General features: G+C 42.6%; 1 protein-coding gene across 1 annotated transcript; it reads right to left on the minus strand.

Annotated features, from left to right (window-relative positions):
• Window positions 1-11,617: 11,617 nt before the first annotated feature.
• On the minus strand, window positions 11,618-36,655 carry CDCP1 (CUB domain containing protein 1). The gene is made up of 8 exons (XM_065399773.1): window positions 36,448-36,655; window positions 32,850-33,206; window positions 30,895-31,263; window positions 19,829-20,056; window positions 18,469-18,849; window positions 17,342-17,707; window positions 13,193-13,277; window positions 11,618-12,080 (listed from the first exon to the last, which is right to left on the minus strand). Exons 1-8 carry the CDS (start codon window positions 36,467-36,469, stop codon window positions 11,618-11,620), a joined length of 2,271 nt encoding a protein of 756 aa, XP_065255845.1. The 5' UTR covers window positions 36,470-36,655.
• Window positions 36,656-72,089: the final 35,434 nt, after the last annotated feature.

The following is a 72,089-nucleotide window of genomic DNA, read 5'->3' on the forward strand; positions in this document are numbered from 1 at the left end:
GCAGGACTTCTTTGAAGATTGGCTCCTTAAGTCTCTTGATCATACACTGCGGATAGCGCAGTTGGAATTATTTGGAAGTTCAGCCCAACCAGAGAGTTGCCTTTCAAAGACAGGGTGGGTTGTGCCGAGGGCGGGCACAAAGTCTATCCCACTTAAGCCCTCAAAGTAGGGATTAAGTGAGATTTCAGGACTGTGTATACTTTGTACCAGGCCTCTGATCTAGACCAAATTTCACCCTTAATGAACAGAAGCTAAAACTGGTATCCCATCCACAATTTATAATACAGTCTACAAGGGGTAGGGACACACACATTATAATCTTCCTACTTTGAGCTGGAGAGCAGGCAGGGTAACAACAGTTTCACTTTTGACCCACAGCAACACAAAGCATTAAGCCATCATCACTGGATCTTCAGCCCCGCACATATTTTTCCTATTGTAAATTTCAATGAAGCCATGACAGCTTTTGTGAAACTCGTCCTGGATGTAGAGGGGTCACAGGTAACAGAGTGATTCACACCACCACTTCATGAGCATGTGCTACTGTTCGTTACACTTCTGGCAGGTTTTGTGTTTCTAATTGGGCATTACTCATATAGGAGGCCACCCAGCTAAAGAGAAGTGAGAGCCACCGGAAGAATGTAAATGTCAGAACTATATTAGTGCTTTCATCAAGAATTCTGCAGCCACTTGAAATCAGTGTGAAGTTATTACTTAGAGCATTGTCATCACATTCAAGGTCTGAAGTCAATTGGTCATAGCAAGCTCACACCAAGTTACCTGGAAAACTCACTGCTGAATTTGTCATCCAGTTCCTTTGGTGTAGTCCCTCAATGGGGAGGGGAAGCTGAATCAGCAAAGACATTTTAGATAGAAGTTACAGTAAAAGCAAACAGGTCCAGGCATGGCTATATGAAGAAGTATGTGTCACAGCCAGAAGCTAAAACAATTAGTGTGTTCTAACAGGCAGGAAAATTTCCCCACAATATTACTAAGTAATAGAGGACGCCCATCACTGTAGTATCAGAGTGTTTGGGGTATAAAGGAGCAATTCCACAAAGTACCCAAGACTGCTAGTCCCAAAAGTGGAAGCTGAAATATTTAGAACAGTTCATATGTGGAATGTTTGCCAACACTGTTGCCTCCAGTGAGAGCATTTGGGCTAGCAGTGAAGAGTCTCAGGTGCAGCATCTACAGGTTGTATGTGCACTATGCCTTAAGGCAGTGGTTCCCAAACTTGTTCCGTCGCTTGTGCAGGGAAAGCCCCTGCCGGGCCGGGCCGGTTTGTTTACCTGCCACGTCCGCAGGTTCTGTTACCTGTAACCCCTCTACATCCAGGACGAGTTTCACAAAAACTGTCATGGGCTTCGTTGAAATTTACAATAGGAAAAATACGCGGTTCTCTGCTCCAGGCCAATGGGAGCTGCTGGAAGCGGTGCGGGCCGAGCGACGTACTGGCTGCCACTTCCAGCAGCTCCCATTGGCCTGGAGCAGAGAACCGCGGCCACTGAAAGCCGCAATCGGCCGAACCTGCGGACGCAGCAGGTAAACAAACCGGCCCGGCTTGCCAGGGGCTTTCTCTGCAAAAGTGGCAGAACAAGTTTGGGAACCACGGCTATAAGATCAGCTCACGAACTGAAGAGCAACACCCGCTAGTTGCTGAGCCCCATCAACTCCCATGCAGCTCAAATAGGAACTTGATGTCCTCCAGGAGGTACTTGTTCCCTTGCAGAATCAGGCCCATGAATTCTATGGATACCACCACTTTCAAAGCCTGCCAGTTATAATTGTTTACATTTACACTATCTACTCAATCACAAGACATTTTATAAACATTATGTCTTACACCACCATGGCAGCAAATTATAACAACCATTTTGCAGGTAGGTAAACAGAGGCACAGGTGTTCAATTACTTACTCTAAAGCTAGAGTGCCAGAAGTATAGTTGGGAATTGAACTAATGAGTCCTGACAATCATCTACTCTACATCCTAGACCACGCTCTCATTCTTAGTTTATAAGTATGTATTGCAGCTTGCAGCCACACAATATTAAGCTGTGCTACAAGTACATGAGAGTATTTAATAGCAGAATGCCCCAAGGATCCGTTCTAGGATCTTTTATTTATTCATGAGCTGGGGGAGGCAAACAGTGAGGCAGCAGTGCTTTTGGATGACATTATTTGTGTTAGTTAAGGCTACAGGGATGAAGAATATTGGAAGGACTCGACATAGCTTGGCAACTGGGTGACACTAAGGCAGCTGAAATTCATTGCAGAAGCATGCAAGGTAAAGCACAGTGGTTGGAATGCTTTGAACTATTTATGTATATTAATGGTTCTAAACTAACCACATAGGAAAACGTGGGCTTCCTCGTGGACAGGTCAATGCGAATATCTGCTAGATGCCCAGTGGTCATTACATATTAGGGCCACAACTCTAGAGGGCTGACATTTGTGCTGGATCATCCCATCAAACCCTAGGACTGGTGTCAATGTAGGAGGACCAGGGGGCCTGACCTAAATCTAGATACAGGCCAAAGATCCCTGGGGCCAGGGTGGAAGACATCTAAACATGCCTACAGCCTTTCTCCAGCACCAGATGAGTTCAGTACTGTCCTTCCACAACCCCTTAATTGTGATCACATGACACTTCCAAAATGGATCACGAAGATCAAAGAATATTTTTGCCATCCATCGCGTCCATAAAATCAGAGGGAAGACACCGTGTAGAGGCATTGTCCCTCTATTTGGTGCTGAGGGCCTGGCAAGCAGTATCAACACACAGCTGTGTGCAATAATAGATAGCCATACTATCACATCTCCACCCCCAACTCTCGTCTGCCTCAGTTACATCCATCTGCTCCTCCGAGCACTAAGAAGAGATGGAAGCATGTAGGCCCCTATGTCTGATTGTGCAACATTAGCTAATCTCGTTACAGTGGCTCATCTCATTCCCCATATCATGTGGTCATTTATATAAGAAGAGTTTCATATCTGCCCACTTTCATATCCATTTAAACGTAGTGACCTTCATATTGATCTGGAACACAATTTGTCACAGTAATCTTAGACTGGTGTAATCATATTGGCTGGCTGATATTCAATAAACTGTTCTATAGTTTTCATTGCAGGCTTCTTTTGTACAAACAGAACCTCTAGAAATGAGATAGTTACAGCATTGCTACTACCTTTCTGATTTAATTAATGTTTACGCTGCTGCTGCCTCAAAGATGCTGCTTTAATTTTCAGGAAGAACTGTCCATATAGAACAGGGGTTAACATTCACCAACATCTATGGCTTCAAAGCCATGGGGCTGAGGCCTTTCAGTGAGAGAACAACTTCTCTCCAAGTCAAAAGAGGACAGAAAAAGAACAGGCTGAGTAGCACAAACAAGAAGTTCCAAAATGTGGTGGTGTCCCATGAAAATGAACCCCAGCCTCATCTCCTCTTACCCTAAAAGTTGTTGGTAGCATCAGAGAAATCCTGAATGGTTAATGTGACAGGAAAGGAAATATGTTTAAATCGGGTAGAGAGACAGGAGAAACTGTATTCCTTTAAGCAGACCATGTTATTATTCTGGAACGCTGGGTCCTAGAGGTAAGTCTAAATGGGGCAAATAAACCAAAGTCCCAGCTTCACTACAATTACAGCCATGTCAAGCGAACATGGTAACACTTTTCAATTTGTAGTGTAAACAGAACCTTAACCATCTTCCATAAATGGGTCAAAGTCTCGGACATATCTACATTACCAATTCCAACCATGGTCCCCCTGTCTCAGTTGTATTTATAGATGGCCTAAGCATATAAAACAAAAAACCAACCAGTTTTACAAGGGCCCTTGATTAGATTACACACTCAGGTCTGGGGCACAATGATGATATTATCCATGGAGGTTTCACCTATGATCCCACACTACTAGTTGATTATTTATGTCACTGCAAATCTGAATGGTGAAACGTCCTATTGGCTTGATTTTCAAAGGTGCTGCATTTCAAGCCATAGCCCATTGTAGGGGCCACAAAAACCTAAGTTAATAATGCTTGAGTTTGGTGTGAATGTTCTTTTTGATCAAACCAAAATTAATTTAAAAGCAACCTCATAAAATTCTACCACCCACTCCATTTGATAGGCAAGGAGTAAATTTATGCTTGCACTGGTAAAGTTTCATGACAATTTTTCAAGGCTGATTTAAGGTATTTGAAATTTTGTTCTTCATTAACAAGCAGAACAGAGAAGAGAGGGTGAATTGTAATGATCCATCTTTTTAATTTTTGAATTTGTTTGAAGAGACTAACTTAGATGTAAATGCTTGCTAATGGGGCAATTACACTAAAGGGTTTCATTATATCTTTGCATATCTTAAGAATAGCTTGCCACTTTTTAAACAAAAAAACCCCCACTCATTAGTTTGAAAAAAATGAATGAAGGGAAAAAACCTTTTCAAGCTCTTGAACAGATAAGGCATCAAGCTGAAAAAATAATTACCAAATATCTAAACAGATTTGATTTAAGAGAGTGGAGCTAAAGTACCTTTCTTAATTTACATCAGAAATGCAATTCCCTCAAGATGCAAGCTCTTAGGTTTGCGAAAATTATAATGAGGTGTTTATTTTTATACCAAAGAAAATTAGAAAGTAGCTTTCAACTTTTTATTTTTAAAGAGATCCAACATTGAGTTATTCTTCTAAACAGCAAAGAACTTCAAAGTTTCTAAATATCCCGCACCATGTCACATAATAATGAACTGGTGGAGACAGCAGCTCTTTGAAGTTAGTAGATAATATGCCATCAGACCCTGAAGCATAAATGTACATTTTGTTTTGAACAAAACTGTATTCATCATCTTGAGTGTTTAGCAATCAGATTTCTCCAGACAGAAAGTTGGATATATAGTAAACTGCATTGTGATGGGGTGTCTGCTCCACACAAGATTGGAAGGGGTTAAAATGGCCTGGCAGGCCAATTAACTCCTTAGGCTGTATGTGGAGGGGAAGCCAGAGAGCAGGCAACTGATTGAAAACAGGCTTAGCTGGGCAGGAATAGGTTGTGCCTATAAAACCAGGGAGCTGGAAACAGACACAGATGGCTGGGAAAGGCTGCAGTCACTCCCTAGGAAGAGGGAGTTGGAAGTTGGAGCTGGTATGCCCAGAGAAAGGGGGGGGGGGGGGGAATCAAGAAGAGCAGGAAGCAGTCCAGGGGAAGAGCAGTGAGGGCTGGAAGAGGAAAGCCCAGAACTGCTGGGTTGAGGGTCCCTGGACTGGAACCCAAAGTAGTGGGTGAGGCCATGTTCCCCTGCTGGGCACTGGGGAAGTGGCACCATCAGAGCAGCACCAGGGAAGACTGCCTGAGATTGTTCACATGGAAGGACTTTGGGTAACCCCCTGGAAGGGAAAACTATGTAGTGACCCAGCTGGAGGGCCGAGTCACGAAGAGGAGGCTGCGGTTCCTGGAATGGAAGGGGCCGCAGGGCGAGACAGGATGGGTGAAGACACCGCCAGAGGAGGGTGCTACCTCTGGCAGAGCTAATCCCTAGGACAGCCAGGAGGAGGCGCCACTAACAATGAGTGAACCCCGGGACATGCGGATTACAGCAGATCACAGAAAAACTATGGATATTTGGTTTTAGATTTTAATTTAAAAAACAATCATACAAATATTGCTTTAAAAAGCTGGACTTTAATAGATTCTGCTTTCATAAGGGAACAGCTTTAATGTTTACAAAAATTGGTGTGGTGATGGACTCGGACCTGGATTTAAAACAAATTGTGGTCAGGGGTCTGCAGTTCATAGTCTGTGACTATTAGGTGAATTTCAGATCAAGTACTTTAATATAAACATTAGACTCTAAAACCCTAATCCTGTACCCAGGCACTGTCCCACTAATTTAAATTAAACAGAGATCTGTCCACATGGTTCTCTCTGTAAGATCAGGGTCTAAGACCTTAAACAGAGATAGCAGTAAGGGTACCAGTCCCTTCAATACTGGTGAATCCCTTATGTCAGGTGTTTGGGACATCCATAAGGGACAGGTTAAGATGATATGTCCCTTGTCCCCCTTCTAGGGTCACTTTCTAACATTGAACCCAATCCTGCTCCCATTGAAGTCAAAGGGACATCCTGAATAAAACAGCTATGAGCCCCCATCAAGGAGACACTTACCCAAAAGTGAATAGGACACAGCTGAACATTTTGGTATTTTCCACCTCAGCAAGAACTCGGGATGGAGTCACTCTGGGAACAGAGTTGTGCAGGGGACAGAAATTCCATTTCCTGAAGAATTTCAAGATTTCAAAATTTGGCTTTGTTCCTAATCAGAACAACTGCCCTCACCCCCATTTCAAAATTCTTCAGGAAGGAAAATTCCACATTTTTTTTTCCATTTTAGGTGAATCAAAATGTTTTTCGATTTTGACTTTTGATTTGTACTATAATATATAGTACCAAATTTTTAAAAAACCCTGAAAAGTCATTTCAAAACAAAAAATATCAAAGTGTTCAGTTCCGACAGTGTCAAAACGGGACATTTCCACACTGTCAGAACTTTTTCTCTGGTTTCCTTCCAAAAAGAAGTTTTGGCAAAATTGACTTCATTCTGTTTTTGAACAGAACAAAAACAATTCTGATTTTGACAAAAAGGCATGTGGTTCTGTCGGTGTTTCTCTGACCAGTTCCACCAGGGAACTGTTTCTCCACTGCTGTGAGTGGCTGGGTAAGTGAGCACCAGGGAAACACATTCTGAGTTTTCCCTTGTACCTATCCAAAAACAGTGTAAAGCCTGAGCTGTATAGGGCAGGGTGACTGTATCCTAAGGTGACCAGATGTCCTGATTTTATAGGGACAGTCCTGATATTTGGAGCTTTGTCTTATATAGGTGCCTATTACCCCCCACCCAGTCCTGATTTTTCATACTTACTATCTGGTCACCCTACTGTATCCTAACAGGAGAGTGTCAGTCAGACAAGAATGAGAGTCCAGCCCAACCCAGAGGAGTAAGAGGTTTTATTATGGCCCCCTAGTGGGGCAGAGGAACATTTGCTGGCTGAGCAGCCTTGCAGTGGCTCATCAATGTCACTTTGATAGGACCATGCCTCTCAACCATCCTTCACTCACCCCAGAGTCCCCTGTGTTCCAAACAAAATTGTGTGCCCTACCCTTTAATTTTTTTAAGTTGTTTACATTAGAAATAAAGACTCACGGGGCTAGAAATACAGAACAGTTATTTACATTAAATGAAGTAATCCCAAAGCCTTTTACATTTCCTACATGAGTAGTTTCTGGGTCTTTTCATTCTGGGTCTTTGCACGCATGGCATCCCACATTTGGGTCTTGGCAGGTTGACAGGTATGCCCAGGACTAGATTTTTAAATCTTCACTTTTCCCCCTTCTATCTATGCAATGTCCACAGTCTATAGTTTATTCTCTGTCAGCCACACAGCCATCCCAGTGGAGCTTCTACTTCACAATGTGGACTAATTGCACTGTTGCCCTTTTAAAAATCCTCAACATCAGTTTAAGCTCAACAAAAAGACTCATTCCTACAAGGTACTGGGCTATGAGGGCTCTGATCCAAATCACAGCACTTAAGCACTTGCTTCACTTTGAAATCAACAGGACTATCACATGCTTAAAGTTAAGCATGTTCTTAGGTGCTTTGCTGTTTTGGGGCCTGAGTATTAAGCACCTAGCAGGATCTAGATAAGAGAGATTATTCATCTAGGTCCTCTGCTCTTAGAGACAGAAGCTTCTGCTTAGCTGTACTCTCTAAAACAGTGGTTCTCAACCAGGGGTATGCGTACCCCTGAGGGTACACAGAGGTCTTTCAGGGGTACATCAAATCATCTAGATATTTCCTGGTTTTACAACAGGCTACATAAAATGCACTAGCGAAGTCAGTACAAATTAAAATTTCATATGACTTGTTTATACTGCTCTATATACTCTACATTGAAATGTAAGTACAATATTTATATTCCAATTGATTTATTTTATAATTATATGGTAAACATGAGAAAGTAGCAATTTTTCAGTAATAGTGTGCTGTGACACTCTTGTATTTTTAGGACTTGATTTTGTAAGTAAGCAGTTTTTAAGTGAGGTGAAACTTGGGGTACACAAGACAAATCAGACGCCTGAAAGGGGTACAGTAGTCTGGAAAGGTTGAGAGCCACTGGTCTAAAAGAAAGCTAGATCTTGGCTTAGAGCCACATAACTGTCTCAGGGGACTAAATAACAAACAGAATTCAGAAAGTTTAAGATCTCAAATCTGGCACAGATAAGTAGAGACCAGGTGTCATTACTGCACAGAAATTGTTTGGTGGCTCACGTGAGATGAAGCAATCTCTATCCAGTTCCTAGTGGACAAGTGTCCGCATTTTAATTAATAATAATTTGCAATCTCAGAGGGGTTAAGGACTGACTGGACAGGTCAGCTTAACTTCCTTCTCATCACTAGAGGTGATCTGACTAGGTCATGGCTGAGGCCAATTGTTAAGGTGAGGCGGGGAAGCTTGAATTGCCATTGTCTACCCTGTAGTTGTTCTGCAGATAAAAGCAAATACTTCAGTCTCCAGGGATTTCAAGCAGGCTCTTTAATGAGCACAAAATGCACTTACCATTAAAACAAGAAAGCGGCTATGGATGCAGACGCCATAAAATTTATTGTAATCAAAACTACAAATTTCATACATTTTAATAAGGCTCTCTTTGGGATCAGATGCTTGCAGCAAGGTGTACTTTTGCACTATTCCCCCCCAAAATGATTATACTGGAACCCAACGCCTGTGTCAATTTGGCTTAAATAATTACAAACATTATGATCCTACGAAGGCACTGTTGGATCATGTATTCCGTTGCATACATTTTACAAAAGAAACACCTAAAATATGAAAATACATATCTAAAACACATTTCTTTCTTAAAAAAGGAAATTAACAGTATGCCACCACAGCTGTAAAACAAAATAGATATATACATTCAGTGAATAAGTTATTATCATGGTAAACTTTGTTCTACAGAAATACATTCTTATTGCCTGGTATTCTCTTTACGATAAGCTGTCAGATACAAAAAATACACAAGGGTGATCTGGCATTCCTTGAATAGACAAGACCGTCATTAAAGTCAATGGGAGTTTTGCCAGCATAAGGTCTGCAGGATTGAATCTTTATATGCTAGTTAATAGAATTCTTCCTCCCCTCTCCCTGGGAAAGTAAACTCATCCCCCAGAAATCATCTTACAGGAGAACTATTGGTTTCATGTAACTTAAGTGCAGTATTGGCGTACACTAAAATGTCAAATCCCTACCAGATTTCCTTGATCACTCCTGTATGGTTCATATGAATAGAGCTAATGCCATAGGGTAGCAGAGCTGCAGAGGTACTGTTCTGACCTGCCCAAGTGATCATTCCAGCTTGCTCAAGAGAAAAGATTCTGAGGCTCTCATTTAGCGCCACTCTAGCTACTTCAAAACCCAATTTACAAAAGAAAGAAAGAAGAAATATAAAAGGGATGAAATTGCCCTGGTAACTACTCCAGTTTGTGCTCACAGTTTAGTTCTATTTATTGTAATATTTTTTTAAACTGCAATTTTTCCTAACAAAAAGGAAACTGTGGCCAATGTTACAATTCCTGTACTTAATGCAGCGAAGTCCAAACTTGGCAAAGAGAGAATTGCAAAACATGATAAACACATTGTAACTTTGATTTCGTACCAACCAAAAAGTTAAACTATATCTAATAAAAACCATACAGCCACCAGAAGAGTTGGATAAATCGACAGTCACATTCTTCCCTCAAAATCAAGACATGGCAATAGAGAAAGTTTGGCTTATGTCATATGCTTTGTAGTTTGTTAGCCAGAGTAAGAACTAAAGGCTCTTGCCTAATAAATTGCAAAGATTAACACAGATGGATAACAGGGTTTACTTCTACAGAGCCCCCCAGCCCTTTCCCCAAAGAGATGGAAATTAAGTAACATGGACCAGCTGGAGACAGAATTTTATTGCCCCAAGAAAAATATATTGTGGAAGTTATTTGCCTGAGAAAAATAACTATAGTTATTGCAGGAATCAAGGCAGAATAGCATAATTTAAGTTCTCACATGGCATTTAAATGTTCTACTATACCTTGACATATGTGATCCCAACAACAAAGAGGAGATGGATACAAGAATACACATGTCTCCACTCAAGTGCAACACATAACCACTTAATCTCCCTAAAACACAATTAAAAGTACTCTCAGATGACAGGGATCTCACAATATGCTAACAGAAATTCTATGATGAAACTGCTTCAGATGCAACGTAAGTATGAAACTGATATTGATTCAAGGAGAATGTATTGTTCGTGTTTAGTTATGATAAAATATTTAGCACAGAAAGTGAAAATCCTTGCCCTGTTGATGTCAACAGAAAAATCCCCATTAACTTCAAATGGGCCAGGATTTATGCCATCGACGGTTACAGTTGCTTGAAGTCTCCAGTTACTGTGCATAACTCATATAGTTTCTTCTATAAGTTATGTTGCCCTTCAAATATTGTTATGCAAGAGATCGTTCATAGTGTGACAAGCAGAGCCAGATCTCCAAGTAGTCAGCTCTAGTTCCATATGCAAAAGCGTGTAATCATAGTGATTGTGCATATACATAAATCAGGCACTTGTACACACAAGTGGCTAGGCCTCTGACCATTTCTGTGGAAATACCCACAAGACTTGTGCTCCTGCATCATTTAGGCACTGTTGTAAATCCAACACTAAAACTGTAATAAATACTGAGGCCTGCTTTGCAGATTAATTCATACATTTTGCACATGAGTCTGACAGAGTAATTGCATGTTGGAAGTGGAACACATTTTTCCACTTCAATATTTGTCTTCCTTCAATAAACAAATCTCTCTTGCAGGTCAAGTGCAAGTATTAGTAGCAGATGGGATGCCATTATTATTTCTTTAGAACACCTTCTGTCGTTACTGGAACAAGAAAGCACAGTGGAATAAGACAGACCTGAACTCTACAGACATCAGAGCGGGACTGCAAGTTTTTTTAAGCTCTCAAAAATGATAATTTTTAAAAACAAATACACAAGAGTATTATGCTTGCTGCTAAACTAGGAGATGCAGGGAGAAGAACTGGAATACAATACGGCTTCCTATGCTCTGACTTTAGGGAAGAAATCCAGCTTCTAGTAAGAACATTCCATAGATTTCAGAGCTGCCTTGAGTCAGTGGTGGGGGATACATCTTCAGTCAACACCCAGCAATCTTCAGGAGGAGGAGGAATTATTTGGAAGAGAGAAATTGTTGAGCAAATATTCTCCCAGTTCTGTTCTGTTCCTGAGCTTTTAAAAATCCATTTCCCCTCTGGCCTTATGATAAAAGTGGAAGCATACCTTTGCTTCCATTTCCAAAAGAGAAGTACTTGCATTCATGGATGGTAACTGAACTGTTGATAGGTTTCCTAAAGGTTCATTCTAAAATTTGAAAACATCAGCAGTTGAGGTTAAAAACAACCCATGTCTATGCATGCTTAAAAATATAAATCTCCTCTTCTGATTTTTCTACAGCACATGAGAGCACTTTTCTTCACAGTGTCACCCTCATTTCCAAACCAAAGTCATTCCTTTGGCATAAGTTCTTCCACCAAACCTTCTTGTTCCTTACTTTCCAACAAGGACATGCCCACATCTCCAGTACTGTTCACACTTGTGTCTCCGTTGCTCTTGGTCTCCTCTGGTTTGTGATGTGCAAAAGTGTATGGCTCACTGTCCCTCTCTGGGCAGAACGGGAGTTCCTCGGAGTTTGATATTTTAGTGGTTCTCTTGAAAGAGATGGGAGGTGGAGTAGGTGGTGTGTCACCCACAGGCCCATCAAAAGGCCGGTACACATCTACCTCTGGATTGACTGATCCATTGGATTCCTTCAGCAAATCTCCATAGACCATGGCATCATCAATGACTGCATAGACATGGGAGTCATTGTCCTGCCTCCTCTTTTTGAATAAGCCCTGTCTTCCAGGCATATGGGTATTGATGTTGGCATTGTATGTACCCACTCCAGGATTCTGGCTTTCCTTCTTCCTGTTATAAAATGAAAATTAACAAGTGAGAACCACTGTAAATCCATATGTTACTTGTGTATTTAAACTCTGTAAGGCAACATCCACTTATTTTTATATTTTATATTTAATTATATTTCCATCAAGCCTATGCCTCAAGTATTTTCTCTGCAGGGCAGCAGAGCTTGTTCTCAAGTAGTAAAGGAGTTTACAGTTAGAAACATTGCCCTAGGACCAAGTGCCCCAACTTTTTACACCCAAGCTAGTGAAAAGTCCTACAATTTTCTAGCTTGTTTCAAGGGAGATGATTTTGCAGAGCTCTAGTTACCACCTAGAACATCTTCATTACAGTTTACAAATGAGGACCCAAATCCTGCAAACACTTAATGTGCACAAGTATCCTCATTGGCTTCATCTGAGTAAAGTTATGAGTATTTGCAGGATTGGGTTCCTTCTTTCAGGGCTCAAATTTAATTAAAACTACTCCTCCCAGGCCATGAAAACCAAGAGAGAATCTTCTAGGGCTAGAAGCTGGATGGATCTGATTGATTTTGGCCTTTTTCTATCCCACTCCCTTGCAAGTATGTACTAAAGAGGTTTTCAGTTTGTATCGTCTGTAGACAGTAGCTACCTATAACCATGAGAAACATTACTGACTCATCGTAATGTGACTTCCTTAAATCACCCAGAATTAGGAAATCAAATCTGCTCCTGACTGAATGCTGCGCAACGCATTGATACATAAACTGACTGACTTGTTTTATGAGATATCGACCGGTAAAGGGAGGGGGACACTTGTCTGAATAGTGACTGTACAGCGCTTTCAGGGAAAGCGGCCAAATTAACTTGGAAACCTTTATTGAAGTTCAGGTGATATATACCTTAATACATTCAAACAAACGCCAGAAGTCTATGCTAGTGCAAAGTGCATTAGTAAAGTGATCTACAATATTGTTGCAAGAGTCTTAAGCTTTTTAGCTGCAACCCGTTGTGCCTCTCTATCCTACACCTTTCACTGCACACTCCAGACCCTTCAAGGGCCACCTATCCAATATGTTAAATAAGAGGAATGGTACCCCCTGGCAAAACTGCTTCTTAATCTGCCTGAATCCGCATCTTGAGTAATGAACATACTTCTTCCTAGTGCAGCATATGATGATTCCGATAATTGACAGCGCTCCAGCCACACCAACTACCACAGCAATTATCACTGACAGATCTATAAAAAAAAAAAAAATAGATACAAGGAAGAGAAATAAAGTCATTCAACAATATGCAACCACAGTTAACCTATTGAAATCTAGCTGCCATACTTGACTTGCATCATTGCTGCTTAACATACCAGGTCTGCGCAGAGAATCAGCCAGTTCTTTTGCTTCTACACTTATTTACATCTGATTGACTGATTAAACACAAGTGTGAAGAGGAAGGAAAAAGGATCCAACAGCAAAGGAGTGAAATAACAGGATCATTTCATTAACTCTCCTTCAACCTATTTAAAGATGTACAAAACAAAAACAAAAAGCCACCCGACAGATCTTTAAGGTGCCATAAATGAAAGCCTCACAAAAATCAATCAATCTAGCAAGCAGGTCAATGTACCCAGGGTGCAGGAGTTTATAGAAATGGAGCTATAGAAGTTTTCTTTTTGTTTTAATTCAGTAAAAGTTTAAAAAAGAAAAAACACATTTAAAAGAACTAAATTTACAGGCAATGAAGTGTGAACTAAAGAGGAAAAGAATTAGAGGTTCATTAGAAGGTGATGTAATCTGTTCTAATCTGCATTGCCAACTCTTGCTCTAGGCCTCAAATCTGTACGCACATGAACAGCTATGAATGCAAGTACTGCCATTGAGCTGAATGGGACTACTTGCAGAAATAAGGGTTTTGCATGACTGGGGCCTTGGAGCTGAAGAATAAGGTGCACTAAATTTTATCCTGACAGGCAGGATGTTCTTGTAGATTGGACACATGAGTTGGAGCAAGGAACTCCCAAATCCTAATCCTAGTTCTGACATTGAATGAATCTCAGCAGAGAGGCACTTCTTAGGCTAGGTCTATACTACACAGCTTTTAGCAACATGGCTGTGTTGCCACAGCCGTGCTGCTAAAAGTCACGCAGCGTAGATGCGGTTTGTCGGTTCTCCAGCCGACAATGCCCTGTTCACACTGGCACTTGTCGCGGCAAAACTTTTGTCTTTTGAGGGGGTGGGGGTGGGGGTGGGAGGTTTAACACCTCTGAAAGACAAAGGTTTTGTCGTTCAATTGCCAGTGTAGACATAGCCTTAGAAGCGAGTGTGACGGAGAACGTGCCTTTGAACCACACAATATGCACTATCTGGAGGTGCACAGGAAGAGTCATTATTGATCTCAGTTTGCCAGATGACTGAAAATTCAATGGTGACTTTTTATCAGCAACCACAGAATTGACACTTGTCAAGCAGACCATATGATAGCAGGATTTAATTTTGTCTTTATATGGGTATACAGAGTCAGAGGTAATGCTTTAACTATTGTACACTCTGAAAATAAGTCCCAGACTCTTAAGTGAGTCTCTCTATAAACCTACCTTTCAGTATAGACCATTGCCTGTTCATTAATGTGGAGAGTAGCTTAAAAAAACCCACAACATTTGTTTTTCGACATGGTATTTAAGGTGTTGTTTTTTTAAATAAACATACCCAGAAGGCACACAAAGATCAAGTGACATTTTAATTCCCAAGGTCACAGACCTAGGTTTGGTATACATTACCAACGTATGTCAATAGAATTGTCGCTCAGAGGTGTGGAAAATCCACACCCCTGAGCAATGCAGTTATACTAACCTAATTCCCGATGTCGACAGAGCTATGTCAACAGGAGAAGTGCTATGTTGACATAGCCCTGTCTACATCGGGAGTTAGGTTGGTATAATTATCGCCTCTCGGGGAGGTGGAGTACCTACACCTGCACCAACGGGAGAAGCCCTCCCATCGGTGTAGGTAGCGTCTTCACTATGTGCTACAGTGGCACAGCTGCGGCACTGTAAGTGACCTGATCATACAATTTTACTCATCCAAGAAGTTCTTACTTATGTGAACTCCCAAACATGAGTAATCAAAGATTTATTACATCCTGCAGGCCTCATTTCCAGTGGAGAGAGTAGTATTTTTACAGTACATTGTGTGTCTTTCATTTAGAAAGATCCTCCTTTACAAACCTATTTTCCTAGCAATTACTTCCTGAGTCTGCACACACACACACACACAGGTAGATGTATGGCACTACTGTGTACAACAATATAGGCAGATGGATATGACTCTCAAATTTGCTACCACTGGTGCTTACCCATACATGATAGATACCAGAGTTTGCAGCAGAGCTTTGAAATTGGGGAGCACAGTATATTATGTTGATGATGGTATTCTGATTTCAAGGAATAATACTAATCAGAAAAAAGTGTGGTCTAGTCTGAGGAGAGGGCAGGGCACCAGGATCTCCTGAGTTCTAATCCTAGCTGAAAGATTCCTTCTGCAGCTTTGGGCAAAACACCCAGTCTCTGCCTGAGTTTCCCCATCCTTAAAAATTAGAGTAATTAAATAGTTATTATTTACCTCATAGCACCATTGCAACGATTAGTTAATGTCAGTAAAGTGATTTGAAGATTAAAAGTACTACATAAGTGCTAATGATCTTCATTGTATGAAATATCAGAGACAGAAGTCAATCACATACTTTGTTTCTAGAGCAAGGAAGGTTCTCCAAATTCATAAACAAATTTTAATCTATGTGGATGGACTGGGGAGAAATTAGGGCAATAAGAACAAAACACTAGATGTAGACAATTACTGATGTCTAGGGGGGAAAAAAATCTTCTAAAGTACATGTTTACGGCTCTCAACGATTTTTGAAGTTCAGGTATTTCAAAGTGCAGGGATTTTATGATTAATATTAATTAGGAGTAATATTAGTAGCCATTCCAGAAAAAAAATCTGTGCCACATTTTCTCATCGATGCTTGTTAAAAAGCAGAGACAGACAGAGACACAATGTGCATTTAATATGTACCTTCATTATTTACACAGTGCCAAAGCATGCCAGGTCTTTTACAGACACACAAGATAAGTTTCTATACCAAGTAACGTACAGATTAAGGCCCCACTTCTGCAATCAGATACATGTGACTGTAAGGATCCACTAGTCCTGACCAGATCAGATTGCTGGATTTGTGCCTAACTAGACATCCTACAAAGAGGAAAGGCAGTTGGAGGAAAGGATACAAAGATTTTAAGAAGTCCTTACCCATGTGTCACTCTGTGGGTTGTTTGCCAATCTTAAACATGTGTGTTGTTTTGCTTTTCAGTTATTAAATACACACTGCGACTTCAGGATTATTTCAGACTTCTCCCAATGCTTAAAATGATTACCAAACTTAGGTAGCAAAGACTGACTTAATAAAAAGCTCCAAGACTCAGGGAACTGATTCTAGGTATTGTCCTTAATTTTATTTGAAATTTTTTATGACTGTACAGTGGATTATTTGCTCTAGGCCCTGATCTCTTAGGTCCGATAGTGACGATCTGTGTGCAGCCCTATTGAAATTAGCACATCCAAATACCAATGTTCAGACTTGGAGTCTAATCCCACAGGAGGCTGCAGCTCTTTTGTCCATCTTCAATTAAGAAGAGAACATCCTTCCCTTACTTACTTTTGAGCTAAATATACCAAAGAGGAAACTGAAAAACAAGACTGATGATGTATAAATTCCAAGATATTTAAGGACCAATCTGTATTTCAGACACCATATTTGAGAACATTTAGAGGTGTGTGTGTGTGTGTGTGTGTGTGTGTGTGTGTATACACACACACACACACACACACACACACACCCCTAAATGTTCTCGAATATGGTGTCTGAAATACAGATTGGTCCTTAAATATCTTGGAATTTATACATCAAGTTTTACATTCTCTGTTTCAACTAAATTCAGAATCATATCTCACAATTCTGCTACTTCAATCTCTTCAGCATTTTAACACTTTCTACTTCTTTTGATTGTTTCCTAAGACAATACATCCAAACAAAAGAGAGGATCCTGACAGAGTTTAGGCACCTGACGCTGTATTCTACAAAATGTAGAAAAAGCTGCAGGTTTGTAACGCTGCTGAGAAGCATCTCTCTGTACAACAAATTGATGAAGCAAATAGTCTACTAGTACACCCACACCTGTGTACAGAAAACACGAGAGCATCCATACTGCAGAGCATTATCCTCCCTCAGGACAGAAAGACAGTGACAACTCACCTGTCTTTTGTGAGACAAATGTCACCCAGAACTGCAGGCTCAGCTGTTTCTTATTCACTGGGTTACAGTTAGAGATGTTTACCCAGAAGTGGTGATACATATGCAGGGGCTCAGGAAGCAGCTCATCTTCACGGCGCACAGTTTCTTCAGCCTTTGGTTTCTGTTCCTTTATGTTGACATAGGCACGCCCTGTTTCACAAGTAATGTCCATCCGCTCCTTCAAGAATGCTAAGCGAGCAACTTGCTTACTGGGGACTGTGATGTTCCAGGACACGGAGACATAAGGAGGCAAACCCTCGAACCAGTTAGGGGTCTGTAGGTAAACTTGAGCTTTTGGGTCTGGGGTCACAGTGAAGATACATTCCTCTGTAGTATGGGAAGAGAGATTGTATACATAGTATTGCCAATGCTCTTGGCTTTCTCTTTAAATACATTACTTAGCCACTCTTTTCTAAAATAAAACATGCATCACTTACAATGGTGACTAGGGAGTCACACAGAAAAATCACAGTATCTCATTAGTAGTAACACATGTCACTTATAACCATTTTTGTGTAACACAGTTATAACATGGTTTACCTGCAGGATTTCCCTCATAACTACCCACCCACAACTCCAAGGCCTGGTCTACACTGGTGTGGGGAGAGGGGGGGTGTCGATGTAAGATACGCAACTTCAGCTATGGGAATACCGTAGCTGAAGTTGACATATCTTATTCCGACTTACCTCCCGTCCTCATGGCGCGGGATCGACGGCCGCGGCTCCCCCGTCGACTCCGCTACCGCCACTCACTCCAGTGGAGTTCCAGAGTCGACGGGGAGCACATTCGGGGATCGATATATCGTGTCTTAACGAGACGCAATATATCAATCCCTGATAAATCGATCGCTACCCGCCGATACAGCGGGTAGTCTGGACGTACCCCAAGTCTGAAGTTTTTATTCCCTCCTTACAGAGGTAAAACTCCCCATTGATTCAAAGGAAGCTTTGCTCAAGTAATGACATCGGAACTGGATGCTAAGAAATTTAACTTCTGTTATTTTATTATCAGATGTACAATGGTTATTTGTTAATGGATATATTGAAGGAGTTGGGGAATGGAGTGAGGGAACAGACCTCCACCTTACCTTTAATAAATGGCACAAAAGACATTTTCAGATCCTGATTAAGAGAATCATTGAGAAATCCTCTGCCAAATGTTTTTAGGGATATGGTGATATTGTCTCTCATCTGAATCTTTTCAATGGATCCACCAGGACAGAATCTACCTAGGTTTAACTCCTTTCCCTTGGCGGTGCTGACAATGCCGTAGCTGTAACTTTTATTGCACCTCTGCTCTTGGATGTGTTGTTGTAGCTTCAAGGACGGAGAAATTATTTCCACATTGATCTCTTCTGGAGCCAATAGCTTCCAAGTAAACTTATCCAGCCGAACTGGGAGCTGGGAAATAGCTCTGGGCACAGTGAGGTCATAGATCTTCTTTTGGCAGTATCTGAGATCCCAACAGGCTGCAGTCACAGAGACACAGATTATAGCTATACTTTTCACATTGAGCAGAGCTATTAAAATGAGGTTTTACTATGTGCTAGAGTGGTTAGGTCTGTACAAACACAAAACAACAGAGTTCCATTGTTTGGTATTGGGGATATATGTGCTGAAAGATGGAAATAACTCAAATTCCCCATTAGCTCTGGTCCTGTGGGGATGCACTATAGAGTACATCCATATAGTCACCTTCAGGGCCGCCCGGGGGGGGGGGGGGGCAAGTGGGGCAATTTGCCCCAGGCCCCGCAGGGGCCCCCCACGGGAATATAGTATTCTATAGTATTGCAACTTTTTTTATGGAAGGGGCCCCCGAAATTGCTTTGTCCCAGGCCCCCTGAATCCTCTGGGCTGCCCTGGTCACCTTTCCCCACTATATTTTCCATAGTAACCATTAATAAAATGAGTGTTTCTCCTGACTGTTACAGGGTATTAAGGGAAACCAAGAAATACAAATGCACAGAGTTTGCCTGATGGCACTTGGTCAGCACACAGGATATTATCTTCCCTTCACCATTTGTCTACACACTTCCTGGGATTTTCCATAGAATTGTGTAGACATCTGGTATAAGAAGCATGGATGCCACCTGCCCCATGTTTGAAGGAGAGCTTTGCTACAGCTCTGTCCTAAGACAGGTTCCAGTGCTAAGCAAGAAGCTTCCCTCTCACTTGCTTGTCTTCCATGTGCTAGGATTGAATTTTTCCAGAAACTAGCTATGCTGTTCTTTTCTGTTACCAAATCCCTACATCTTAAACACAAACTGGTTTATTTACTGACTTACTGTACCAACCACCTATTTGTTCAGCGCCTGTTTGCAAACCAAACCACACTTAAACACAAATGAAAGACAGGATTTACAAGCCTGAACCTTCAGTAGAATACTGCGGAAATGAGAACATGTAGAACCCTTCTGTAGGTAACAAAATACAAGGCTCTTGTCATACCTATGGTTTTTTCAGCTGTGATGCTCAGATGCTCCAAATCATAACACAGGAAGAAAATCCCGTACATGGTGCCTGATGTTAAAGTTACATTACGTTCACAGGTTCTAGGATCTTTACAGATCAAACATTCTGGCTCAAACGGCAACGGATGCCCACTGTGTGGTGATTTTGGCTGTATGGTTATACTTATGTCCCTCTCTCTGCGTAAGTCAATCAAGTATGTTACATCTGAAATGGGGGGGGGGGGGGAAAGAAAAGAATTAGATCAACACAGCAATTAAATAAATGTGGTGAACTGGAACCTCATCCCATTCCTCTCTTCTCCAAAAATCAGACGTTGGACTTATCTTTACATTAGCTAGGAAAGCATTATTTACTTTTTACACTATTGAATTGATACAAATAACTGTTCTTCTGGGTTAGGCCTGTTATAACAAAGTCCAGTTCCACTTCCTATCCTTTCCAGCTTCAGAAGGATCATATGTAGAGCTGAGTAAACAGCTGATATTTAGTTTCGGTTCTGGAAAAAAAAAAATCAAGATCATTTTGAAACGAAACTGGATCTTTCCAGTTTTAGTCACCGAAACACAAAACACACACAAAAAAAGTGTTCGACCCACAAGAAAAGAAATGTCGTTTTGAAACATTTCATTTTGGAAATGTCAATATGGTTCGTTCTGAAAGTGTCAAATGTTTCAATATTTCCAAAAGATTTTTCTTTTTGGATGAAACTTTCAGCTGACTTTGATATGAATTTGTGAATAGTTTTGATGCCCCTCCAAAGTGTATTTTTAGCAAATTTATTATTTGCCAAATCCCCCCCACCCCACCCCCCGCCCCCACATAATCTCATGTATGCTAGTCCCTTCTGAAAAGGCCATGCAAGAATATAAGGAGCTTGCTATAGAAAATTCTTTAGGTCACAACTATAGTATTCACAGTATGTGCTATAGAATGGTCATAAAAGACCAGTGGATTGGGCACCAGACTGAGTCAGAAGTTCTGGGTCCTATTGCCAGTTCTGTCAGACTTGTTGTGTGACCTTGAGCAAGTAAAGTCACCTTTCTGTGTCTCAGTTTCCCCACCTGTGAAATGGAGATAATGCTTTCTTACCCATGTAAAGTGGTTTGAGATCTGTGGATGAAACTTGCTGAGTAAGTATGGAGTACTGATACTATGTAGCTAATTAATTTCATTTCTCTATATTACATACCATAAACTACAGCAATACTGTTCTAATGTTACTTTCACAAAGGACTAAAGTACTTTTCTGTGATGTTTACATTTTGGGTTTGTTTGTTTTTATTTTAAACCTTAAAAAACAAAATTGAGAATGAAGAACTCGGGAGATAGTGGTACATTTTTTTCCTGAGTACTATGTGACCCTCTGTTTGATGGTTAAAATGCTGCTTAAAGGATAACTAGGGATTAAGTCAGCCAGGTGGTTTTGCATTATTGCAGGAATCAAAGTCAATGGGTCCAGATAGCCAATCACCTGTACTTAAACAATACAGGTGTCAATTCCTTTGAAGTTTTACCCCCTCTGATCAACATGGCAGCTGGTAACTGGGCCAGGGGAGATGGGAATCCAAATGGGGAAAATGAAATGGTTTGGGAGAGCTTAAAAGAAAGCCTCAGTCCAAAAGCTGAGAGAGGCAGGATCTGCAGGAATGCAGATGGAACCCTGATCCTCAGAAGTGGAGGAATGGTGGATGGTGAATTTAGGCTAAGTGGGGCCTCCCTAAATTAAGGGAATTGCATGTAGCCTTTTGTTGTTTTAGCCCTTTTCTCTGAATGCTATGTTCCTGTGGATAAATAGTACTTTGTTTTCAAGAAGCTAATTGGAGTCATTGCTTTTTCATACTGATCACAGCTTCTGAAGAGTTTTTTTTTGCAGGAACCAAAACCAGCTGGACCTGCCAGGAAACATGATTGGCAAACAATGGTGCTGTAGTCTCAAAAGCCAGGCAGAAAATTGGGTGAATCATGGGATTCCACCCTGAGAGGAGTGCAGGTACTAGGCCTGTCACCTGAAAGGGGTCCCAGAGAAGGACAGAGAGATGGGTCAAAAAGTACTGCTCATGCTGAGCCATAACCGAGAACTAATGGCCATTAGAACTGATGTTTGTTTTGAAATTTTGAAAAATTGAAATGAAACTTTTGCAAAAACAGTTTGCTAAAGGTTTTCTACATTTTTTGACCAGCTCTACTGGTCACACACTAGTGATTTGAAATGGAAGAGTTCTCATTTCTCAGATTTACATCGATTGCAAGGTTGTCTTCACCCCCCATTTACAAACATATCAGACAATTTAAGTTTCTTCAGCTTAGCTGTACAAAGCTTAGCTGAACAAAGTTGTCTGGTTGCCCAGAGTCTATTCGGAATCAAGCTCGGCCAACAAAATCCAAAGAGAAGGGGAAACGGCCAAATATGGTAAATTTGCAAAATAGTTAAAGTTTATTGAGATCATATTGTTTAAAAGAGGGCCTCCCAATACTTATTTCTTTAGATCGGACATTTAGAATGCACACATGTACAAAGCTGTGAGCAACTAACTATAATTTAATTTACAATAACCACTGAGCACTATCAATATTAGAGCTCTGCGAGCATTGGAATTTCCATTCCATGAAAAAATTGGTATTTTTGAAGTCTTTTCGTTCTGAATCAGAAAAGAGTTGGAAATGTCAATTTTTCTATGGAACAGAAGTTTTAGAAAATTCTCTTTTGAGAGAACCGAAATAGAGTTTTTCAAAAAAAAACTCCAGGCAGAGAACAGGGGGAGTCCTCCAAGCAGGCAGCTGGCTAGCTGGGAGCCTGTAAGCTGGACAGCCTGCCTGGTTTCCATCAAAAGTGCGGATGGAATTGACATGTTCACATAGAACATTTCGATTCTGTAGAATCATTTTCTGACAGAAAACTGTTTCACTGGAAAATTTACAGCCAGCTGCAATAAATACAAATATATTGACGACACCAACTAGCAGCCTTAAATAATCAAAAGTTGGTATTTAACAATCTGCCTCAGACAGCAAACATGAAAAAAAAAAAAATCGAGAAAAATTGTCTGTCAGCCCCCACAACAGACCTTTATCCTTCACCGAAAACCCTATCACACACAAGATTTCTGCAGAATGCCTGGTCATCAAATATGGGCTATTCTGGGGGGTGGGGAGCAAGCTCCAGAGTCCCTGGGCCCTCGCAGAGAATGCCCTGCCAATAGCCCCCCTCTCTTTTATAAAGAGCCCAATCCTGCTCAAACAGCTCTGCTGGCTGTAGCTGTGTTACTATGGCATTGGGAGTTAAGCAGTCTCTCAGGTAGGTAGGATTCCAGGCCATTTGTCTTTGCAGGTCTATGGCACACACAGGGACTATAGGCTTTTTGTAAGAGACTTGTGCTTGTTTTTAAACCCAGAGAACACTGTTCCTTTTCAGAATGCCAATCATCTGAATGCTCTAGGGATGTGTCTGTGTGTGCCTCCAGCCTCCAGTGGGAGTAAAGAAAGGCTTTTTCCCACTGCTCAGGAAGTGTCATGATATATGGTAAATGATAGATAGAGCTAGGGAGGTGTGACTAACTGAAGAGGACTGGGACTACTTAGTCTTATTGCACCTATTTTTGGGCCTCTTACATTAACTGCAAGATAAGAGCCTCAGTTTGTGAGGTCCCACACAATGTTTTCTAAATGGAAATCAAAGGGGAAGAGAATTCTGTTAAATGTGGATTTTTGCTGCATTTGCCCTGACAGACAGCAACTACTTTCTGTTCAATTCAGTCTAGTTTTTGAAAAGCTATTATTCAGCCACAGAAAGCTTGTAAGGTTCTGCTCCCTTAAGGTATGAGCTACTAGACTGGTTTAGTAGTAAAGCAATCAATTAAACTCCTCTCAAGGGATAGAAGCATTGGGGTTAAGCAACTCCTCTGGCCAATTGAGTGGTACCATTGACAGACTCCAAAGGTTGTCCTCAACCAGAAGGATAAGTGGCGGTGATGCAGGCATTGAGGATGTGCATATACAAGCTGAGCACCTACATCAAGTATGGACTGAGAGGCCTGCATTTTCAGAGGCACTGCACAACCACAAGACCCACATAAGGCGGCTGTGAGCATTTAGTACTTAATCAGGCAGCTTACTTAGGTGCTCAACATTGTGTAGGCAAAATCTGAAAATTTGAGTCATTGTGCATAAAAGTGGGGCCATTACAAAAGGTGGGTGAGCAGCATTATCCCCATTTTATATATGGGAAACTGAGGTACAAAGAAAGAGACACGCCCAAGGTCACACAGTAACTCAATGGCTCAACAGGAAGAGAATCCAGGTCTCAACTCCCAGTCCAGTGCCCTAACCACCAGGTCATGCTTCCTCCATGATTTGGATCAGCTATATGTTGTAGCACAAATACGATATTTGTTTCTAATTGAGAACAGCTATATATGTTTCCCTGGCACCCAACTGTAAGCATTGCAGACAGGAGTAAAACTTGTCCAAGTGTTTGGGATGCCTTTAGAACATGCAGATATCAATTTTCTTTTTAATCTGGAAGTTAAATGTGGTTCTAATTAGTTTCTCATTACAGAGACAAAAAAAATCAACACAGTTTCAATAGATCCGATGCGTAAGAGGTATCTGGAGCCTTTGAAAGAAAAAATTATATAAAACTACGCATGAAATCCACAAAAATCCCCAGAGAAACCACTGTTCTTATTTAAACCCAGGAGATTATTTGCATTTTATAAAATACAAGAGCCAGCAAGGATTTTTAGGTTAACATCTGGTCTGCAGGACATAATGCATTAAAGTTCCACGTTACTGTCCAAAATATAAAAGATGGATTAACTGAATAATGCTTTTACTCAATTAGGGTTTCAAGACACATTGTACACTGAATATAAGCAAACATGCTTTGTCAAACATGAACTTCCTCTGAGGATTTGAGGAATTTGCTGCTCACGAATGGAGCCAGATTAAAGGTTAAATCATACCCCAGGAACCAAAAAGGGGCACTGCTGATGTGTCACAATCACTACTGTGATAAAGTTCCTCCTCTACCTTGGTGGGTCCTGTGCTTATTGGCGGATTTTGCTAGCCTCAGAGATCTTCCTGTGTCTGATCAGGAGTTGGGAGGTTTTGGGGGGAACCCGGTCCCGCCCTCTACCCTGGGTTCCAGCCCAGGGCCCTGTGGTATGCAGCTGTCTAGAGTGCCTTCTGGAACAGCTACATGACAGCTACAATTCCCTGGGCTACTTCCCCATGGCCTCTTCCCAACACCTTCTTTGTCCTCATCACAGGACCTTCCTCCTGATGTCTGTTAACGCTTGTACTCCTCAGTCCTCCAGCAGCACGTCCTCTCACTCCCAGCTCCTTACACACACACCTCACTAACTAGAGTGAGAGCCTTTTTATACCAGGTGTCCTGATTAGCCTTAATTAATTCTAATAACTTCCCAATTGGCTACAGGTGTCCTAATTAGCCTGCCTGCCTTAATTAGTTCTAGAAAGTTCTGGAATAGTCCCTGTTATCTTACCCAGGGAAAAGGGACCTGCTTAACCTGAAGCTAATGTATCTACCTTCGACCACTCTCTTGTAGCCATCTGGCCTGACCCTGTCACACTACCTAGATGCAGGGCCGGCTCCAGGGTTTTGGCCGCCCCAAGCAGCCAAAAAAAAAAAAAAAAAAAAAGCCACGATCGCAATCGCGATCTGCGGCGGCAATTCGGCGGGAGGTCCTTCGCTCCAAGTCAGAGTGAGGGACCGTCCACCAAATTGCCGCCGAATAGCTGGACCTGCCGCCCCTCTCCGGAGTGGCCGCCCCAAGCACCTGCTTGACAAGCTGGTGCCTGGAGCCGGCCCTGCCTAGATGGATCATCTCTAGGGTGAATCCATTTCAGCTTTGTTCCCTGCGGAGATGGCCTGCTAAATTAGCAGCAGCTGCAGTGATGGTTTTGCAAAGTGGACTTCTATCCACTAGCATTTGTTCTTAACTCACCAACTCATTTTAGCCAGACAACTATCATATGTAAATTTTTTTCTCTCTGCCAACAGGAGCTGAAGCCAGACCACCTACAGATAAATAACTTTATAGCTCATTATTACTTGCACCATCTAGCCTCCAGTTACAGGATTATTATTTTTAATACAGGCAACAGTATTATAAGTCATTTCCTCTATCAAGTGGTTCCACAGGGCTGCACTTTACCCAGAAGTATCAACTTACATTAACCTGTGATTTTGAAGTTACTGTAGGTTAAGAGTAATTTAGCTCTGTTTAAAAAAAAAAAAAAAAAAAAAAAAAAGGACATTCCTACATATATAGGTATCTATATGTCTAGATTTCCAAGTGGCTTCCTCTGACCAGTTAATATAACACCTGGATTGAGCTTCATGTCATCTTGCTCTCATTCATGCCCCTATTTTGGCAAGGTATCATGTACTCAGAGGTCCTCTACAACCTGGATCTAGTTTAAAAGACTAAACAAAAAACAAGGGAGCGTCATCAACATGCTGACAGCACTACAGCCAATACACTTCACTGTCTCCTACAGCAGCTCCCGGTACACAGAGCAGTCTGGGTGACAAAAGAACTCTACATAGGTGCTGAACATCCACCAGCAGCCCCACCAATCACTGCCTCCTGCCCGCCACGATCAGCCGTTCTGTGGCGTACCGGAGGCGCTGGGAGGGGGAGGGAGCAGAGCAAGGGCAGGATGCACTCAGGGGCAGGGCAGGGGTAGGAAGAGGTGGGGCGGGTGTGGAGCCTTGGGGTAAGGAATGGGTGGGGACAGAGCAGGGGTCAAGCACACCAAACTCCCCCCCCTTCCCCCACGGCTCATTAGAAAGTCGGCGCCTCTGCGCTATAGAGCTGGCAAAACTACCCATAGTTACCCTGGGCATCTTCCTAAAGGTTCGAGCCATTCAAGCACACCTCTATTCACCTCAATCAAGATTCACAGATGAGTCAACACAACCTCTATGGGAGGCCCGTCTGATTCAAGGCTGCTGATAGAATTAAAAGAATCAGCATCTACACCTCCTAGCAATGGACAAAGGTAAGATCAGCCAAACAAGACCAGTACAGTAACCATATGATATCCTGGCTGAAATCCGTATTGCCAAAATTTAAGGAAATCAGAGACCTCCACACCTTTCCCACCACCTTTTTGATACCACCCCCATACCAGAAAGTTAGAGACAGGGATGTAATTGGAAAAATCACCACCACCAAACAATGGGCTCTTTAGCAAGGATGAAAATTTCTCTCTTGAGTAATCTTAGCAGCAACTACTTACGGAGCTACTGATCTCTCCCAATAATGGTCCCTAAACTTCATGCTTTCTTTAAAAAAGCAAGAAAGAGACATGGATCCTTTTTGGAGGTTATAAACTGCAGCGGTCCAAGCCCCAAAATACCTCCATAATAAACTCACTCAAAAAATGTTGTTTGCGCTACCTACAGGTATGCCCCATCATGGAGGTAAATCACATCCAATCAATTAGTCTTATCCATAAAGCAGTTGGAAAATTCTTCACAGTGAATAAACATGGGCCCTATTTTTAAGTAGAAGGCATCTCACATTAGCTAACTTGCTTGCTACCGGTAACAGTTCCACTGATCTGTTCCTCAAAGCAGGGATTTTATCTTATTGTATGAGCTATATTCTGTACATCACCAACCACGTGTTGAATGAGGACAATCACCACAACCTCATGGATGGTGGAGAACATGAAAGTTTTCTTAGGGCTAGTCTACACTTACCCGGTAGTTCGGCGGCTGCGGATCGAAGTTCCGAGTTCGATTTATCGCGTCTGGTGTGGACGCGATAAATCGAACCAGGAAGTGATCCCCGTTGACTGCGGTACTCCAGCTCGGCGAGAGGAGTACCGCGAAGTCGACGGGGGAGCCTGCCTGCCGCGTGTGGACCGCGTCTGAACCGCGGTAAGTTCGAAGTAAGGTATGTCGAATTCAGCTACGTTATTCACGTAGCTGAATTTGCGTACCTTACTTCGACTTGGGGGGTAAGTGTAGACCAGGCCTTAGCCTTCCCTATTGCATGGCTCTTCCAGAAATTCTCTATTATAATCAGTCAGACTCCAAATGCAGTTTCCACACCATCCGTGCGGTAACTGCTTCCCCACATGCTTTGAAAGACATAGATCGTATCAAAATGACCCATGAGTATGGCATAAAGGGAGAGGAAATTTAGGAGACCTATTGATAGTCAAGTATAAGAGATAGTTATGATGTCCTACAAGCCCTGACAGAATGGCCCACTCTCTGTGTTCTACCTCACAGAATTCTGAAATTAAATAGGCCAATGAAGTAGGTACACCACCATGATGTACCTGGCCTCTGTCTGAAGTAGGCAATAATGCCAGGACAACAACAGTTCCCTCCAATATGCCTTTGAATTGGGACTCGGAGAACCAGAATTTGCCCACCTCTATACATTGAGACACAAACCAACAGGTCAGTACTATTCTTATCATGGAGACCATGAGATCCTAAACTAAACCAACAGTCATCTACATAAGTACATAAGAACGGCCATATTGGGTCAGACCAAAGGTCCATCTAGCCCAGTATCCTGGCTTCCGACAGCAGCCAATGCCAGGTGCCCCAGAGGGAATGATCAGAACAGTAATCATCAAGGTTGATATAGCAAGGACAAGGTGTGCTGACTCTAACATGATAGACAAGAAGTTGGTCTATACCAAGAGGAACTGTGAGGTAGAATGGGGTACCCCATATCCCCATCACATTTTCCGTGATAACCCTAATTTGGGACTCACAAGAGGGCACACTCTTGGAGACAAGTGTGGAGTGGGAAAAGGTCCTTTGTACAAAGTCAGATGACAACAGAATGGTTATACCATCTCTCAAACTCTTCCTTGGCTAATATTGAGCCAACAACCATCTAGAGACAAATAGAATAAAACAAATTCAAACACATACACCCTCTCTCCCCACCCCCATCATCATCATCCAGTCAGGGCACCTCCTCTATTCTGAAATCATGGATGTTGATAAGCCTTGTTAGCTACAGATCTTGCATTCATTTGTTTACTCATAAATAGATAGAACCACAAAATCCCTGTAAATGTACTCTAGAAAGCAGTCAACACACCTAATCTAAGAGTCTCTGACCCTTAATGTCTCTGGTACTTTCAGAAACAAATTATAGTCACAATAAAACAAGAAAAGAACATTTAAATTCCATGCAAAGAATATGAAGCATCAGACAAATTAAAAAAAAAAAAAAGGAATTATCTTTAACACAGTTCATTATATTGTCTGAATATTATAGTAGTCTCCAAAATGTTGGATGTTGATCCTATACGTTGTATGGACAGCACAGTTTTTTGTTTTTTTTTAAGTTACACCTTTAACATTATCGGAACATATTCTCTGTAACTAAGTACACATACAAAGCGGACTCTTTTTCTAGTGAGGTAAGTTTAGATTAGTAGGCATACAGTGCAATAAAAACAGGATTTAGATTTTTAAAAGCACTTCATATTGGCCTAACAGGGCTTCCACTGAATTCAAGGATTCCAGTGAAAGCAGAATGAAGCCAACACGGAGTACTTTTGAAAATCACAGCTGATCTCTTCAAGTGTTTGAGTTTCAGAAACTGATTCCACTTCTTCCCCAAAAGAGCAAAGATTTCTGCAAAGTTGTTAAAGTCTCTTGTGCTTTGCAGACAAGGACAGGTTTCCCTCTAAAATCATTCACTGTGAAAAAGGCCATGTGCTCCTCTGTGATAAGAAATTTCAATCAGTGTTTTAAATGGAGTTCTTTATATTGACTTTAAAGTGACCACTAAAACCATTAAAGATAGTCTGTTTAATATCCAGTAGTATGGCCCACAACCCCATAGATTTTAGCAACAGTTGGTCAAACAACTTATTCTGTTTTAGATGCTAACAGTTGATGTATGTGTTATTCCAATCACAGTTGGAGATTAGAAGATACAAAATGACCTGGCTAACCTAGTCTGAGTGACAAATGGCATGATATAGGAGAATGCCCTACACATTCACATAGTCCTACTAGTAGAGGGACAACATCCAGATAAAAGTAATCTTGCTTATTACCCTACTGGAAGGTTCTCAGATATCATGGTAATGGGCACTGTACAAGGACTTGCACAGACTAGTAAAAAAGTCCTTATTTATATTACTAATACCACATCTAGGATTAAAAGTGAAATAATTTTTAATATCCAATTTACTTTCAACGCTCTTGCAATTGGTTTTCATTTTATTGAGCTTGATCAGTTAAACTGGTCAGTTTATGCTGTAGTGAGCTCCAGTCTCTGGCTCTCATGTACTAGCACAGCGCTGCTGTGTTTGGCTTTCCAACCCTGCAGCAAGTTAGGAAAGTGTTTGAGTCAAATAAAGGAAAATAAAATTGCACGACTATGTCTAAAAAGGACCTTGATTTCTATACTGAAACACATTGCAGGACTAACCAGTTCAGTTAAGCAAACGGGAGTCTTTCCACTGACTTCAATGAGAACTGAATCAGGTCCCAAGAGAGGGGATGTACTGATTACTGAAAAGCTGCCTCCTGCGTAGTTACTGTGTACAGAATGCAAGATATGACATTACAGACAATTTAAAAGAAAGATTTCAGTTACTCAATACATGTAACACAGAACATGTTGAAACAGAAGTGGGGGGTCTTAATTTGCTTTTGTTTTGAAAAATGCAGTGTAAATTTGTAGTACCTTTTACCCCTCCTTGCAGATTAGGGAATATGGTTAACCTTGCTGTAATGAAACCCTCCTGGCATCCAACGCAGTACCACAGACCTCTCAATGTTGCTTAGCAACCTGCTTGCTTAAACTCATGTTGCGTCCAAAGTTCAAAGATTCCAACAGCAGCCAGTCAGAAATAGTATTCTCTACCAAAATCACTCTGTGTGTAGCTCAACCCCAATGTTTATAAACAAAAGCAGGAAGCCTACTTTCATGTGATCTTTTTGCCCAGTTTACATTAACAAAAGAATTGAGAAAATGAAATAATCAGCATAAAAAGGGAATAATGGACAAGTGGCTACTTACTCTCTTCATTTTGAGGATGTTGAACTACAATCTGAAAAAGCAGACTGAGGATCCCAGGGTTCTGATCATCATGATCGCAGCCCTGCAGGGACAAGTTGAAATTGCCAGGAATATTGGCAGGTTGTTTGTCACTCAGTTTCAAAACCTCAGGGCTACTGTACAATGCAGGTAAGTAATACTCCACCCTTTCCTCTTTCCTTTCACAGTTGGAAAGGCTATAGTTGCGGAAGATGACACTGGATCTAAGGTTAGAAGGAACAACAAACTGCCATGTCATGAGCTCATCTTCTGGGAATCCCAGTGGGTAGTTGGCAGACATTAGGGTTGCTGACGTCTCTCCTTTAAAAGTAGATTCAATAATACACAACCCTATTACAGAAAAAAATAAGGTGCCATTAAAGAAGATACATATTCACATGCACAGTACAGTACAATAACAATGGACAAACAGTACTTTCAAATAAAAAAGCCTTTAATATACATCTCAGCAATAGGCTAAATAGAAGAAAACGGAGTGCATATATTGGAGTTGGTGATGTCGATTCACAGAGAAAGTAAAGAATCTGCTCTTGTTGTTGGCTTAGAGTTCAGCTCCAAAACCACAGGCCTGTCTACCACATGAGTGAAGGATCCAACTTTCAGCTTGGCTCCACAGGAGAATGTGTGTGACTTGTATAATTGTGTTTACTTACACTGCCCCTCTGAATTTCATGTACAATATCACAAGTGAAAGGACATTCAAATCACTGGAGAACTTAAGTGTAGTGGTTTGAGTCCAAGGATTTAAGAGCTCTAGAAAGAGTACACAAGGCAAAAGTCTCAAATATGTAAGGCGGTAGCTGAATCCCGGCCATAGACGGCCTTGTAACATGCCTAACATGTGAATTAAAAACTAACTCCCTGACTAAGCAGGCGTCAGTGCAGAAAGCAAAATGCAGGAGAACTACTAATCTATTCAGGACTCATTGCTGACCAGCAGCAGCAAGGAGGACAACACCCTGTCTACTCAACAGCTAAAACTAGTGGTACTGCACTGGTGATGAATTACATATCTGATTTTTGCCTGTGTAGATGCACCTATGTGGTGTGTCTGAAGCAGTTTCCAACCACAACTAATGCTGACTGAGGCATTCAGGTAAAAGGTGGGAACGTCTCACAACCAAAAGGTATTTGTCTGAGCAAGGCACAGAGGGCTCCATCCTTTGCCATGGCTCTTACAGATGAAAAATCCAATTGTGCAAGTTTCACGTTACGGAATGGGCTGAAACAGACTATTATGCATATGCAAACATGAGCAGGCAGGCTGATGTACCTTCCAGGCATCCTTCTTCCAGTTTCCTAAACTGCAATGTAAGCCTGAGGAGTTCAGCAAGTTATGAAGAAAGAAGCTGTTAAAATAGACTCAACAGCAGTCTTCATCCATTCTCATCATTTTGTTATTCATATGTTTTTACTGTTTTGCAAATACTTTTGGTTTGTTTTTAAAATCCTATAAAGTCTCAATTTAAGAAGAGTTTGGATAGTACTGTTTGATTCACAAATAGAAACATCACTTTCATGATTTTTAGTTCAATCAGTTCACCTAATAATGATGAAATGTAAGAGGACAATCTAAAAACCTTTTTTAAAAATAGGATAACTACAAGAAGGGAGAGGGAAGTAAGTAAATTAGAGTAATTACAAAACTAAAAGTTGATAGCAAGGATCTCTGAAGCAAGGAACATGACTGAGTACTGGAAATATTTCAGCTGATTTTAATAAGATGGGACTAAGGTGTGAGGAGGTAGAGAAAATAGGAAAGTACTAATGATTAGACCTATATTGCCTGTAATTTTTAGTTTTGTGATTTTTTCCTGTTTCAAGTTAACCAAGTACAAAGATTAAAAAAACCTTTTGCAAGCTACAGGAGCTAATTATAACTGCAAATAAATAAGTAAATAGTATACTGTACCTACTTTTTATGGAAGATCTGTTTGCTATGTTAAAGCCAGAGGTGGTGAGATCTGAATTCCATGGGAGCTGTAAAGCCATGACAACTCCCCCCTGCACCTTGACCCGAGACACTGAGCCATTTCTGCAGAAGGTTCCAATGCTGACTCTGGTAGTATCAATACAGCTGCTGATACTGTAAGTGATTAAATCTGGACAAGTGTCTGTGGGCCCAATCTGCCTTAACCATGGTGTAGAAAATTTCAGTTCAAGTCCAACCTTCTTATTGGCTTTCACATCCCAGATGTAGGTCCTGTTAAGGCGAGGCAGTGCGGATGGCTGAAGATGAACGTCTCCAAAGGGGCACGGGCCTGACATACAATCTAAAACAGACACACACAAAGCAGGTGCACAAACCATGAACAGTTGAGGAACTTGCTGTTTTCCTCCCCCCACTGTGTTCAGATTTTTCTATTAAATTATACCTAAATCCCCACCACCACTTAAATTACAGTGTGCAACATACCCTCACTGTTTTAACAGCTAGCAAATCAAAGCAAACAGTTTTAAGACATGAAATTACATGCACTGTACACTTCCCTGCAGGCCTCTTGAGAAAGCTGGAACAGTATTGACAACCTTGGGTGTTCAAAAACCATAAGTCAGGCCCCCCATAATAATGAGATTCATTATCTTTTAAGTCAGATTTTGAAAAACAAGTACATTTTGGGTTCTTTTGAGACTTTATAGTTCATGTTTTCAATCTTTCCTCCACATCCATGAGGGCAAAAAATGCTCTTTTTAAATGAAAGCTGAGATTCGTGACTCCAGGAACTGGGGCATTTAAGAAAAACATCAAATATAGCAAGACTCTTGACACAATCATAAGAGTTGGCAACACTGCTTGAGAGTTTGAAGCACCTACAAGACTTGCCTCTGAAATCGTGCTGCACAGAGTGCGCTACCAGGCATCCAGAAGGGACTGGTGTACCAGAGCACTCAGGGACATCCTGCAGTGGTTGGTTACAATATTTCAATTGCATGGTAGTCAGGAAATGCCAACTTACAGCTTCCACATCAATCCTGCCCCTTGTTTATTTTGTCACGAACTGGATAATTATAGGTAAGGCTAGTAATATCATTATTATATAAGACAACCTTAAACTAATACCCTATTTTCAGCTGTTTACAAAACTTTACCAATCTTTAACCATATAGGCTGAAATTTTCCATGCCAGATGTCTGTCTCGGGCTGAATTTTTCTGGAAAATTTCAGCCAAAATGGTTCAGACGTTTCTAAGACCAAAGGGCAAAATATGTTGTTTTCCCCCCCCATGTTAAAAAAATCTGGCGAACTTTTTTTTGAAATCCTCTAGTACCCCTATGCTTTAGACCAGCAACTTGAAGTTTGGCAAGGGAGTGGCCTTTCTGTCAGAGCTGTGCCTTCTGCCCTCCCATGAAAATCTACCCAAATTTGACCAAATTATGAGGCTTTGAATAACTGTAGTTTGGGCATGCTTGGTAGAGACTTGCTAGATCTTAAAAGCTACAGTCCGCAAAGATTCTGTCCTCACTGAGTATGCTCCAACCCCTCACAACTCCTAGTGTTGACGGACTGTGCACACACCCTCTTCACAGAATAAATGAGCTTGTGCCAGCCCAGGACCACCAGGCCACAGAAGGACTTTCTCTGAAGTAATTGCTCCAGATCAGGGTGGGGCTGGGCATTGTGCTCTCCATGACCCGTTGGCTGGAAACATTCACTGTCTCTTGTTTGAATGCAGAGGGGTGTGAAAGGAGTATATTGGGACTAGGGGTCTGGTGAGATTGGGACTGGAGGGAGTGGGGGAGGAGAGAAATGGGGACTGGGGGATGAATGGCTGGGCAAAGAGACTGAGCTGGTGCGGGAGGGCAGACTGGGACTGGGAGCTAGTGAGAGAAAAGCAGGGAGGACAATGAAGCCAGATAAGGCGCTGGGGCAGGGCCCGCTCCAGCATTTCTGCTGCCCCAAGCAAAAAAAAACCAAAAAAAAAACAACCCGTGATTGCAATCGGCGGCGGCAATTGGAAAAAAAAAAAAGCCACGATCGGTGGCGGCAGTTCAGCGGCAGGTCCTTTGCTCCTAGAGGGAGTGAGGGACCTGCCGCCCCCGAATTGCCACAGGTGCCGCCCCTCTCCCTTGGCCGCCCCAAGCACCTGCTTGTTAAGCTGGTGCCTGGAGCCGGCCCTGCACTGGGGAGACTAGGACTAGGAACTGGGAGAAAGAGACAGATCTGACAAGGACATGGAGTGCGGGGGAGAGGGGGTGTAGGACTGGATGGGCAGAGTTGTCTGTAGGAACTCTACCTCATTTGCTGAAGAAGTTGGCAGTAAATGAGGCAGGAGATTACAGGAAGGCGGGAGGGGTGCAGTGGTTAAGCCAGTTGAATGATGCCCTGCAGAACTGGATTCTTCCCCTGACTCTCCCACAGAGTTCCTATATAATGCTAAGCAAGCCACTTAAACGAAATTTTTCACAGGTGTGAATCACTAATTGTGTGTTGCTCATGTTCTGGATGCGCAACTTGAGATGCTGGGGTCTGATTTGTACAAGTGCTAAACATTCAAAACTTCAACTGTAAGTCAGTGGGAGCTATAAAGTGTTATATAGTGCTAGGTACTCTCAAAAATCAGGTCCTTGGAGTCTCAAATTGGGCACCCAAAATTAGTGGATACCTTTGACCTTACCTGCTGTGCCTCAGCTACCCAACTGTAAAATGGGGATAATATCGCACGCTCACCTCACAAGGATGTTGTGACAATACATCGATTAATGTTTGTAAAGCTCTCAGATACAGCCAAGGATTAGTTCTGATTTCCCAATGTTGGATAGAGGCCTGTGTTTTGGAGTATGAGGATGAGAGTATCTCCACTGTCAGATCATCACAGTGAGAGGCTCAGATGTGCAGCATGGCGATAACCATTAAGTCCTAGGTAGCTATCAATTTGTTATACTATGCAGTAGTCCTACTGTACATGGTTGTTAACTTTAATGACCATATATAAACGGTGTGCGCGCAATGTGGAAAAGATATATAATCACTGTGTTATGAGCCAACATGCATGGATGAATGTTTATGCATTACAATCAACACAGGGTGACTCATCCCAGTAACTCACTCTACACCATACCTACAAAGGCCACCCCTACAGCAGCCAGATCTGCTAGCACAGGCCCCTGCTCTCATGCAGAAGCCTGTTAAAGTCAAAGGAGATGTTCTGAGGTCTGTGCTAGGAGATTCAGTTGCAGTGGGCCTGTAAATTAATAAGAACAATAAGGAATTGTATATAATATTTTCATTTATTCAGAACTGTTTCTGCAACAACTTGGTTTCAAAGGTGGCAAGTCCATATTTCACATTGTGAGCTGCAAACATGCAAAGTTCAGCAAACAGCTTCTGCAGTTCCCACACATAAGCAGCTGTATATCAACTTTCCACCCTGAATGATTTCTCCCTAGCTCTGCCTGTAGTAGATGGCATAATGAACAAGATATTCCTATGTGTTATTATGAACCAGACACTAAACGAGAATGTCAGGGGGATTCAGAAATTCTAAAAGGGGAAATTTTAAACACACATCTTACCGATGTTCTTCTGGATTTCCATGACTAAATATTTCTCTGGTGTTGTACACTGGAAAGTAAAATCTTCTTTTACCCCAGTAGTTATCCTGAGTTCAGATTTGCATATTTTTCTTGTACAGATTTTACAGTATTTTAGTTGTGGAACAGAAGACCCAGGTTTAATTGTCACAGTGATGTTGTCCGCAGCATGAAGGAATATTGCAAAAGAACCTGAAAAGAAAAAATAAATATGCTTCAAAGTAATTCGTATGTGAATATCAGATAACACTGGTCTACAATTTTTGAGAAGTCGTCTGCTTCAGAGATAAAATGTGCGATTTATTATGTATTTTGATGTGCTGGATTCAAATATGACAATTAAAACAACTGATTGGCTACTGTTTCTAAGATATTTAAGTTTTTACATTTTATGTCTATGTATATTGTGTAGATAGTAGAGTTTTAATCATAAATTGTAAACCTAGGTCTTTTCATGTATTTATGGTTGCTTTACATGATAATATTTCACCTGTCCTGTTTATGTAACACTTTAAAAATCAGCAAAAGGGTTATATAAATAAAATTTATTATGAAACAAAAGGCAAAAAACTATTATGTACATAGTTTAGTCCTATTCAGTGTCTACTCGGCACTTCTTGGCTTGTCTCTTGTATTCATTAAATGGAGCATCTCTTGTCACTGTCCAGCAACAGTCTGCAAGCATTGATGGGCTCCATTTGCCCTGATAGCGTTTCTCCATTGTTGCAATGTCCTGGTGAAATCGCTCTCCGTGCTCGTCGCTCACTGCTCCACAGTTCGGTGGAAAAAAATCTAGATGAGAGTGCAAAAAATGTATCTTTAGTGACATGTTGCAACCAAGGCTTTTGTATGCCTTGAGGAGGTTTTCCACCAACAACCTGTAGTTGTCTGCCTTGTTGTTTCCGAGAAAATTTATTGCCACTAACTGGAAGGCTTTCCATGCCGTCTTTTCCTTGCCACGCAGTGCATGGTCAAATGCATCATCTCGAAGAAGTTCACGAATCTGAGGACCAACAAAGACACCTTCCTTTATCTTAGCTTCACTTAACCGTGGAAATTTTCCACAGAGGTACTTGAAAGCTGCTTGTGTTTTGTCAATGGCCTTGACAAAGTTCTTCATCAGACCCAGCTTGATGTGTAAGGGTGGTAACAAAATCTTCCTTGATTCAACAAGTGGTGGATGCTGAACACTTTTCCTCCCAGGCTCCAATGACTGTCGGAGTGGCCAATCTTTCTTGATGTAGTGGGAATCTCTTGCACGACTATCCCATTCGCAGAGAAAACAGATAGATTTCCTTTTCCTGTTCAACCACTGGCGAAGATTTGTTGCACAAGTGTTGCAGCATATGTGTGGGGCCCCCCTCTTGTCCTGATCTCCAATTTTGCAGCCAAAATAAAGGTGATAGGCTTTCTTAACCATAGTGGTTATACTGCGCTTTTGTGATGCAAAAGTCACTTCACCACAAACATAGCAGAAGTTGTCTGCACTGTTCACACAAGTACGAGGCATCTCTGCTCACTTTGGCTAAACAGAAATGTGTCCCTTTGCAAAATCAAACACTGACAAATAAGAGAGCACGACACTGTATGATTTCTAGAGCTGATATAGGGCAATTTGTTCAGCAGAGTGATGTAAGCTTCGTTATGATTGCATCATCCATGACTTCTAGGAATAACATGATGCAATTCATATCATGTATGACGCAATACCAGCTTCAGATTGCATCATTCATTGTTTTGCCTAAAAAGCAAGTACTGTCCAAACCCAGTCATAGATTTATTCATAGATCCAATCAAAGATGTATTTTAGTCATTTCTGGTTTAAATTGAGATCCCTTCCCTTTATAACTCACTTATCCTCCGCCATTCCCAAGTCAAGGGTCGTATATACTGACCCAATAGCATATCTTGAAAACTAGAGCCAATCAACAATTTTAAGCATCATTTTCGTTCTCAGTGACCCAGAATTAGTAAAGTTTGACTACATTTATTTCAGAAGCATTTTGGCTGTAGAGCAGTGTAATTTCCCCACACAGCCAAGAATGCTACATTTTTAAAGAGTAACATTTTAACCATGTTCTTCAAATTTGAAATGTTGAGCCTACAAAACACTCTTTATACCTACTTGAAACAGCTGCAAAAAATCTGCCTGTTGCATCTGCCAAATTTTTTGGTTATGCTAAATGAGAAAAGAAAAATGTTGAATGTCACATAAGAACAGTCATACTGGGTCAGACCAATGGTCCACCTAGCCCAGTATCCTGTCTTCTGTCATGGCCAATGCCAGATGCTTCAGAGAGAATGAACAGAACAGGTAATCATAAAGTGATCCATCCCCTGTCGCCCATTCCCAGCTTCTGGCAAAGAGAGGCTAGGGACACCATCCCTGCCCATTCTGGCTAATTGCCATTGCTGGACCTTTCCTGTGTCATACACAGTATCATTCCTGCGTCAGTTCACTTGTATTGTCATTGTTTTAGTTCACTCACAGTTGAGATACTGACATTGACAATGTTTGGGCCCAGATCCCTATGGGAGTTAGATGCCTAAATACCTTTGAGGATCTGGGCCTTACTACTCACAGTTGCTAGTGTCCAAATTTTGTCTTTGGCCCTGTTATCTCTACCACACAATATACAATCAGTTTCCATGTCTGCAGGCACATGAGGTTATGATTCAACTCAAAAAGTGTATATTGCAGTCAGATTAGAAAGTGAGCCTTAATTGGAACAACTGTACATAGCTGGAAGCACTCATATCCGTAAGAGTGCAGTGACAGTGCTATACACCTACTCACCACTATTAGTGACAATACATATGGGCAGGGCACTATGTTGATGTTGAGAAACAAAGGTAGAAGCAGGGCCGCCCGGGGGGGGGGCAAGTGGGGCAATTTGCCCCAGGGCCCCCCCACGAGAATATAGTATTCTATAGAATTGCAACTTTTTTTATGGAAGGGGCCCCCGAAATTGCTTTGCCGCAGGCCCCCTGAATCCTCTGGGCGGCCCTGGGTAGAAGGGAGTAACAGAACCTAATACACGTTTTTAATATATATAAATATTCTGGATTCTAAATGCAAGCTTCACCAGTTTTGTTCACAAGGAGTGAAGTGAATGCATGTTAAATTGAACAATGGAACTTTATTAAACCCTGTGAACTGCTCTGTCCATGTGGCTGAATTTACGCTCAGCCTAACTCCCTGCATTCCCTGTTCCACTGACATCCTCTCAATAACAGTCCCTCCAGGGAACATGGGCCCTCTGACTCCAGTTCCACTGATACATTGCTCTCACCACAATTCAGTGTGCTTAAGGACAAATCCTCCTTCCAGGCCACAACCTAAGTAGGAGACGTTTTTAAGGAACAATCCCCTCTATTAGACCTCTGTGGATACGGTGGCCCCATTTCCTCCATGAGTGGGAGGGTTGGCTGAAGGATCCACATAGATATGGCTTCACCTTCCCCACCCTTCACAGTCCATCCCAAAGGTTTGGGTGCCAGGAGCTCCACACCAGAGTCCTGCAACATAAGGATTCAGATTCCTGCAGGGCTCTCCGTATATCCCTTTTGCTGACCCTTACTTGTCATATGACTTGTCTCTTGGGAAATACAACAGAAGTCTAAGCAATCTGTATAATGAAACTGCACTTTTCATTCAGGGTTTTGTTCAGGGTACAGGACTGCCAGCAAGAGTTCAATCTCCAGATGATATTGTACGTTGGGTATAGTGCTGGTGTAAAACACTAAAAAAAAAAAATCACAGAATCAATTGGCTGGTAGGGTAAGAATATTCAATGAACAGGTAGTAGTTTGCCAACACCTGAATCTATGAGCCAAATTTGACAGTGCTGTGGGTGATGGCATAAATGACATGGGGTGTAAAAAGCAAAGTAGCACAACTTTGCATTGATCTGGCATTCAGAGGGAATATGAGTGTAACTGTCACCACTTTGGTATTCTGCAAAGTTCAATTTCAGCCCTGGGGTAAGTGGGTGAAATCTGCATAGAAGTCAGTGGGACTTAGCCATGGCTGAATATAGCCCCAGAAATGTTGGGGACAGTAAGAGTACTTTGTTTTTACAGTCACCTATTAGTTGTTTATATTACCATCCGTTCCTTCCTACCTGCGGCCCTACTACCGCAGTGGGCAGTGTTGCCAATTCTCACGATTTTATCATGAGTCGTAAAGCTCCAGACCCTGGAGTCATGTGCCTATGCCAGAATTCCAGCTTTCATTTTTAAAAAGAAAAGAAAAAAGGAAAAAAATTAAGTTTCTCACCTTCATGGGTACAGAGCTAAGCCTGAAAATATGAACCCTAGAGGCTCAAGAGCCAGAGGTAAATAAAAGGAATTCCAAGTGTATTATTTTTTCGTCTAATTTTTAAGCCAATTCCATGATTTTCTTAGAACCTGACAACACTGCATTTACTTTACACAACTTCCAAAAGCTAAATCTGCCCAAACTATTCTGTGCCACTTACACATTCCATGTAACTTACATACAGCATGCCATCCCCATAGGTTCAAAAATGACAATCTATACTCAATTTCCCCACCCCTAAATTGTTTTCATGGGCTATCAAAAAAATTCAAATTTTCGAGATTTTAAATGTTTGCTTATAACAATGCTTTCAATTGTGCTGTATTTAATCTAAGTCACAAGTACTTTCCTGGGGAACTTAAAAGACTTTTCAGGTTAAATAATACCAGAGTGGGTTGAACAGGCCAGTTCATGTTTATGAAGAAAAATCTGTTTGGCCGCATGGATTTAATGAAACAATCGTGTCTTCCTAACTCTTAAAGAGAATGATGTGCATAATTTTGTTATGCAACAACTGAGAATAGTGGGCTTGATTCATAGCACAGAGGGACTGAAATGTACCTTTGTGCTACTGAGGGCTGCTGTGCCTCATGGGGATACACCCACCTCCAGGAGCACTACTGCTCTTATGGGGGAAGGAGGGGGTCACATCAGGGAATGGAGGGAAACCTTCCCATTCCAGGAGCCCTGCATCCACGTTTCATCAATATCAGTGCAACATGTTTGATGGGAAGTTTTAGCGGGAGCAAATTTGCACGCTCCAGAAGCAACAGAAGGCTGACTTAATGCAGTGTTATCGCTTCAATTCATCCTGGCAGTGACATCCTAATTCATCCATTTGTTCCTCTTCATTTCTAAAACTGCTGAAGAACCAGTATTATAAATGGCTACTGACAAAAAAATCCTGACCCTGTTCTTCCCTCATATCAATGCAATTAAAATATTCTTACTCAGTTTAGCAAAGAAGTGAAGACTAACATCGTAATTCCTTGCTTGGGCCCAATCCTAGTCTCACTGAAGTCAATGGGAACTGCTCATGCCTGCTATCTTCTCTTTAGGGCACTGGTTCTCCAAACACACTGAGACCACCACACAGGAAGTTAGGGGAGTGCAGTGGTGAGCCACAAGAGAGTTTCTCTTCTCCGCTTCCTATTCTCCCACACAAAGCAGTTCTCATAGTGAAAATTTGATAAACTATTCTTAAGTTAATCCCTATTTTACTTTTTCATTCGGCTTTGTGCTATTCCATATACTTGATGCACAAAAGAATATACTTGCAGCATGACAGTTCTTAATTTCTCTGATATTTATTAGTACCGTATCTGGATACAGAGGGAGTTAACAGGGCTTGATTGTTTGTGTGTATCTAAAGACTTCTTCCTTGCTTAAAGTAATTTTCATGTTCAACTCTTGTTTAGAAATTAAAAAAGCCTATTTTCCAAGGACAATGGTCCTAGCTTTCACTTTTCCCTTTATAGTCTCTGGAAACCCTGAAATAGCATAATTATTCTTGCAACAAACCAGGACAGAGCACAGACACTGTGGTCTTTAACAGAGATCAAGCACCAAGCTCTAGGATTCAGGAAAGCACATCCGTGTAAATTGCTATTCCCCATGTCCCAATAGGACTAAAGCACATCCTTAACTTTAAACACACGATTACTTAATGATAACTTTGAAAATGCATTCCTGAATCAGGGCCCCAAAGCAGGAGTCTTTACCATCTTGAGATAAAAAGAGCTAATGCTATTGACCATGACAAAGTAACAGACTCTTATCTTTGCTGGGGCCAGCTACTAGAAATCTGCATAGAGAGACACCTTAGGCCAGATGATTGCACAAACACCTCCCTAAGATAAAACTTTGAAGATATGTTTACTGTCCAAAATAATTGAGAGCACAGTACAGGAACATCAGCAATGTCTTTATTGCAAACATTAGATTAGTGTAATTTACTGAATCAAATGTCATCTTCTTTAGGACCTTAAAAAAAAGCTCATATAAAAACAAAAATGCATCCAGTGATCCCAGAGTCACTTAACATTTTGGACTGAATAGCTTAGAAAATATACTACAGAGCAGGCAGACAAGAGTATATAAATTACTTCTATTGTGGTGCTTTGTAAGCACCATGATCATTACTCATACTGATCTGTCTTTGTCTATGCTTTTCTCCACACGTCTCCTTATTAGGATACCAAGAATTGTATATACTGTTTGTAAGGATGGAATTTCCATGTACCATAAATGCTGCTCGGTACGATGACTCACAGGATATTTAACAAGCAAGAAGAAATAAAAAGACAGTTACTCTTCATCTGCACAATGTCATACAGCTTTTGGGACAGAAGGAGACCTTAGCAGACCACCCAGTCCTGCCCTTGCATTGTGGAAGGATTGATTTAAGTGACTTCCTAAATCATCTCTGACAGACAGGTGTCTAATCTAGCCCTGGCTTCCTCAAACGATGGCAATTCTGCAGCTACCATTTGACAGTTTGTTCCACTGCCTAATTTAAACCATAAATTTTTCCCCACTGCCACTTAAGCTCATTACGTTTTGTTCTGGCCTGGGCTCCTCATTAATAACTGATCCTTGTTCTCTTGGTAATGTCCCTTTATTTCTCAGCAATACCTTCCCTCAGTAGGGTGACCAGACGTCCCGATAAAATCGGGACTGTCCCAATATTGAGCAGTTTGTCCCGCGTCCTGATCGAACTACGGTTGGGACGCCATTTGTCCCGATATTTTGTTTCGGGTGCGGCAGCCCGTTTTTTTTTTGTTTTTTTTTTGCTTAGGTGGCAGTGAGAGGCAGGGGGAGTGCCTTTTCAATTGTTACACTTACCTGGCATGTCTGTGTCTTCGGCGGCATTTCAGCAGCGGGTCCTTCGCTCGCTGACGGTCTTCGGCGGCATTTCGGCGACGGATACTTCTTTGTTTGGCAGCAAGATTTATTACCCGCCGCAGAAGACCATCAGTGACTGAAGGACCCGCTGCCGGAGTACCGCCAAAGACCTGGACGCGGTGAGCGTAACAATTAAAAAGGCGCTCCCCCTGCAGCGGTCCCGATATTTTGAAGCTATTATCTGCTCACCCTATCCCTCAGTCTGAACACACCCATCTCCACCAGCCTTCCACTGTCAGTCTTATTTTTCCAGAACTTTCATCAATTTCATTGCTCTGAACACTCTCCGATTTGTTTTAATATACAATTTATTTTAGACACAACCTCAACAGCAGCCCAACTACCAGTAACAGCTGTGGAATTATTTCACTTGATTTACAATGCAGTCTCCTTGTACTACATCCCAATGTAGCATTTGTTTATATTTGCAATAATAATGGGTAATGTTGTTGTGGAGAATAAATTGATACTGAAATAATAACTCTAAAATCTTTTTGTAGTATGTTACTGATTATCCTTTATTTCACAAAGGTTTATTTCATTATACCTTCCTTAACGAACCTCTTTTACATTTGCCTTATTGAAGCTCGTTTTCTTGATTTTAAAACTTTTATCCAGTTTATCTGTAGTCTCCAATGAAATCTGCAATGCCTCCCAGTTCCATCTGCAAGGCTGATTAGTGTTAATGACTTGAAGGATATAGTGGGGGGAGGGATAGCTCAGTGGTTTGAGCATTGGCCTGCTAAACCCAGGGTTGTAAACTCAATCCTTGAGGGGGCCATTTAGGGATCTGGGGCAAAAATCTGTCTGGGGATTGGTCCTGCTTTGAGCAGAAGGGGTTGGACTAGATGACCTCCTGAGGTCCCTTCCAACCCTGATATTCTATGATAGTGAAGATAAAATGAGCCACCTAACACAGGACCCTCTGTTGCACCTAACCAGATTTGTTTTGTTTAGAGTCCTTAACCTGCAGAGCAAGATGTTAGTGACTTGACACCACACTATAGAACTAATGGGCCATTTGAAAATGATTGCTTGACAAAATCAAACTAAACAATCCAAGATTGAGGGAAGTAGTACAAACAAGGATTCAGATCCCCACTGTCACAATCATTAGTGGCTAAAACTGATTTTATCTTTTTTGCCACAAATACAGCAAAGAGCAGGATCAGTCTGAAGTATTCACTTACAAAGCAAACAGGCTTTTGTTTACACTTACAATCTAAATATCCTACAGTACTTGTTTATTTTTCTGGTGGCAATCTTGTTCCTTTGGTAAATCAATGGCCTTTTTTCATTTTGGACCTAATTTTAGCATCTAGTTTATTAGGGTTAGAGGGTTCATACTGCAGGATGGAAAGCAGATTGCCTTCAGGAGGTCATTGTGACAATTAAGGCCCCAATCCCGAAAAGATTTATTGAGTCCAGTGGGACTACTCACATCCTTAACTTTCAGCACAAGCACAAGACTTTGCAGAACAGGGGTCTACGTAGTTAAGATTTGTAAAGTACTTTGTGTGTTTCTTTAATTGCATAGGTTTCAGCACTTGACTTTGAGAAATGAATGCTTTTTCAGAATGAGGATTATTAAAAATTTTAAGACACATTTTGGGTTTGTCAAGATTAATTGTTATTACAGAAGTTCTCCTTTTACTCCAGGAAAACACTAAATTTTGTTACATGTATAAAAAGGTAGGAAGTAGAGCCCTGCAGCAGGACTAGGATCCCGCAGGACCCACTGCCATAAGAGCAGGAGTGAGTAAAATGTACTTTGTGGCAGGCAGGATTGGGTGTGCAAAAAACCTAGACTGCAGTAATTTGCAGGAAAACACTAAATCTCTCGTCAGTTTACCACATAAAAATTGTGCCTGAATTCCATTTATCTATGTAATATATTAACCAACCCACCCTCCCCCGCCCTTTTTTTTAAAGTAGCATGGGGGACTCTGTGTTTCTTGAGGGATTAGCAGGATCTAAGGTTTTTGCAGGTGAGAGCGGAATAAAAATGCAAAAAGCAATGCAGGAGCAGGTGGGAGTGGAAGTAGGTATTGCAGGATGGGATGGCAGTGGGATTAAAAAAAATATAGTCCCACGTAGGGCTCTCATAGGAAGTGGTAGTTTAGTCACCATGCTAGTTCTGTGCTGGCTACTAGTTTTGTAAAGTATGCAGCACAAGACAAAAAAAAGTGAGTACACAGCAACAGAATAAGGAAGTATCAGACTGGCCCAACGAAAAGAACTCAACAAAGACATGTTTACTCTGGTATCTATAACCTTTACAAACATTAAGCCACCACATCAAACCTATTTTGTAATAAAACTACCCATGACTGAGCTTTCTTACTCAATGTATCCCTAGCCAAGTCTACATGACAACGAGAAAAGAACAGGAGTGCTTGTGGCACCTTAGAGACTAACAAATTTTACTCCTGTTCTTTTTACGGATACAGACTAACATGGCTGCTACTCTGAAACATGACAATGAGAAGTTAGCATCCCAAAGAGAACTCAGAACTGGAATTTCAAGGTTGGCATTAGTCTAATTGGGCTCTCCATTTCCATGCACAGTCCTGCTACTCTCCCCCTCTGTTCTTTGGCTTCCAATATAGTGAATTTATAATTAGTCAGAGCCTTGTCCTTTCTGGCTGTTGAAAATTACTACAGAAATATTGGGACTTTTGTTGACTGAGATTATCAGTGTTTGGCTACAGGGATGTGGGAAGGGTACAAGTGGTTCTCAAAGAAGCAATTGTGAGACCACTGCTCAAGGAACCAACTTCTGGCTACCAATGTGTGTCCAATTCTCATTTGGGGGAGCGTCATGGAGGATCTTTTGGCAAGGCAGTTCAAGTGGATACCTGAGTCTTCGGATTCCCTTTACAAGGAGAATCTGGCTATAGGCTTATTTATAAGGCGGAAACTGCACAAGCTGCGGCATCTCTTCCAAGTAATGGATGAGGTGTCCATGCTGATTCTTTTAGATCAGTGAGCAGCTGTTGATATTGTTGTTTAAAAGGCTTTCTTGACTTGCTTGCAGACTCTAGCAGAAGCAGACTGAGTTGCTCAAATGGTTCTATTCTTTTTTTTTTTAAACCAAGAAAGCCCAAATGGTAGCCGTGGACAACTGACCCTCTGGTTTGAGCATTCTCTCCTGCAGGATAACATAGTAGTCCATATTGTCATCCCATGTGTACCTGGGGCCCCTGGGAGGATTAGTGACAAGACATGGGCTGTGATACACTCAGAATGCTATTGACAGCTGGCTCTATTTCCATCATGCCTACTGGGCCAGAGCAGTGGAACAAATCTTTATGAACTTGGGGCCTGGATGAGGGCTAACTGGCTGCAACTTAATCCGGACAAGACACATTGTGACGGGTTCGGTCACAGAGACCCCCTTGGAACTGTCACCTGACATGCTGAGATTACCTCTGAGCCTGTTTTCCCTGCCAGCTTGGGAGTCCAGAACCCTGCCTTGTTGAGCCAGACACACTAGTCTGCTGCAACACAGACCCAGGTCTGGTCCACGCCCCCAAAGCTGCAGACTTTAACTAAAAGCTGCTCAGCAGGTTTCCTATCTCCAGCACCCAGACACCCAGCTCCCAGTGGGATCCAAACCCCAAATAAATTCATTTTACTCTGTATAAAGCTTACACAGGGTAAACTCATAAATTGTCTGCCCTCTATAACACTGATAGATATGCACAGCTGTTTGCTCCCCCAGGTATTAATCACTTACTCTGGATTCATTAATAAACAAAAGTGATTTTATTAAGTATAAAAAGTAGGATTTAAGTGGTTTCAAGTAATAACAGACAGAACAAAGTAAGTCACCAAGCAAAATAAAACAAAACACGCAAGTCTAAGCCTAATAAATTAAGAAACTGATTATAGGTAAATCTCACCCTCAGAGATGTTCCAATAAGCTTCTTTCACAGACTAGACTCCTTCCTAGTCTTGGCCCAATCCTTTCCCCTGGTACAATCCTTGTTAGTTCCAGCAGACATCTTAGGTGGAAAGCAGGGGTATTCTCATGACTGGCAGCCCCCTTTGTTCTGTTCCACCCCATTTTATGGTTTTGGCACAAAGCGGGACTCTTTTGTCTCTCTGGGTCCCCACCCCTCCTTCTAAATGGAAAAGCACCAGGTTTAAGATGGATTCCAGTATCAGGTGACATGTTCACATGTCCTGTGAGACCCCAGCCTCCATTCTTCCAGGGTTGTCCCTCACCTACCCAGGAAGGTTTGCAAATAAACAGAGCCATTTACAGGTCATTGATTCTGAAGCACCCTTAATGGTTTCCACTTAATATGTTTACATCAGTAATACAAGTTTATATCTTATTTTCCTAGCTCCAGACATAGAAATAATACATGCAAACAAATAGGATGAACACACTCAGTAGATCATAAGCTTTGTAATGATACCTTACAAGAGACCTTTTGCATGAAACATATTCCAGTTACATCCTATTCACACTCATAAGCATATTTCCATAAAACATTATGAAGTGCAACGTCACACACATGATATTGGTGGAAGCAGATGGAAGAGCTGGCAGAAGTTATATAGGTGCCTCCAATTCAGGAATTGGACTATAACCTCTAACACAGATGTACTTCTAAATTCTTGGCTGTTTCTGAATGCCCAGATAGCATGGCAATGGCCAACTGCTCTTTTCCACCCATGCCAGATGAGAAAAGTGTGACTTTTCCCCCAATCTGTACCTTATTACAATTATCTACACCTTGTCACCTCAAGATTAGATTGCCATAATGCACTCTACATCAGGCCACATGTTGAGGCCATTTGGAAAATGAAGTTACTAATCAAGTAGCTACATTTTGTAGTAAGTGGAGTTTCATTCTGGAGTCTATGTTGGCTGCCAGTAGGTCTCTGCATGGAATTTATTTCTAGATGCTGGTTAACTGAGATGTTACCTGCCTCAGTGTGCTACACTGCCACGAGTGAGATCAGCTGAAGCGCTTAAGCAGAAGTTCCCTAGATATAGAAGTGGGAGCAGCTGGCAGGGTGTTCCCAAGGGGTCCTTAAATTTGGAATGTACTCTCCAATCCCCATTTCACCACAGCCAAGATTAGCCTGTTTTCTGGGCACACTGCATAGCCCATCTTTTTCCCCCTCAAGCTTTTGGATGGAGTTTATTTTTTTATCCTCGTGTTTGTGGGCAGTATCAAAATGGGATGAGCAACTCCTTTATATTATATAATTTGTACAGTATATTTAATTTGTGTAACTGTTGTCTAGAGCATTACATTTACAAACACCTCCTGCACAAGTCTTAAGAAATAAATTCAAATGGTGTTAAGGCAGTTAATGCCTTTGGAGATCTAGGAATAAGCTTGTCTAAGAAATCCACAGGAGATTATCAAAGAAAGCTTCTAAAGGTTTCCCCAAGAGATGAAGCCTTCCTGCTGCACACAGTTTCTAAGTGTTTAGGTAGCAAATGCCCAATTTTCCTTTTATTCCCTCAAGTGTTCCTTTAAGGAAGGACACACAAATTGCCTCCTATTGATCTGCTGCATAAGTTTAGGTTTTCTGCATACATTTTTAAGTTACATGTATCCCACAGACTTAGTGTGAGATCCGGACTACTGCTCCCACCCCTTTACACCACATAAGAGGTCCGTAATGATGTAAAGGGGCCCAGAAGCCCCATTTCCCAACAAGGGAGAATTCCCTCAGTGCAGGACCTGAGGAAGACAGCTGTAAGGCTGCTTTCCAAGGACCCCCTATAAGTCCTGGAGATGGGAATGTTCTGGGAGTGGGGATGGGGGCAGACCACAGCCTGTGGCAATGCTGAAATACTGGGCAGTCGAAGTAGGCTGCCGTAAACACAGGCCTTGTCTACACTTGAAAAGGTTTGCTGGTACCGTTACATCCGCTGTAGAGAAGCAGTTTATACCAAATGGAGTAACCTGTACTGGCAAAAGTACTAAAATAACTCCATCTACACTAGGGCTTTTGCTGGCATTGTTATTTTGGTCTGGGACCAACTTTTAACTATAGACCAGGCCTTAGAGAGGTCCTCGGGACTCCCCAAGTTATGCCAAGGATCTCTCCAGCCCCTGGAGCAGACCAGGATTGGGAGGGCACAATGGTAGCTAAAACCACCTTAGTCCCTCCACTCTCTGCCCCTCCTGGAAGGTCTCAGTGTTAATTTTGCTCTGAATTATACATTATCAGTCCCAAACAGAATCATTAGGGATATACAAGCTGCAATACAAGCTACACTGGACTTGTTAGAAAATGAAAAGATGCATCTTGGAATGCTCCAGTCCACAGAAGAAGTCTTCCTGGAGACATTCAAGATACCATGTGGGCAATGGCTTCTGCCTGTAAAAACTGTGAGTCATGCATGGACATGTGACTTGCCCAGGTGACTCCAGAACTCCATCTTGGAGCTGGACTTTGCGTAGGAGAGAGGAGGGGGGTCTCCACCCACAAGAGAAAATCTATTTAAGCCTGTGGGAGAGACCCCTCCATTTGGTCTTCAGCTGCCTAAAGAGAGCCTCTCCACCCCAAGGATATCTGAAAGAAACTGGAACAAAGGACAATAACCACAGGGGGTGTGAATGATTGCTGAACCCAGACTAGAAGGAGATTAGTCTGTAAAAGGAAGCTTACTGGTGAGGTTTTTATCTGTACTCAGTTGTATTACTGTATTAGACTTAGATTTGCATGTTTTATTTTATTTTACTTGGTAATTCACTTTGTTCTGTCTGTTACTACTTGAAACCACTTAAATCCTACTTTCTGTATTTAATAAAATCACTTTTTATTTATTAATTAACCCAGAGTATGTATTAATACCTGGAAGGGGGGGGGGGGCAAACAGCTGTGCGTATTTCTCTATCAGTGCTATAGATGGCGAACAATTTATGAGTTTTCCCTGTATAAGCTTTATACAGGGTAAAATGGATTTATTTGGGTTTAGACCCCATTGGGAGTTGAGCATCTGAGTGTTAAAAATAAGAACACTTCTGTAAGCTGCTTTCAGTCAAGCCTACAGCTGTTAGGGGATGTGGTTCAGAGCTCGGTCTGGGTTTGCAGCAGGCTAGCGAGTGTGGCTCAAACCAGACAGGGCACTGAAGTCCTAAGCTGACTGGGCAGGAAAGCAGGGGCAGAAGTAGTCTTGGCACATCAGTTGGCAGCTCCCAAGAGGGTTTCTGTGATCCAGCCCGTCACAGTGGCAACAGTCTGTCCACCTCTAGACAAATATAGCTCCAAAAAACATTACATTTAGTAGTGTTTCCAAGGCATGCTGATTTTAATAAGACCGTACATGAAAAGAAAGAGTAGGTTTCTGCATTCTCTGATTTTTTTTTAAATTGAGTCATTGAGGAAGGGGGGAAAGCCTATTTCCTGGTAGTATTTTTTTAAATTTTATTATTTTACTTCGATCTGCCAAAAGAGTTGATGAATTTTGACACCAAAAGGACCACCCAACTCTAACATTCTTGCCCTCTTAGCAGACAGAGGCCTGTAGTTATGACTACTAACTCATATATACTAGTGTTGGTGGAGTTGAATTGGTAAAACAAAGCAGAATTTGGTTCCCAGGGTCCCAGCAAAGAGTCGTTCCTCAGGTTGTGAATCCAACATTTCATGTTGGAGACACACTAAGGTAAAGTTGTTCAACTCTCTCTAGGATCAGGCAGTGTTTTGTTTTGTTTCTTCTTTTAAAGACACGCCCACACCCGCCCACCCTTCTACTAAAAATCAAAAAGCAAGCCAAGTTGATGAAAGCCAGCCTTGATAAAGCACGTTTTCTGTTGTGTCTTAATTATTGCTGCGTGCATAAACTAATGTCATAGTTCTGGGGTAAAATCCACCTCTGCCCCCTTTGTTGTCTGTTCAAGGGCATCCCTTTAGGTCTCGGGCCCCCAGTAGTCACCTCTTTATGGGTGGGAACCCACTTCCTTCTGTCTCCAGATAGGGGATTTAGGCTGCAGTCCTCCTCTAATTCAAAGATACAGATAAAATTTATGGATACGTAAATTTATGAATATTCTCGGGGCCCATAGTGTCATAGTTCCATGCTCCCAAGGTCTCACATCTGTCACATCTTACACAACAAATACCTACAGGTTATGATAAATATGAAAATAGAGGAGTTTTCCAGTTTGGACAGCTTGCCTCCTTCTCCCCTCTCCTTTTCCCCCCTGTCACACAGAAGAATCCCACACAATTTACAAGCTGTAAAATCCTACTTACTGCAGTGTGTTCTCCTGCACACAGCCACTTTCCTCCTAACACTGCTGTCAACAGTTTGAAACTGACTAGAGTTCCGAATTAGGTAGCACTCATAAGAAAAGGAAGCATTAGAATATTTTTTGCGGCAACATCATCAAGCACTGGACTACTCCCATTGTAGAAAACTGTTGTTTGTTAATTCATAATGTGAGGGAAATGCTCTTTTGATGTTCTCATGTGAGGTCACACAAACTGAGTTTCTCTGCTGTGAGATACACAATGCCAAAAGCTGTCTATAAAGTTTAGAGTATTAATACACACTTTCATGAACCTTTCACAGCCCCCTTCTCCATTTTATCCTTCAAACTGTCTCCACATTATTGACACCTCCCAGACAGAAAAGGTTTTAGTAAAGAAAACACAATCTAGAAGTCAGGGGAAAAAAATAAGCACATTTCCTGGTGATATGTTACGAGGGAAAAAATTAAGATACATGAGTCATAGATTATTAGGCCAGAAAGACCATTGTGATCATCCAGTCTGACCTCCTGCATAATACAGGCTGTAACACTGCCATGAATTATTTCCTGTCTGAACTAGAGCTATCTTTTAGAAAAAATCCAATCTCGATTTTTTTTTTTAAGTAAACTATTCCCTAAACCCACCCTAATTTCTGAAGAGAAAAACTAAATATTCTAGACTGACTATAGTATGTAGCATGCACACACATATACACCAGTTATGCTCTTAGAAAGAAAGATCTCTATCAGGGAAGAAAATGGTTTTTCAAACTGGAATCAATCCAGCTCCCACTGACTTTAATAGGAGCAGAAACAAGGCTATTAGCTATATCCTGTCACTGATAAAGAAGAACAAGAAAGCCTATAAGCTAGTATCTTCTTTTCTGAAGGGAAAAACTACATATAGCAGTTTTGTATCCTCAGTTTCATAGATATCTTTCAGATCAGTCAATTGAAGAGAAAAAATTAATTGCCACATACGGATGAGGGGAGGAGAACTATACCAGCAATATTTGTGAGTCCACTTAATATAACAGTGAAATTTTAAAGACCAAAATTACAAATGCAGATTAAGTCCCAAAAGGACTTAAGACCTGTTTTAATGCCATTCATTCATACTTTGACGACTGCACAAAATTATGCTTAACTATATTATTAGTGCTTCAAAGTAAATGTTCCTAAATTTGGACTCAAGAAGTTAGGGGCCTGATTTTCAAACTATATTCTCATTTTTGTGGATATCTGTATTTTTCCCATTTATAATTCATTCATACTTTTTCCTGGTAATTTACTGTGAGCGCAAAACTGCATCTGAAAAACGTGGAGGCTGCTTTGAAAATAATTAGAACAATGCATGTTAAATGAATGAGTGGTACAGGATCCTGATAGGAAGACCAAGAAAGGAGTAGTTGAGTAGGGGGGCCCTTTAGCATGATATATGTTGGGAGGACAAGAGAATCTTCTGAAGGTGGCAAAAAATAAGTTTAAACATGGGCAGCAACAAAATCCATAGCTCTTCCAGGGGAGTTTTAGCAGCAAAAGCTTGATCAGTTCCAGGAGAGAGACACTCCTTCTAATTAAACCCATGAATGGTGCTGATGGCACCCGAGATGGATTTGCAATCAGCCATACTTGACTGGAATGAGCATCACCATGATGTAGAGACTGTTGCTTTTTGATTTACACTTCAGTTTAGTTTTATAAAACAATTTAGCTAGCGGAAATGATGCAACTCTAATTCCAGCCATATATCAGTGCAGATTCCATGAGAATGCCCACTTTGCAACTTTTTCCTCTGTATGAAATACTGTGGCCTCCCAATTGTAGTTTGATGAGGCCTGGCCTACACTAAAAAAGTCAAACTAGTGACGTCACTCAGGGGTGTGAAAAATCCACACTCCCGAGCGACAAACTGACCTGACACCTGCTGTAGACAGTGCTAGGTTGACAGAAGACTTTTTCCATCGACCTAGCTACTGCCTCTCAGCGAGGTGCCTCTCAGCAGCTGCACAGCTGTAAAGTTTCAAGTGTAGACAGGCCCACGGAGGAAAAGATAGGTTGAAGTGATGGGGATGGGTGGGTGTCAGAAGGCAAAGCATTAAGAAGTGTTTTGAAATATGCAGTTATTTGTATGAAAGATTCCGTGTATTGAATGTTCTGAATCACAAAAAGAAAATTCCGTTTAAAAATTACTCATTCACCTGAACACGTAATAACAGGGGAAAGAATAACATTCCAGATGTGGTGATTTTAAGGCAAAGAGGGGGAAATAAAAACACAAAGAAAAAGAATGTTCTATTCTACTTTCAGTGCCCAAGACCAGGCAAGAATTTCTTAAAGGTGAAGAATCACTTTCCTCCTTAGTAACCCCCTTCTGGATTGAGGAGTCATTCCATATAACTACAGACTGTAAATCCAAAACTGAAGTTAATATTAAAGCTGGTCAAAAAGTGTTTTATTTTTGCTCCCCATGGAAAGTTTTGATTTTTTTTTTTTACTGAACTATTTCATCCAGAAACAGAAATATTTCAATTCAGAAATGCTGTAATGATGACTCTGGGAAATTGTAGTTTGGGTGTGTCATGTTCCCATTCCCCTCCATAGGCTGAGCTCCCTGGCTGGACTACATCTCCTATGATACACCATGGACACCAAGCCCTGGCTGTGGTGCATCATGGGAGATGTAGTCCAATAGGCAGTACAGTCCATACAGAAGAATGAGAACATGAAGAAACCGAACTAACACGCCCATGAAGCCCTACCGTAGCATATCCAAATTGAAATATTTCAGTTTTTGGCATTCAGCTTTTACATCATTTAAAAAATAATCCACGAAAGGCAGACAATTTTCTTAAAATGTTGTTTAATCAAAAACCCTGTTTTCCCTCAAACCGTTTTGATGGAAAATTTTCAACCAGCCTGAGTAAATATACTTTGTACTATCTAGTGAAGGATCTCCAAGGAACATACAACCATTACTGATCTTCATTACACCCCTGTGAAGTAGATAACTATTATCATCCTAATTTTACAGACTGAGGAATACAGTGGTTCCATGAGTTGTCCAAGGTCATACAGTCAGCGGCAGTCAAGAAAAAGAACCTATATTTCTTGACTTCCAGACCTGCACTCCAAGCACTAGACTATGCCTCTGTACAAATAACAAAACATATTTTGTGAAATCAAAAATAGACTAGTTGTCCTTTTCCCTACCTCACCCTCCGGTCTCTAATATGCACAATTTTACTCTGGAATTTTGTTTTCTACCACTCTAAGACAATTGTATACTATGCACATGTTATTTTATCTTCTAATTTCAGAAAAGGCTTTTAGAATTCAACGATCAAATTAAATTGGGGACAGAGGCAGCAACCAGAACTCCCATTTCAGATAACAAGCCAGTTTCCTGTCTCACAGCTTGGTTCTGCTAATCACCAAACATACTTGGAGGACTCAATTCCCCACTGCCTTGCAATCTAAGTAGTCATTTACTCCTGCATGAAATAGATGTAAAACAAAAGCAGCAGGGCGAGTGAATGGTTAATTCTGATCTGGATGTTTTTACCCACTCTGTACAGGCACATAAAGGGTATAAGGGAAGAGGAGGTGACAACAGAGGAAATATGAGATGTAGGTTAGGATGTAGTTGAGTGGGGTCTTGAAAGCAAAGACAAGAAGTTTAAATGTTATGTGGTGTGTAAGAGATAACTAGAGGAAAGACACAAAGGGGGTGGGGTAGCACAGCCAAATCAGTAGGTGAGAGACAGTTTGAATAGCCACATTTTGGCTGGATCAGAGGGAGCAACATATGTGCCAGGGAGACCAGAAAGGAGGAAGTTTGTTCTCCCAGAAGGTTAACAGGGTGCCCTACACCTCAATGAAGATCTAGATCCACAGTGTCATGTGCCAAAAATATACCATGATTTTAAGGTTTATTAGCTACTGAGGTTATGAGAGGCCTTGGGGATGCTTGGGTTTTCTCCCTTTTACAAAGAAAGAGCTCAGTTTCATATATGTTTCTTTTCTAAAGAAGGGGTGCCCTATAGATGTATTGCTTCATCATCCTTTGAAGAGACTTGGGAGTATAAAGCGACAAAGAGTCCTGTGGCACCTTATAGACTTACAGCCGTTAGTCTGCTTATGCTCCAATACATCTGTTAGTCTATAAGGTGCCACAGGACTCTTTGTCGCTTTTTACAGATCCAGACTCACATGGCTACCCCTCTGACACTTGGGAGTATAGTTATAATTTGATACTTAGGGGCTATGCTCACAAATCCTTCCACACAGATGAAAATATATCATTTGGAAATTTTAGACTAGACAGTTTAAAAGCTTAATCACAATGCTGTCTGGTTATTTAGTCAACATTTAGCTATGCTTACCTGGCGCAAAGCCATGATTATCCTGAATAATATGGCCTATCCCTCCTCAAGGTAGTGGAAGTACTGAAGAGGCCTGAATTTCAGGTCACACTGTAGAGACACTGTGTTTTTTCCATATTCAAACTTTGCAATTATCAAGGCTGATAATACTAGAAGTAAGCTTCACAGCTTTTTTTAGGTTTGTGGATGTGCATGCAGATCATGCTGTATCTCTGCTCTGCCTACTCCAGTCCTACCAGCAGACAGTCTTTGGACATTTACAAAAATCGAGTCTGAATTTCTTCAGTGTTATAGGACAGAATTTAATAAAATTTGTAATGAGAGAAAATCGGTGGTGCTGGGTAATATCAAGCATCCCAGTAATGCAATACAACTTTTGGGCACAAATCTGCAACCCTTACTTATGGTAGCAGTTCCCTTTCCTTTCCCTCTGTCTGTTTGGAAGGCTTCAGTTAGACTTCTTGTGAGAGTAAGGGTTGCTGGATCAGATAATGTCTCTCTCCCTATACTTATACTATACGTGCATCCGAAGAAGTGGGTTGTAGCCCACGAAAGCTTATGCTCTAATAAATTTGTTAGTCTCTAAGGTGCCACAAGTACTCCTGTTATTTTTCCCTATACTTAAGAAATCAAGACATTTTCAGGTAAGATTAAAAAAAAAGTGTTCTCCTTTCCATACATTATTGTTGAAATTACACCCCTACCCCGATATAACGTGACCCGATATAACACAAATTCGGATATAAGGCAGTAAAGCAGCGCTCCAGAGGGGCGGGGCTGCGCACTCCGGCGGATCAAAGCAAGTAAAATATAATACAGTTTCACCTATAATGTGGTAAGATTTTTTGGCTCCCGAGGACAGCGTTATATCGAGGTAGAGGTGTATATCCCAAAATGCCAGAACACAATTTGAGGCATTTAAGGAACTTGTTCCTCTCAAAACTCAGAGTCACCCTAAATAGAAATGCAACACGTTAATTCTGGCAGCTGAATGCCAATACTAGTGCACATCAAACTCTCATAGGGTTTATTAGTATTTACACACATCAGGGGAAATATATCTCCCATTGTGGGGTAGTACAAAGAAAGCTAAGAAAAGATAAGAACTGCATGCAGTTAAAGCTCTAAATTACAAAAGCTTTTTGAAAAGTGGAAGTATTAAAATACTTCTCATTTTAAAAAGTAGCATTGAGTTATATGTGGACAAATTACCTCAGATTTAGAATATCTGAAAGAGCTTTTGAGAGAGAAGCATGAAAGTTTATCCGCAAAAAGAACAGGAGTACTTGTGGCACCTTAGAGACTAACAAATTTATTTCAGCATAAACTTTTGTGGGCTACAGCTCAAGTTTATGCTGAAATAAATTTGTTAGTCTCTAAGGTGCCACAAGTACTCCTGTTCTTTTTGCGGATACAGACTAACACGGCTGCTACTCTGAAACATGAAAGTTTATGGGATTCTAGATATGAAGGCAACATTTTAAAATTAAGATACTATGCAGTTATTCAATTATGAACATAGTTTTAAAGTATTCCAAGCTAAAACTAACTTTACTCTTATTTTACGCCACTGTGTCTACAATTTTCACTGTATCTTGACTGAGGTTTAAAGCCAACAGCTTTTCTCAGCTCCCTGCAACACATTAGCACAGCCACAGGAAATAAGGGCAAAGCAGGGAGCAACCATCTTCGGCAAACAAATTACTGGTGTATGTCATTAGCGTCTAAATGAGATCTTAATGTATTATTTTAAAAACGAGCATGCAATGAATAGCTTTTCTGTCTGCATGAAACACACACAAAAGAGTCAGATTTTAACAGGATGGACAATTTCATCAAGGCACCAAGAGCTGCTCCCTTTTAAAAAGCTGGCTCTGCCTCTTAGCCACAAAAAAAAAAAAAAAAAAAACCAAAACATTTGCAAAGGGATATACAAATAAAAGCAACTCGTGACTCTCCTTTCAAAACACTGTTGTAAATTATGTCCAAGAAGGCCAGACCGAAACTGAGCAGTCTTTCCTCCACTGGAGTGTTAAGAAAGAACAGACTCTGGAGAGGGAAAAGCAAGAACCTGGGGGTGGGGTGGGGGCTAAATTCATGCCTGGTGTAAGCCCATCCCCGCTCCCATCAGTGTTGACTGATGGCTCTTTAGAATAGTTACAAGGCCAAGTGGCAAGCTGGGAGCAGCACTCTCTTTTATTGGACCAACTTTAGTTGGCGAGAGAGAAGCTTTGGAGCCACACAGAGCTCTGGGAAACGCGTCTCTCCCACCGCCAGAAGTTGGTCCAGTAAAAGATATTCATTCCCTCCCGCACCATGTCTCTCTAGTAGCCTGGGACCCACAGCACGGCCAGCAGCCAGGCGGACAGACGGCTCTAAACTCTTCAGGCCGGTGAGAAAAGGCTTGTGGAGAGCCCCAGGCTGAAGCCCCGAGGCGCCCTGAATTCAACCCAGCCCCCCTCCCGGGCACAGCTCGCGGCGGGGCTCGCTGAGCTCCCGCGCTCTGCAGCGGTGCCTGCGCCAAGGGCTCGCTGCACCCCGCGCCCCAGCCCGCCAGGGAGGCTGCCCTGTAACTTCCCACCCCGGCCCGCGCCCCGCACAGCCACCACGCGGCACCCCTCGCCGCTTACCTGCCAGCTGCAGGAGCTGAGCCGCGGCCAAGAGGAGCCCGGCCGCCAGCGCCACGGACCGACCACCCGCCATCTCCCAGCATCAGCAGCCCCAGGCGGGCGCGGGTGGGGGGGGGCTCCCTGCTGCCACGGGCGCCCTCTGCTTCCTGCTCCGCCCTGTACCTGCGAGACAGCAGCTAGCCCCAGCTCCTCCCCGCGGGCTCCAGGTGAAACTCCGCCTCTTCCTCCTTGGCTGGGGAGAAGCCGCCGCTGACAAGCTGGGAGCCGGCACCGCGGCAGTCATTAGTCACTGTTCCGTCCCAAAGGCTCCACGCGCCGCCCTGCCCAGCGCTGGAGGGCAGCCACCTCTGGGGTGGGGGGCGGCAGCTGTTGGACAGTGCACAGCCACTGCACCCCCTACTATAGGGCGGCAAGAGGGGAAGGATACTGAGTCCCGCTGAAAAGATGGAAGGAGGGGGGTTAGTTTGGCGGAAGAGAGTTATCCCGGCTGGAACTGGGCCAGGCGTAAGGCTCCCCATTTGAATGACAGCTGCCACTGGATACCTCAGGACATCGCTGAAATCTGGGCAGCACCTTGGACTCCCCCCACTTTGAGGTGCCCCCCTGAAAGTCTCCCTCCATGGAGACTTGCCTTCTGCCCTCTCCCCGTGCATTGTAAATCTGTGTTCTAGGGATAGGAGAAGGGCATCACACTGAAGTTTAGCCCAGGGTGCAGATTGTCTTGAACAGCCTCTATATGTTAGTAATTATTCTTGGCACTTATCTATCCCTTTTCATTTTCGAATGATTTGCAAACATTAATTAATTAATCTTCATGGCACCCCGTTAGAAGTAGCTAAGCATTACCCCCATTTGACAGATGGGGGACCGAGGCACAGAGTTTTAGATACTTGCCCAATGCTGCCCGGCTCGCCATTGGCAGAACCAAGACGACTTGCTGGCTCCCCTAGACCTGTGCTCAGACTTACTAGAAGTTACATGCCTTTTCCCCAGAGGACTGTATACTGTAAGAGCCTTAAGATCATCTCAAAGTTCTTTGGAGTTCCTGATGAATTCTGGAGTGTCATTGGGCTGATGTGCTAGTATCTAGCCTTGTTTTTATTTGTCTGAAGGTTCAATGGGAAGCTTTGAGTATTGCTTTGCTCCTTTAAATCTATCAGTTTTGCAAATTTACCTTTTAATATTCCCTGAATAATGAGGGAAGATGGATTAAGCTGCCTAAAAGATTTGAAATGTGAAAGCTCCATAAAAGATGTCATGTTTAGGGTGGGCAAAGGGGGCTGTATCTAGAAGTGATGGGATGAAACTGAAAACAGATAATATAGGTGGAACATCAAGAACAATTACCTCATTGTGAGATGTACTAGACTGTACTGTATAGTGGTTTCTTAAGGGAACAAGTGAAAACACCATTGCTTGAGTCATATAAATCTGGACTCTGAAAAGCACTGAAGAATATTCTATAAGGAATAATCCTCTACTGTTAGGAGATAGCAATTAGAGATGGAAAAAACCATGATTCTGTGAAATTAATTAATTGCACTTTTTTCCAAAGTTGACGCAAAAGGGATCAATCCTGCTGCTATTGATGTCAGTGGCAAAAAGTCCATTAACGTGCAATAGAGCTGGATCAGGCCCATGATAAATAAAAATTCATAGAAGAAAACTCATATGTATATGTATATGTGTATACATTTTTTCATGTACTCCCTCAGTCCATTGTGTATTACAGTGGCAAATTTACAAAACAAATCTAAATTGTATTCAAAGTAAGAGATTAAGCAGACAAGAGAGGGAGGAATGGAGGCCAAGAGTTTCAAAAATTGGGCTTCAAAAATATTTTCTGGAGTTGGGATCCTTAGTTTCTCTGTGGGCACCTCTGAATGGCAGCCCTTTTTGAAAATCAGCCTCTTATTTAGGATAAACCTTGATTAGCTCAATCAGTGCATGCAAAGCCCTGGCTTGCCCTTGTTGAGGGGTCAGCACTGGTGCAACTACTCTGATTGCTGGTGTCAAAGTTAGACTCAGGACTCATAGTTTGTCAGACCACTCTGTTTTATTAGCACAGCGCTCTGCTAATACATTCAGATAATGTGAGCCCCCATGCAAGATTCAAACAGTCTTATTTATACAGATAAAAGGGTGCGAACTAAACAAAGGGACAGAGAGAGCAAAATTGTAAAATTTGCATGGGGCACAATATGCATATCCTACTTCCTTATTAACTCTTATCGATCTAAGGCTAATGCTTCACCAATTGCCCTTAAGTGGGGCAATTCATTAAGCAGTTAATGTCTGCTTTCCTGCCCCCTGGCTTGCAGCATTTCTCATTTCTACTTAAAGGTACATACAGCATTCTTTAATTCATTCTATTTCTTTAATATAATTCATTTCACTTTCACACTGGCCACTGTTGCTGAATTGGAGCTATTCCTGAGGAAGGGCAAGGCCCTACTGTGGCAGTCAGTTGGTGGGTAACTAATACTGTTCTTCCCAAAGCTTACCGAAATGCTGAGTTCAGTTTACAGTTAGATTATCCAGTCAGCATTGTGGTCACCTTAATTGTTTCATCTTATTTTTTTTTTAATGAAGAAATAAGAAAAAAGGCAGGGGAGAAGAAACGGAAAACGAGGTTTTTTTGCACAATGTATTCTATTAATGTCACCAGTATACCATGTCAGTGCAGAGCTTAGGGGAAGCACTCGTCATCAATGATTGACTAACACTTGGATGTGATCCATCAGACTTTCAAGCTGCTGCTTGCTACCCTCTGCAGAAGAACCTCTCCCTTTTACGTGTCCTGTTACAGGGCTTTGCTGGGAAATACAGCCATTACTTTAGCTTGAGAATGCCTGGCTGAAAGGGTGAACATTCTTGTGATTTTTGTTTGTTTAAGGAACTTTAAGGAAGATACTTTCTGAAAAGAAGCCTTAGAGTTGGAGATGATAGGGCCAAATGTGTCTCTCAGGATCTCTGCTTGACTTCAGTGCAGTTGTATGTGTATAACTGAGAGCAGAATTTGTCCCTGTGTCTACTTTTCCTAATGCAATTGACAAATCATTCCCTAAATTCACAATAACTACAATACATCTGACACAACAACCCACATGCTTATTTACTGCATTAGCCTGACCTAGGAAGAAGAAATGGTGTTGATTCTTTTGTTTATCTCCAGTGAATTCTTGTAGAATATTGATTTTCAAACTGTGGTCATGAAGAGCAGGCAGGTCACATGACACTGGCTCCTCCTACTTGCTTCTGGTCTAAACTAAGAACTAGAGCTGACTGGAGGATGGCAGTTCTGTTTTGCTGCAACGTTCAAGGTTTTGTTCCACCCTGGTAGACAACCTAAACCTCTAGAACGTTTTCATTAAAACAGAATTGGGTCAAAATATCCGCTTTTGGATCAAAACCTGAGTTTTTGATTTGGGAAGGTGTGTGTGTGTGTGTGTGTGGTGTGAGGATGCTGTCTGGGATGTGAGAAACCCAGATTCAAGTCTTTGCTCTGCCTGATTCAGAGCAGAGTTTTTCATCCCTGATCATGCTGAATCAGTGAAGGGGAGCCAGGACGCTCAAAACCCTGGGAGCCCTAGGTAAGCTGGGAACCTCAGAGCTTGGAAGTTGGGGCTTTCAGGCTCCCAATTCCATGGCAGGGAGCTCGGAAGCCCTGAGTGCCCCAACTCAAGAAGGGGTTCTTAGGGCTTCCAAGGCTTCATGCTTGGAGCCAGGAGCTAAGCCGCAGCTAGAACTAGAGCTTTCAGGCCCCATGCCATCGGAAGCTTCCAGGGTCCATCGCTCTATGCCAGTCCCACCATGTGGACTAGAAGCCAGGACCCCAGGGCAGTCCACGTGCCAGTCCCCCTGGATTCCCCAACTCTAAGGCAGATCATGTGGTGGGAGTGCCCCAGAGCTGTAGACCCTAGAAACTCTGGGGTCTCTGGCCCCAAAGCAGTCCACATAGCAGGGTTACCCTGGAAGCCTGGGCTCCCCAGCAGCCCACCAGACAAGCTGGTAGGAAGCCAGGATGGTTAATTAGAAGATCATCAAAACCAGTACTTTTTCACACAACATTTAGGTTTTGATGAATCAGCAGTTTCCGGTGAAAATCTGTTTTGTTGGGAAGTTCTCAAACAGCTGTTTTCTCTCATCTGGGCCGCAAGACTGAGGGAAGGAGTGTTGCAAGAAGCCAGAGGGTTGGCTATAGCTATACTGTGCCCCACCTTTACAGATCACTGTCCAGCAAGAGACTCATCCTTTATACCCCCTTGTGTCTGATCAGTGGCCATAAAAATACAGCTGAGTCAGTAACTTTGTTGCCGTCAGCTGCCAACTTATCATTTCCCTCCATGACCTCTCATGGAGATGCATTTTTCAGAGCTTGCAGTGTCAGCTAATGCTTCTATAATATAATATTCCAAAACTTTTCCTGCAGTTCATCTGCTGTGCTTTATGGGGAGCATACCATTTGGGGCAGCTCCTTCCCTCATCCTTTCTTCACACTACATAGTTTTGAGGAAGAGAGAAAGGCAGCTTTTTCGAGAGGTAATAGAAATATTGAAAAATTATAAATGGAGTTTAAAAAAAACCCCATAAATCAAGAATTTTTGAGAGGGTAAAAAATTTCTCTTTCAACTATTTTACCACCATAAAAAAATGCAGGACAAGCAAACAAGCCCAATAATGAACCAATGGTTCCTGCCAATTGAGATATTCATGAGAGATTCCATTTCCATCTTTTTTCATTTATAATGAGAATCATTAAAGCAATAACTATATGTACGTAGGCCTACTCCCTCGGTCTCTGGGGAGAAAATTCTGCTAATAAAATATGCTACTAAACCACTGGTGAGAGAGTCACAATTACATTTTCTCACTGCCCTAATGAGAAAAAGTTCATTTGATTAATTTTCAAGCCAGTAGTTATCACAGTGCTCTTAACCCAGATAGATAAACAAACAAAAACAAGCTTAAAGAGACATGGAGAGTATTTAATGAGTCTTTCTGTGAGAAAAATTAGAGAACCTGGGGAGGCCAGTCTAAGGGTATGTCTACACTGGCAGAGTTACAGCGCCGGCAGTTACAGCACTGCTCAGAGAGCGCTGAAGGGAAACCGCTGTTGTGAGTTCACACTGTCAGCTGCCTGCGCAATAACGTATTCATACTTGCGGCACTTGCAGCGGTATTTGGAGTGGTGCACTCTGGGCAGCTATCCCACAGAGCATCTCTTCCTCTTCTGCTGCTAAGAGTTGTGGGAAGGTGGAGGGGATCGCGGGGCATCCTGGGTTCGGTCCCAATGCCCTGTGATGCATTGCTTCGCATCCCAGCAATCCCTGTGCTTCCGTCCGCATTTGGCGCCATCTTTCAATGGTTTGTGTACTGCGCACTCTGCCTCTTCAGTCTGCAGGAATGGATCCCGAACTGTTGACCAATATGCTGCTTGCTCTGACTAACACATCACGAGTGACAGTGGAGTTATTCCTTAAACTACAAAGGCAAGAGGAGTGCGACATTGATCTTGTCACGTGTACTAGCTATGACACGAGACTGCTTGTGGCATTCATGGAGGTGTTGATCACAGTTGAATGCCGCGTTTGGGCTTGGGGAAACAAGCACTGAGTGGTGGGATCACATCATGATGCACATCTGGGATGACGAGCACTGGCTGCAGAACTTTTGGATGAGGAAAGCCACATTCATGAGACTATGTAATGAGCTCGCCCCAGCCCTGCGGTGCAAGGACACAAGAATGAGAGCTGCCCTGCCATTGGAGAAGCGCATGGCGATTGCACTGTGGAAGCTGGCTACTCCAGACTGCTACTGATCGATCGCTAACCAGTTTGGAGTGGGAAAGACGACCGTTGAACTCGTGTTGACAGAAGTGTGCAGGGCCACTAATCGCATCCTGCTCCGAAAGACCATGACTCTGGGCAATGTGCATGACATTGTGGATGGCTTTGCACAAATGGGCTTCCCTAACTGCGAAGGGGCGATAGATGGCAAACATATTCCAATTCTGGCACCAGACCACCTAGCTACCGAGTACATTAATCAGAAAGGGAATTTCTCTATGGTTCTCCAGGCGCTTGTGGATCACTGTGGGCATTTCACGGACATTAATGCAGGCTGGTCTGGTCCCGGACCAGAAGATCACCGTAGGGGAAGTCAAAATGCCCATTGTTATCCTGGGAGACCCCGCCTCCCCCTTAATGCCGTGGCTTATGAAGCCATACATGGGGCACCTTGACAGCAGCAAGGAGCAGTTCAACAACAGGCTGAACAAGTGCAGAATGACTGTTGGGTATGCTTTTGGCCATTTAAAGGCCCACTGGCGCTGCCTATATCGGAAGCTGGACCTGGCCGATGACAATATTCCTATGCTTTTAGCCGTGTGCTGTACACTCCATAATATTTGTGAGGGGAAGGGTGAAAGCTTCACTCAGGGCTGGACCACTTCACTCAGGGATCAGCACCTGGAGGCTGAATTTGAACAGCCAGAGACCAGGGCTATTACAGGGGCGCAGTGTGGGGCCATAAGGATCAGGGATGCCTTGAGGCAGCAATTTGAAGCTGAAAGCCACTAATATTTGTTGCTATGCTCAGGAGTGCAGTGATTGTAATGCTAGGAGGTGATTGTGATTGAGGCAGACGATGCAGTATGAAGGTTTAAGATAATTGCCTGTTGCTTTGCAGGGCTCTGTTTGCTTTCAATCAATAGAATAAAGATTGCTTTCAAACCAACACAATTCTTTTATTAAAAAACAACAACTGGAGGAGAGAGACAAACAAAAACACATCAGCACTGAGGGGGATGGGGGAAGGGAAGGTCCCAGGAGGAGGTGGGGTCCTGGGACGGTTAAAGATTTGTGTATGTCCAGGGATCATATCCAACCTTCCCCTTTGGAGTACAGTGCAGCAGGTACTGTACTTCAACAGGGCTAAACTGTAGAGGGACAGGTGTTGAGTGCAGTGGGTAGTGGGAGTCCACAGTGCTGGACTGTGACGGGGAGGAGTGGAATGCCACGGGTACAGACTGGAACCAGGAGGTTGATAAGAGTGTGTTGGGGGTGTCTGGGGGGCGCATGGGAAAGAGTTTTGCAACAACGGCTGCAGGGGAGGGCGGGAGTGGAGCTGCTCGGTTTGCAGTGCTAGTATCACCTGCAGCGTGTCTGCTTGGCACTCCATAACATTTAAGAGCCGCTCCGTGGCTTCATTCTGGCACGCCACGTTCCCCTTTTGGCCTGTTTTTTGGACACGGAATGCATTGTGACCTCACGCAGGAAATCCTCCTTAGTTCTTCATGGCCGCTTTCTAATTCTGCGCAGCCATTCAGCCGTCGATAACAAAGAGGGAGGCTGGGCTCCCAAGGTCATCTCTGTGAAGCCAAAATGCAACATTTTACAGAAGCAGTATTGTTTGCAACACACAGAACACTGATTCGGTGATTTAAAACACAGCCAGTATTCACATACCTGTCACTAACTGGCTGACCCCAGGCAATCACACATGAGCCATAAGACCCCCAAAATGGTGAGTAGCCGCAGGGGCAGGGTAAATCAATGTTCCCGGACCCTACTGTACACTGGGCATGTGGCTCTTGGGGAGAGCTAGCAAGCACTGCAGGGGGGGCCTGATAATCATTCCTCTCCCCACATTCTCCACAGTCTGTGTTCATTATGGAAGATATCTCACTGCTGAGGATGAGCAGGAAATCAAGGGAGGGTCTTCTCCAAGACTGGCTTCTGCCCCGGCCTTATGCGGCTCGCCTGTGTGCAGCAATGGTCCCCACCCCATCATGGCACAGTGGTGCGGGAAAGTTACCGTTAATGGGGCAAGAAACAAAGCAGCTCTGGCAAAGAACCTGCGGCAGCGGATTGCCCAGTATCTCCATGAGAGTTTCATGGAGATCTCTGAGGCAGATTCCGGTGAAGTGAGTCAATCAACACCCTGTTCCGCCGCTCAGACTAGGCATGTGGTCGTATGTGCATCATACAGACACAAGCCTGCTTTCTGCAACCCTCCTGCCCAGGGCCGTCCCTAGCTATTCTGGGGCCCTATACAGCCCCCTCCATGGGGTGGGGTAGGGTAGAGCCCCAGGCCTCTGTGTGGCGGAGCGGGGGGGCTGGCCCCAGGCCTCCGCAGGGGAGGAGTGCGGGGGCTCACCCCAGACTTCCATGGGGGAGGAACAGGCCCCAGGCCTCCGTGGGGAGGGAGCGGGGGGGGGGGCTCGCCCCAGGCCTCCGTGGGAGGGGTGGGGCTGGCTTGGGGGGGCAGAGGGGAACCACTCCCCAGCACTCAATAGTGGCGCAGCTGGGGCCAGGTCGCTGCACTTTCCGCCGCCGGTGAGTGCAGCCCCGGCCCTGCTGCAGAGCTCAGGGGAGTGGGGGCAGGGCTGGGCTGGGGCGGGGAAGGGGCGGGGCAGAGGCCCTGGGGAAGAGCCGGAGCAGGGGCTGGAGCAGCACGCAGCTGCGCAGGGCACCAGGAAATTTGAGGCACCAAATTTCCTGGTACCCTACGCATCTGCATACTTTGCGTATGGGTAAGAACAGCCCTGCTCCTGCCCCCAACAACTCGCTTCAGCAATTCCCAAAATCAAATCCACTTACCAGGGGCCTCCTCTCCTGTTTGTGCTCTGACTGCAGAGACTGGCTGGCCTTCTCCAGGGTAGAAAAGAGCTCCTGGCTGCATGCATCTCTGACCTCTGAGTCATCCTATGCCTCTGGGTCCCCCTCCCGCTCCACATACTCGTCCAAGATTTCCTCCTCCTGGCTTGGTCCACTCTTGACTGGCATGCGAGCCACCGAAGTATCCACAGTGGCCTTCGCAGTGGAGATGGGGTCACCACCGAGTATCGTGTCCAGCTCTTTGTAGAACCAGCAGCTCGTGGACGCAGCACTGGAGCAGTAGTTTGCTTTCCATGCCTTGTGGTAGGCGTTCTGCAGCTCCTTCACTTTGACCCTGCACTGCAGTTTGTCTAAGTCATGGCCCTTTTCTGTCATGCATTGTGAAATCTGTCCATAGGTATCATAATTCCTACGGCTGAAGCGCAGCTGGGACTGGACAGCCTCCTCTCCCCAAATGCTGATGAGGTCCAGCAGCTCGGCATTGCTCCAAGCGAGGGATCACCTGGTGTGTGGAGCAGGCTTGGCCACCTGGAAAGATGTGCTGAGACCACTGCACGCATCACCGAGCAAACAGGAAGGGGACTTTCAAAATTCCAAAGGAATTTACAGGGTGGGGATGATGGTTGGTCACTTGAGGGCAGGGCAGTAGAGTTCAAAATGATGACCAGAGAGGCAAGAACAGTAATTGTGGGACACCTCCCGGAGGCCAATCGCAGTGCTGTAATCAACCAGGGTGTCTACACTGGCACTGCGGTGCTGTAGCCCCGGCACAGAAAGCTGTACGCCTCTCGTTGGGGTGTTTTTACAGCGCTGCAACTGTGCAGTTTCTGTGCACTACGTGGCTTGGCAGTGTGTACACCTCGGGAGTTACAACGCAGAAAGCTGCTTTACTGCGCAGAAACTTGCCAGTGTAGACAAGGCCTAACTTCAAAATTGAGAATTGGACTTGTAATACCCATGATGAATAGTGATGGCAGAATTGAGCCCAATAATAATAATAATAATAATGATACTTAGCATTTTTGTAACAATTTGGAATCATTAGATAGTTAATCACCTTCTTTCATAGGCTGATGGCATACGGTATGCAATTTTTTGGTCAAAAACCCAACCACAGTTAATCTTAAAACCATTTCTGGTGACTGAGAGTTCCTTATAAAGGTAGGGACAATTTGCAATTTGGATCCAGATTCTGATTAGATTTGAGTAGCTGCAAAGATTAGGGGTGCGCGGAGCTGGGGCTTTGGTTTAGGTGTGTTTCATCAAAATACACACACACACATCAATTCAGTTTATGCTTTTAAAAGAGGTTATCCTGGCCAAAATGTTTAATACTCTCTTGACGATATCTCCAATTTGACTTAGCAGGTATGTTATGCAGTAAGTTTAGGAAAAGTTTGTTGTAACTTGTTCAATGATTTTATGCCGCAAAAAAATACACAGCAGAGTAAAGTTACTTTTGGATCAATTAGCTTGATTGCTTAATCAAATGGATAGTTTGCAATTTTCCTGTGAAAATGAGTGTGTGAAATATGCGCTAAGGTTATAGTAGCACAGGAGATAATTGCTGCATCTAGTCACTTCCCTTACCTTATGTTTATACCTTTTATCTCCTTCTTACTAACACAAGAGCAGCCATACTGGGTCAGACCAAAGATCCGTCTAACCCAGTATCGTGGCAGGATACCCAGAGGGAATGCCAGGCGCCGTAGAGGGAATGAAGAGGTAATCATCAAGTGATCCATCCCCTGTTGCTCATTCCCACTTTTAAGGTGACTTACAGAGAAAAACAATAATTTGAGCCTTTTTTGCTTCTTTGTAATGTATAGAGAAGGCATATTTTCCCTGATTCAGGACAGCACTTAAGCACATGCTTAAGTCCTTTCCTATAAGCATGTATTTACATGCTGTCCTGAAAAAAGGATGCTTTCCTAAATCAGGGCTGCAATGATTTTTTTCCATTAACAAAACAAACAAAAACAAAGAAACATGAGATAGGGAGTGCATGGTAACAGGGGTCTCTTTGCAGTGTAGTTGTAGCCGTGTCGGTCCCAGGGGTCTCTTTGGTTTTTAGAGTAGAAATTCAGGTATTGTCTACCCTATTTTTCCTGCAAGACTCTATTGACAATGGAGAACTGACAGTTTACGCATCTTTATTTCCTTTAACACTATTTTTAAATTAAATATTTAATGTGTAAGAACAGATACTGTCCAATTTTCCCATACTTCTATTGAAATGGATGAGCCTGATTTTCCAGTCCATCTGCAGGCAAAACACCCATTTTTATCAGATGGTAAAAAAGAGTTCCTACCCAAAGACACAATTTGGTCCAGATTTGTAATTATAATATTTTCATTGAACAGACACTTCATAACCAATCACACTAGGATACTTGCTGTACGTCCTTGGTCTGTGCTGCAAAAGTTGCCATTCCTTAGGTCCAAATTGTGCAATCCTTGATTTGAATACATGTTACAGATTTTATTTCCCACATTGACAAGGACATTCTGACATACTGTAAGTAGTCAAGGAATAAGTCAGTTCAGCATGTGGAAAGATTATTGAACTCACTGTGTATATATTTTTACATGTCTGTTTTCTCAAGAGAGCTAGAAAGGCTTTGTTTTGCATACAGAGAAAGAGTGCTTTAACACAGAATGGACTTTGCTTACTTTTGGCAAATTCCAGACTTTTTTGTAGTTAATTCCATGCAGATCTGAAGCCTGGTTAGAAATCCACCTCAGCTACACCTGTTATATCTTTAGAAACAACCATGTTAGAAAGAGAGAGCTGCTTAAATGATCCAGTTCAAGAAGACACCGTTAGAGCTTAACATGGTCTTTCCTTCCCAGGTTCAGAACCCCCATGTGAGTTTTAACTCCCACATTTTCTGCTGTCATTTGAATCCAATCATACTCTGGTAAAATACTTGCAGTCCCAGCTGAATGTGCCTTAAAAGCAAAATGAATAATTAAAGATACTACTGTGCTCGCACAGAAATTTGTGGTGATGTATAATCAAGGAAAAGTTAAGGCAGGTTGTCTAGGAGACCAGAGCTAGAGATGTTACTCCCCATCTGAAACTGCCAAGACTTCCTTGGAAATAGTTGCTTTGACTATAGAAAAGATGTGAGCAAATGCTGAAACTATTTTGAGCAATATGGAAAGTGGCAAGAAAGTGAGGATCCCCCAAACACATTATTTTATAAAATCTGAGAAGTTTGGAGCAGGATCCAGACTTCACTAAAATCCAAGGGGAGTTGGATCAGGTGTTCTTATTTGGTTGCATTTTAGGCACCAATCTTGCAAGGAGATCCGTGGAACCTTTACAGAACGAACCCCCAGTGGGACTCCACAGGAGTTTGGGTGTCTCCCTTCACAGATCTTCATGCAGAATCAGGGCCTTAAAGAGATGGATGCAGAGCCGAGAAGATCTCATCTGGATATAAATTCATGATTCCCCTAAGTCTGTGGGAATTCAGCTCTAGTGTACTGGCTCAGGTCTGTCAGGATGGATTACTGTATTACAAAGCTTCTTTAGGAATGTGACCACACTAGTACCCTCTCGGAATTGACAGAACTAAGGCCTTGTCTACACTACAAACTTAGGTTGACGGAGCCACCTTACGTTGACCTAATAACATATGCGTCTACACTACCAGGTCCCTTCTGCCAACGTAACTTGTCTGCTATGTCAACTTAATTATTCCACCTCCACGAGAGGCATAGCACTTAATTCAATGTTGATAGGTCGACAGAGAGGCAGTGTAGACACAGTGTAGTTTAAGTAAACTAAATTGGCCTTGAGGAGATGTCCCACAATGCTCTACTGTGACCGCTCTGGTGATTGTTTTCAACTCCGCTGCACAGAAGCCAGGTACACAGGAAACAGCCTCTCCCCTGTTAAAGCCCTGGGAAGTTTTGAATTCCCATTTCCTGTTTGATCAGCTTGGAAAGCTCACCAGCCCAGCTGATCATGGCGGTTGAATGCCCCAAACGCACTCCAGCCTGCAAAACGATGCGATCCCACCAGTCAGTGCTTGTTTCTCAGGACCAGAAACGGCGCTCCATCGAGTTCAGCTGTGCGTGACTGACAGCAGCAACTGTGAATCATTTCGTTCTATGGCTTGCAGCAGGGCTGATTGAAGGACATCACAATGTTCCACACGACAGCTCCTGTCTCGGCTCTGGAAATACTGCAAGATAAGGCACGAGGTGTTTGTAATGCTCACATCAAGAGTGGACAGCTGAGCAGAGTGCATGCTTCTCAGGCTATGGCCTACACGCAGCTAAGCCAGCCTTTTGAAAAAAGGCGCGAAAAAGTATGGGTTGTTTGCCGTTGATATCAGGGGAGGGAGGGAGGAAGGAAGGAAGGAAACTGCATTGTGGGGGATTTAAACCATTTTCCCCTTTCCCCCCCCCAGTAATGTTTTGGTTCCATGAGGCATTGCAAGCCCTTCCCCAAACCTTCTGCGGCTAGTTGCACTGTGGGATAGCTACCCATGGTGCACTGTTCTCTGCATCGATGC

This window comes from Emys orbicularis, chromosome 2 (assembly GCF_028017835.1).
Source record: "Emys orbicularis isolate rEmyOrb1 chromosome 2, rEmyOrb1.hap1, whole genome shotgun sequence".
Lineage (NCBI taxonomy): Eukaryota > Metazoa > Chordata > Testudines > Emydidae > Emys > Emys orbicularis.

Bases quoted from the DNA above. Each gene is read 5' to 3' on its own strand.
- CDCP1 (XM_065399773.1), bottom strand. From the start codon at position 36,469: ATGGAAATCCAGAAGAACATCG. The intron at 17,708-18,468 runs GTAAGGTGGAGG...CCCATACTACAG, and splicing joins TTTTGTGCCATTTATTAAAG to AGGAATGTATCTTCACTGTG. The intron at 12,081-13,192 runs GTATGTTCATTA...ATTTTATAACAG, and splicing joins ATATGCTGCACTAGGAAGAA to GAAGAAGGAAAGCCAGAATC.